Source organism: Topomyia yanbarensis, chromosome 3 (genome assembly GCF_030247195.1).
Source record: "Topomyia yanbarensis strain Yona2022 chromosome 3, ASM3024719v1, whole genome shotgun sequence".
Lineage (NCBI taxonomy): Eukaryota > Metazoa > Arthropoda > Insecta > Diptera > Culicidae > Topomyia > Topomyia yanbarensis.
Genome location: NC_080672.1, coordinates 164,450,327 through 164,519,554, shown reverse-complemented (window position 1 = coordinate 164,519,554; position 69,228 = coordinate 164,450,327). Strand labels below are relative to the sequence as shown.

Genomic DNA, 69,228 nt, shown 5'->3' with positions numbered 1-69,228 from the left:
AAGGTTTTCTACTACTATATTTCGATACTCTGAATTTGTGGGATATTTATGTCTTTGACAAAGTTGTTTGAAATAGCACTTTCGAAAACTTTGCTGGAGACATTAAGTCTCGACCCAAATTTGGTTGAAGAGTAATTCTTGTCTATAATTACTTCTAGGAGGATTAACCGTCAAAATTATTCTATCAGCAGATGAACAGTTTTACGTTTTGAAATTCTTCAATGTTACTTAACATCGAAATTTGGCAGTTTCGAATGAATGTGATCGTGACCGTTAAAAATTTATCGAGCATTAATTTTACTTTTCCTCATTAGTCAACCTCACAACTTGCAGTACTAGTACGTAGCACACAAAATTTTAGTACGCCATTTATTGCATCCTGCTAAGAGGCTATTCATATAGTTGATAATACAACAAAAATCCAACGCTCATAAAACCGATCCTGACCTGCTAGAGACAAAATTACATCAGCTTTCAACTAGTTTCTGAAATATTATTCTTGTTGTTAACCATATTGAATTGTTGTCTAAACTCTACGCAATCTAAAAAAATACATTTTCAGCAAATGTTGAAATGTATGTAAGTTTTCGGTAAACAAGCTTATGTTTTATATGCAATCAACCTATTCAAATTTAGATTCCCATTCGAAAAATTGTCTCTAATCCATATTTTCAAAAATGAACTCATAATAATTCAGACAGTTATTTTATTTTACATTGAAGTAATCTGACAAGTATGGGATTTTGGCTAAGAGATAAGTTACAAGATCCTCTTCCCACAATTTTCCAAACGTTCTCATGACGCTTTAAACACAGTTCTCAATGTAGTGATCAGAGAATATTTTTCCAAAAATATTTTGTGGAATATTAAATTAAATTCGTCAGCATCAATTTTTTTTTCAATCCAATTAATTTTGGTTTGGGGGGGGGTTTTAACCCCCAAAACCCCCCCTGGCTACGCCACTGACTGAGGTCCATCCTGCGATTCCGGGTGGAGCGTAACTTCCGGTTCACTGGCGCCCCAAAGACCCACAGTGGCCGGAGACCGGACAAAACCTATATTTCAAATATTGATATTTTTTATTTTCCTATGTTTCATGACATATTTTCCAAATTTTGTTACCACCGAATGAGAAATTGATTTTTAATAGCAATTTAAACGTCACTGTGTCAGACAATTCTAATGAAATTCATTTTCAAAATCACAGTATCTACATTCACTTTAAAAACATGTTGTTCTTTCAATTTTAATCCGATTTGAGCAAAACTAGTTTCATTTTAAAGGGCATTTGAAGAGCTTTGTTGATCATTTCAACATGTTCGCCAAATTTGATTCGAACTTCGAACTATGTTTTATTTTTATAAATATATCTTAAGGGGGAAAAACATAGCAAATTCTTTTTAAACAAATGTATTCTATATAATCAGGTGAAACAGTTCGGAACGGTCACTTATTATACATTTCATGGGAAACCATCTCTACTTTTGCAAATTCAAGGTCTCGTTTTGCCCCTTTTTGTCCGGAGGGGCTTAAAATCGACATTCTTAAATGTTTGCTGATATGAAGGAGCATGTTGATTAGTGCATAATAACAACTGAATAAAACGTAAACAAACACTTAATGTAGAGATTGAAAGTAGTTTTATCCAATTATTATGTTGTTATCGATATAGCTAACCAGTAAAAAAGATTTATTATAAAAATGGTATTATGCTCATAGGAAACGTTCGATAACACTATATGGGAAAACTTATCTCATCTTTTATAACTTTTGACGTTACAAATGTACTCAGCACCCCAAAATTACCTTAAAATGTAATTTGCAGCCAGGTTGGGCAAAATTTTTGGTTTTGTCCGACTTTTATTCGAAGACCACCCATCCCAAAGGACCAAAGGAGTGACATTAACCTTCTTAGCAAAGTCACTCCCAACGATTTATTATATATCGTCGCTGATGTGCTATCTTATGACAAGCGCCATTTTGCACATTTCGAGAAAAACGATTTTTAAAGTTTGAGATTGAATATCTTGAAACTTATAAATGGTATAAACAATTCAAAGAAAACAAATGATGCTTCTATCTATTCTGCATTAATCTCTCAAATATTACGAAAATCGGTTAACTACATTGCGAGTTTTCTTTAAAAATGTATACAAAAGTCGGTCTCACACGTGTCATAGGTGTGTATTGATGACAAAATTTGTATGGCGTGTCATAATCGTGCATGGAAAATTTTCCATAGAAAAAAATCACCAATTATTAACTTTTATTCATATCTTTGGCTTCATTTGGTCTATAAACAAACGGTGAGATGCATTTTGAAGGAAATGAGTCAGGGAATCAAGAAAAAATAGTTATTTTTGGTTACAGTGTTGCCAAATATGCTATATTTCCAGTTTAAAACTTAAATTGCATTTTTGTCACAGTTCGTGCATTTTTGTTTCGAAAATGATTATGCCATTGTGTTTATCAGATAGTTTTACATATTAAAACATCTCATACATAAAGATAATTAGAGCGAATCCCCAGACACAGTCATTTGTAGCAAAAAATTAAAAAATTCTCAGCGCGTTTCTCGCTATATCTCAGTAACCAAGCAGAATATCAAAATTCTGTAAACGCCACTTTGTAGAGATTTTTTCGACAAGTAATGTGGCATATCTAACTCAGTTTACCAAAAGATGGCGTTTGTCATAAGATAGCACAACAACGACGATATATCCCCTTCAAACTGAAACGGTCGGTACGGTTGTCCTCGTTTCTTCCTCCTTTATGATTCAAAACAATTCGTTAATTAAATTATTCATTAAATGAATAATTTTATTGCCGTCTATTTTTGAAACATCTCCAAACGCAACTCTGCACAGTAGGCCTGGCCGTTTTAATATTTGCGACATATAAAAATATGCTTCAAATATATTGACATGAAAAACACTACAGAATAACTGCAGTGTTTTCCAGGATGCTTTTCAATACTGGCTGTGTAAGGGTTAGAATAGAATAGAATAGAATAGACCCGCCAGCGCCACTGTGCGACCCACAGCTAGCTATTCGACGCGGTCTACTCGGTTTAATAGTCTAATCCACGCCGGTAGGGTGTCGAGGTTGGTCCGGCGATTCCGCTGGAAGCTGACTGCCTCGATGACCCATATCTCGTCTCAGGTTAGCACTATCGGCGAGGACGTTAATAACAATGCACAAGTGCAGAAGCAATAAACAACATCCGACTGTAGGCACCAATACAGCTTTAACTATGAAGACCTCGACGTGAGACATGAGAGAAGCAAATAATCCCAAAGATGCAGTAGGCGAGCATACAACTGAATCTCCACCGCGAAAGAAGGTTTCCGCTTTCGATAGAAAGTCACGTCCTACGGATCATCAACAATGCTTGTTATTTATCTGTTATTATTCATTTCGTTTATTTGATAGGCACAAATGCGTTAGCTTGGCGGTGCCAAATGCTTTTGTTTTTACATTTTGGATATCTTAAAACTAGGAGGTTACAATGTTGAAATATTTTTTTACAAAGGAAAAGAAAGTTTACAGCTATCTTACGACTAGAAATAAGATTCAATATACAAAAGAGGGCCAAAAGATTTTTTTATGAAAAAATTTAAAACAAGGGATTCACTTTGATATACAAGAGGGGGAGTAATAGTATTTTACGAAATATTTTACGGTTATCTTAAAACTAACAATATAGTTTAGTACACAAAAGGGGGAACAAATATTTATGAGAAATTTCACAGAAATCTTAAAACTAGGGATTCAATTCTATTTACAAGATGGAGGACAAGAGTTTCAATAAAGAGTAAAAATTATAGCTATCTTAAAACTAGAAATACAGAATACTAATTTGAATTTTTTAACTAAAACTTATGCTTGGTCAAGATATTCAAAGGGTGGCTTATTTCCGCATCAGTGTAGCAGCAGTTGTATCAAGGACAGGGGAGAGACAGGGAAAGAAGAGCAAAACTTGCAACTTTCGCTCGAACGGCGGGGGGGGGGGGGGGGGGATCAGCGTATCAAATTTGCGCCTCAGTATAGTAAGTCGTCGAGTACCGGATTGGCGGATGGTATTCTTCGGACCCGCGGGGAATCTTTCAAAAGTCATCGGACCTCGAGTCGCTCTCGCTTCAGTTTCCTTCTATGCAGGCGTAGTGGTAAGGGCGATGGCGGTTACATAGTGGCACTCTGGAGCTGATCGGTTCCACAAGGCAGGAGGAAACTCTAAAAACGAGAAATAAAAGAGAGGGGCTAAATTGGGATATTTATCGTTTTTATGAAGGTATAAATAAGGGACATATAGGGGAAATCACGAGTTGCCAGCATATCTCGGACTGGTACATTGGGTGGTCTACCTCGGGCCCGAAGGGATTCCTTTAACTGAGACCTGGCGTCACAATACCCGGCGCACACCCAGACAACGTGCTCGATGTCATGATAGCCCTCGTCACAAGCGCACAGACTACTCTCCGCAAGCCCAATACGCCGCAAATGCGCATCCATGGTGTAGTGATTGGACATAAGTCGGGACATTACACGAATAAAATCCCGACCCACATCCATCCCCCCGAACCAAGGCTTCGTTGATACCTTTGGGATAATCGAATGTAGCCATCGTCCAAGTTCCCCATTGCTCCACGAGGTTTGCCAACTGTTGAGCGTCCTCTGACGACAAATACTAAAAAATTCGTTGAAGCAGATTGGTCTTTCGTATATGTCACCATTTAATGCGCCCGCCTTTGCTAATGAGTCGGCCTTTTCATTGCCCGGGATAGAACAATGAGAGGGGACCCAAACAAAGGTAATCTGATAAGATTTTTCAGATAACGTACACAAGGACTCCTGTATCTTCCCCAGAAAATACGGGAATTGCTTTTTAGGCTTCACCGCACGAAGAGCCTCGATAGAGCTGAGGCTGTCCGAAACGATGAAGTAGTGATCTGTGGGCAGAGTGTCGATGATCCCAAGGGTGTACTGAATTGCAGCTAACTCTGCGACGTAAACTGAAGCGGGATCATCGAGCTTGAATGAAGCGGTGATAGTATTGTTGAAGATACCGAAGCCAGTGGACCCATCGAGATTTGATCCGTCAGTGTAAAACATTTTGTCGCAGTCGACTTCTCGGAATTTATTATAAAATATATTGGGGATCACCTGCGGGCGTATATGGTCCGGGATTCCACGAATCTCTTCCTTCATGGATGTGTCGAAGAATACAGTAGAATCAGAAGTATCTAGGAAACGGACACGGTTGGGATTGTACGAAGAAGGATTGATGCTCTGTGCCATGTAGTCGAAGTACAAGGACATAAAACGGGTTTGAGAATTAAGCTCGACGAGCCTCTCGAAGTTTTCAATTACCAACGGGTTCAGAATGTCGCATCGGATGAGCAATCGATATGAGAGTTCCCAAAATCGATTTTTTAGCGGAAGAACGCCCGCCAGCACTTCGAGACTCATCGTATGGGTCGAGTGCATGCAACCCAAGGCAATGCGCAAGCAACGATACTGGATTCTCTCCAGTTTGATGAAGTGTATGTTCGCAGCGGAGCGGAAACAGAAACACCCGTACTCCATCACCGACAATATCGTTGTTTGGTACAACCTGATCAGGTCTCCTGGGTGAGCACCCCACCATGTTCCAGTTATTGTTCGGAGAAAATTGATCCTTTGTTGGCATTTCTGTTTCAGATACCTAATGTGACATCCCCAGGTACCTTTAGAGTCGAACCAGACCCCGAGATATTTAAATGTGAAAACCTGGTTGATCGTTGCACCCATTAATAAAAGCTGGAGTTGCGCCGGCTCACGCTTCCTAGAAAAAACAACCAACTCAGTTTTCTCCGTGGAGAACTCAATACCCAGCTGAAGAGCCCAAGCAGACAAATTGTCCAAGGTATTTTGTAATGGTCCTTGCAAGTCGGCAGCTTTGGGCCCTGTAACAGAGACCACCCCGTCGTCTGCAAGTTGCCTTAGCGTGCATGAATTGGAAAGACAATCGTCAATGTCATTCACGTAGAAATTGTAGAGCAGGGGACTTAGACATGAGCCCTGGGGAAGACCCATGTAGCTAAATCGCGATGTTGTTAAATCGCCATGCGAAAAGTGCATGTGCTTTTCAGACAACAGGTTTAGCAAAAAGTTATTTAAAATTGGCGAAAGACCATGCTGGTGCAGCTTCTCTGACAGAATGTTGATAGAAACTGAGTCAAAAGCCCCCTTAATATCCAAGAAGACTGATGCCATCTGCTCTTTGTTAGCATAGGCCATTTGGATTTCTGTAGAAAGCAACGCAAGGCAATCGTTCGTCCCTTTGCCTTTGCGGAAGCCAAATTGTGTATCTGACAGTAAGCCATTTGCTTCAACCCAATTGTCGAGGCGAAACAAGATCATTTTCTCGAATAACTTCCGAATACAGGACAGCATTGCAATCGGCCGATACGAGTTGTGGTCGGAGGCTGGTTTTCCTGGTTTTTGGATGGCGATGACCTTCACTTGCCTCCATTCATAAGGGACAATGTTACCCTCAAGAAACTTGTTAAATAAATTCAACAGGCGCCTTTTTGCAGTGTCAGGCAGATTCTTCAGCAAGTTGAATTTGATTCTGTCTAACCCTGGGGCGTTATTGTTGCACGATAAGAGAGCAAGTGAGAACTCCACCATCGAAAACGGTGTTTCGTTCGCGGTATCGTGAGAAGACGCGGCGCGGTACGTTTTCTGTACCGGGACAGAGTCCGGACAGATCTTCTTGGCGAAAGCGAATATCCAACGGTTTGAATATTCCACGTTCTCGTTGGTACTATTATGATTACGCATACGTCGAGCCGTACCCCAAAGAGTGCTCATCGCTGTTTCTCTCGTTAACCCGTCGACGAACCGGCGCCAATAACTGCGTTTTTTGGCTTTCATTAGACTCTTCATTCGCCTTTCTAACGACGCGTACTGTTGATAGCTAGCGGGTAACCCGTCTTCCCGGAAGGCCTTATATGCAGTGGACTTTTCCGCGTACAGCTCTGAGCACTCTTTATCCCACCACAGGGTGGGAGACCGTCCATGGGTATTCGCGCTGGGTACTGGTTTAGTCTGAGCTTGATTCGCACTGTCGAGAATCAAGCCAGCCAAAAACCTATACTCTTCCTCCGGAGGAAGTTCTTGAGTGGATTCGATTTTAACGGATATCGCGGTCGCGTAACTCTTCCAATCAATGTTCCGTGTGAGGTCATACGATACATTGATTGTTTCCGATGGTCTTGAACCGTTAGCAATTGAAATCACGATAGGCAAATGATCGCTACCGTGGGGATCAGGGATCACCTTCCACATGCAATCTAACTGTAGCGATGTCGAGCAAAGCGATAAATCCAACGCGCTTGCGCGTGCTGGTGGTGTAGGAATCCGCGTCATTTCTCCCGTGTTTAAGATGGTCATGTTGAAATTATCGCAAACATCTTGGATTAATGTTGATCTATTATCATCATGAAGACAGCCCCATACCGTACCGTGCGAGTTAAAGTCTCCCAGAACTAGCCGCGGTGCCGGTAAGGATTCCGTGATATTACAAAGCGTTCGGTGCCCTACCGAGGCTCTAGGAGGAATGTAGATGGAAGCAATGCAAAGGTCTTTACCTTTGATTAAAACTTGACAAGCGACAATTTCAATGCCTGGTGTCGAAGGGAGGTTAATTCGGTTGAAAGAATAGCACTTTTTGATCCCCAAAAGTACTCCTCCATAGGGGTTTTCTCGATCCAGACGAATTATATTAAAGTCGTGGAAGTTGAGATTTATATCGGAAGTTAACCAAGTTTCACATAATGCGAAAGCATCACATTTTAAACTATTTAGTAAAAATTTAAAGGAATCGATTTTCGGGAGGATACTTCTGCTGTTCCACTGTAGAACAGTGATCGAATCGGTGACCTCGTTCGATGACTTAGCCATCGAAGGATACGATCGCTGCAAGGAGGGGCCATTTAGTAGTCAACTGCTTCAAAAATGTTTGCACTATAGGGAGAAAACGTATCAGAAGGCTTTTAAGAGGATCAGTAACATTGAAAGCTGTGAAAATTAAGTCCACTATGTCAGAAAATTTCATTAGTCCGCTACTGGACTGAGTATCTGTTTGAAAAAAGGGGACACTTGGGGTTTTGGATGTCCCTGGAAGTGGTGGGTACTCCTTGTTAGAATTAATATTTCCAAGTCCTGGAGCAAATTGCTTCGGCTTTTGTACATCACTTCCGTTGGATCTATTGGTTGTAGATGGCGCACTCTGAGTGGACGACACCTTGGCACCCTTACGAGGCAATGTAGGGGAGGCTGGATTTCTCCTCTTCCTGGATTCCCCTGGGTTAACCAAAGATGTTCCCTCTCGTGGGTCGTCAGATTCTTGCTCAACGTTAGCCAAACCAGCATAGGGATTTTCGGACAGGACAGATGGCGAAGCATTCTTTAGCATTTCTGCATAAGAACGCCTTGAGCGTTCCTTAAGGGAGCGCTTAATTTTATCCCCGCGCTGCTTGTACGCAGGACATGATTTAAGAGCATGTGAAGGGCCCCCGCAGCAAATACACTTTTCAGTTTCTTTGTCGCAAGAGTCATCCTCATGCTCTCCTTCGCATTTGCCGCATCGTTTCTTATTTCCACAATATGTGGCTGTGTGGCCCAACTGCTTGCAATTGCTGCAGCTCATGACCCGCGGTACAAACAGGCGAACTGGTAGGCGAACCCTGTCAAGGAGGATGTAGTTGGGAAGAGAGGACCCGGCGAATGTCACCCGAAGCGAGCCTGATAGAGAGTAGGTAGTCTTACCTCCCTCGGTGTTTGCGGTATACAATTGTTTGCATTCTAAGATCTTAATCTGTTCAAGAGAGGGGTCCTTAAAGCAGCCAACCCCGTGCTCCAACAGTTCTTCGCATTTCAGGCCCGGTTCGGACACTACCCCATCGATTTCACAGGCCACACAAGGCACGTATGCTTTAAATTCCCGTGTAAAGCGCTCACAGCAAGCAATCGCGTTTGCCTGGCCGAGATCATTCACTAGAACACGTATCTTGTTTGCCCGAACACGTGTTATCTGAGCTACAGCCGGGTAATTAGCAGTCAGATCTCGAGAAAGTTTTAATATATTAACCGGTTTCTCTCCGGTCCGAAAATATACCACCCATGGCCCAGAGGAACCTTCTGGGTACTGCTTTATACGGGGAGCAATGCGAGTATTAGGGGGATCAGGGACTTCCATGATTACATCAGATGGTATTTCGCCCTCGGCCATTTAAGCACGAGGGCAGAGCGTTATATAAACGGGAATGTGTCTTATTATTTGATTTGAGTAAAGTAGGGAAAAGGAAAGAAAGCAAACGAGAAAAAAAAATAAAGCAAAACTTATCTGCAAACAACGTCGATTGTTCCGCACCAGCGAAAACAATGTACTGGATTTACTGTCGGCACCAGCAGAACGGCAGCTAACGAACGAACAAAGGATGACCTTGATTCACTAAAATTTACACACCGAACACCACTGTGAAATATAACGATCCGTTCCGTTCAAAGGTTGGGAGACGTATGTTATTTATCTGTTTAATATATACAAAAAACTCATCGCTTTGGGCCATGCCATTTAAAAGAATTAATAAAAGATTTGGATTTGAGTTTTGCTAAAATATTGAAACAGAAAGTAACGGGACGTTTTCACACTCAATTCGGCTCGGTAATTTCCCGACAGCTGTGTAGTCAGCAAATTTAGAAACTGATATCTCAGTAAAGTGAGATTAGGTTGCGGAATTTTCGGTGAAATATTTTCCGAATCTCAGCACTCAAACGTCACTTTTACTGAGATCTCAGCAAAAAATAGTGTTTGCTGAATCTCAGCTGTTGAGATTTCGGCAAAAGATGGAAAAAATCGGCATAAAAAAATAAGTGTATTCTTAAGTATTTTGATCGTTTGATACACTGAACTCAATATTTTGCCCACACATATCTTTAAAAAAATCTTAGCATGACAAAGTTACAAAATGGCGCGGCTTCTAATACAGGTTAAACATCAAATCGCTTTCGATCAATAGGCCAATATCTTACTAAGTTTCGAATGCGGCAAAGTTAGGTTTTAGTAATATACAGGGCCATTGCATGGCTAGTGTTACGAGGCTATTGACTACTAGGAATCGTTCCTGACGGGGGCTCGAACATGCGACGGGTGGCTTATAAGACCAACGTCTTACCCAGCCCAAGGTTAATAGTCAAAAGTCGCACGGCTTGGAATACTTATCGAAGGCATGATGTGACGTGAATTAACTTTCGAGGCTTGGTTCCAGCATCACATAACGATTTCTCTTAGCATAGAACGATTAAATAGGATTTCTTGTCAAATAGAAATTACGTCCAAATCAAGTTTTCGACGTCGGTAAAAAGCAACACTGCCGTTTTGAAAAGCCAGTAGAGGTCGACACAACGATCGACCAGGATACGTTCAGTAATCGCTATACGGGCCTAGCTGGCATGCAAATTTGGGTAGAATGGTGATTCACACGTGTGAAGGTAATTTGCAATGTATATTTCTAGAGAAAATTTTCAATAGGACGTAAGTAACATTGAGAGCCTCTCTTTGTTTACTTTCTCTTTCGTTTATTACGACGTCATTACAACACTTAGCACTAATTTTCCAGTACATATCGAAAGGCGACGGTTTTTACTAGAATATTATGCAAAGAGTTTAGTAGTAAATGTTGAAATGGTCGAGTACTGAACAGAAGAGAAAGACCCCAAAGAGAATCTCTCATTGTTACTTACGTCATATTGAAAATTTTCTCTAGGTTTATTTAAATATTTACACAGATTTTGTAGAAACAATTGTGCTGGCTTATATGTCGGTTCATTAAGTTTTCACTGTTTCTAACCTTGAAAAGGTGATATTATCATTCGTCCAACATTCTATCTAACTCCGTATTATCCAAATATTTTCTTGTGCTGCGTATCTTGTGATAATAACTACTGAGAATTCGACAGTGGGAAGTATTATGGTTTCCACAGACTGATTGTTGATTGCTGCGTTCCGGATGACTCAGCGAGTAGGAAGTCAGAAAAAATACTTTGCAGGCTATTTCACTATCATATCGATTGATTGATTAGTAAAACAAGAAACGATCAGAACAAGTGTACGATATTGCAAGTAATTATTACTAAACCTTTTAATACCTTAATACCTATTACCAACCTATTCGGCTGATATTCGCTTGTCCAATCTTTTAACAGCGGAACACTAAATAAATTTACAGTTCATAAGCAAACCGCTCGCAGACATGACGATAGATGAATTGCTTGTTATATCTTATATATAATAAATAGAACATGGCTGACATTTCTCGAGAATTTTAGTAGACAAAAAATCAACAGTAAAAATCAACCTTGAGAGGATATTAGGTTTTACACCAACCGACATAACCCCACAAAATGAGCTGTATGAACTGGAAGTTACGTGAGTTTGAATGTAACAAGTGGGCACCCGTTGCACTCGATCTCACGCAACTGACAAAGTAAACAACCCATTTGGCATAAAGTCATTTGGCATAAGGTCGTTTGGCATAAGGTCATTAGGCATAATGGCCATTTGGCATAAAAGTCATTTGGCATAAAGGCCATTTGGCATAATGGTTATTTGGCATAATCACTGTACTGAAACGAATACTTTATACGGAATAGTCAGAAATATTATTTAAACTAACTATAGCCCCTATGTTTGAGTAATCCGGCCAAACGAGTGGATTACAGGTTTGCTTGCAAAGTACTTCCACTTCAGACACTATAAATAAATTAATAAAATAGTTGCCGCCGCCTAATGTAGCTACGCCACATCGCTTTCCGTCCGTGCTGTCCGACTTCGCTGCCGCTCAGTCGGACTTAAACTAGCTGTAGCCCCTATGTTTTAGTAATCCGGGCAAACGAGTGGATTACAGGTTTGCTTGCAAAGTACTTCCACTTCAGACACTATAAATAAATTAATAAAATACTTGCCACCGCCTAATGTGGCTACGCCACATCGCTTTCCGTCCGTGCTGTCCGACTTCGCTGCCGCTCAGTCGGACTTAAACTAACTATAGCCCCTATGTTTGAGTAATCCGGGCAAACGAGTGGGTTACAGGTTTGCTTGCAAAGTACTTCCACTTCAGACACTATAAATAAATTAATAAAATACTTGCCGCCGCCTAATGTGGCTACGCCACTTCGCTTTCTACCCGTGTTTATGCCAAATGACCCTTATGCCAAATGACGATTATGCCAAACGCACGTTATGCCAAATGGCCATTATGCCAAATGGCCATTATGCCAGTTGACTTTATGCCAAATGACTTTTATGCCAATCGACTGTATGCCAAACGGGCTTATGCCAAATGGCTTTATGCCAAATGGCCTGACACCGTCCGGAACATTGTGACGCACAAGGGTGCGTCATAAGATCCGAAAATAAATGTACATCTTAAAGTTCTAAATCATCCTAGTGTCGCAACGTCCAAAAGTACCCCTTGCGTCATAATGCCCGGGATCTTATGACGCACACTGATACTAAAATGTTAAAACGTAGGGAAGTTGCGTAATAAAGTCCGGGATATTATAACTCACTCATTTTTTCGATATTTTGACGCACAGGTACTATGTGACAGCGTCCCTAATCACCAGGCTGCACATATCCGAAAGTGGATGTACGTTATAAGGTCCCGGACTTTGTGACGTACATTTATTTTCGGATCTCATGATGCACACCTTGTGTGTCCCGGACGTTATGACGCACGTTCGTTTTCGGATCTGAATCTTGTTGCTTCCTCACTGTGATTAAATGTTTGTATTTACTGAGTAATTGGGCGAGTTGTTATTTCGGTTTATTGTACAAAGTCAAAAACAAGCAGAGTGAACGATTTTGCCCTCGTATACAACAACCGTCCGGTACATAACTATGCACAAGAGTACGTCATAACATCCGAAAACGGATGTGCGTCCATTTATTTTCGGATCCTGTGACGCACCCCTTGTACGACGCTGGGACGCTATGACGCAGTGCCTATGCGGGTGGGGGGGGGGGGGGGGGGGTTGGGGTAGCGTGATAATAGAAACATAGCGATAATGGGCTTATCACCCTACTTCTGTATATGCGGGTCCTTTCAAACCGAAGTTGTGAGGTCCCTTCAAGATAAAATGTAAAGAATTAAAAAAGAAATTTTCCATTTCAATTTTGCTCTGCAACTTTCTGTTTCCCACGCCTAGCAGGAATGTTGCTCTATCGATACACGATTAGGGAGTCAAAAAAGCTATGCAACTATAGTGACAAACACATTAGCGCCACAAAGAAAATTGCTATCTACCAAGCACCTGTTGGTAATGATAAAATTTTCGATTTGGAATAGACCTGAACAGACATTTCTCGTGTTAATACTGTCAAAATGAATTCTGACCATCATTTCAAGTAATATTAATTAGCTCTAATGGCATTACACAGCAAACGCCACTCGCCAGTAGCAAAAAGGACAACACAAAGCAAAAACGATCATACATTCGCCACAGGCGGAACATGACTTCTCTGTTCAGGTCTGTTCACGGTACATATGTCGAAGCGCGAGTCTGCATATCACTCGGAGACATGACGAATGAAAATTTTTAAAGTCACGTAAATAAAAAAACGAAACGAAACGATATCACTCGGAGCAGTAAGTAAGTACCTACACTACAAAAACTGAACACATACACATCATGAGTAAAACAAATCAATAAGGATTCTTACGCTCGAAATTCACTTCAAAATCATAACAAATATCTTTAACCAAGATTTCTCAATGAATTGCGCATTAATATTAGAATCCGTATTATATGACTGTCAAATGTTGTAATGCACTAGAGGTTTTTCACATGAAAATTGAAACTTCATTCAATACGATTCAGCAGCAAAACAATTAAGACCAGTTCAGAAAGACATGTATTTATGTGAGTTTAAGTATAATTACTATAACTATGATTAGAATTAGAATTATATAATTAGAAGCAATACATGAAATGCGATTTAGTAGATGTCTATGTGAAATTCAAAGAAAATAATTCGGGTCGCTTTTTTAACGCGGAAGCGCACAAGCTTCGATGTCAGCATGATGCTATTTCTCCGGCTTCACCAAAGATGCCAAGTGTTTTCCCAAAACGTGTATAATAATTGTTGAAACAGTCTGGAATTGTCTTGATGGCCTAATTTGTTTTGAAAAAACTTCATTGCTCATCTATAAGCTGTATTTGTTGCAATTTAATAATGAAACATATTTGTATATTAATCGATATATCTCGGCTGTTCGATAATTCGGGAATTCCGCTGCTAATCTAACCAATTTAAATGCTTAATTTTTCAGCATAGAGCATATGGATTAAATTTGAATCTGTGAGCTTTCAACATCTTGGATTGCTGAACACTCCAATTGACGAAAACTCGACAAAATTTATTCACCTTTAGCGAAAAAAATCTTTGGTACGTTGTGTTTCCAACTATTCTAAAAAACTTTGTTCCAAAAATCGTGAAAGGTTGCTCAAAATTCAACGATGAACTCTTGTAACTTATTTTGTTATTTTTCGAATTTGGCTGAATAAATTTTCTGAAATCTGGATCATTTCATGTATGTCTGGCGTCTATACGACACTTAATCTGAAAGAATCCAGATGAATCTAGAAGGTTGGCACCCCTAGGCCTCACCCATCCAGGCTTCAGCGAACAAAACGAACGTGCATTTGTCCACTGCGCACGTAGGTACTCGACTCACAGCTTAGGGAACGCATTTATAGGTTTCCAAAGCTTCAGCGCGATTCAAGATAGTATAAAACATTACATAGGTGAATCGTAACTCGCTTGCTGTAAGCACGCTTTATTTATTTATACATGTATCCATGTTTTATCATTTATGTTTATTTATTTATACATGTATCCATGTTTTATCATTTATGTTCAATATGATAATCTCTGGGGCAATTTAAAAAAATGTATTTATTTTCGAATATTTTTTCTAAAACAATCTGATAGAAAGCAAAATTACCTACTGACATGTCGAAAATAAAATCGGAAACCTCGCCTAAAAACTTTTAAAATGTGATACATCGATCTAGAATTAATTGCAAGTTATTAAATACCGGTTATGTTATTTTGAACGGAGACAAAATTATTACGAAACGGTTAGGTTATAGATATTAATTACTTATGGCATTTGCGTTTTTGACAGTGCACTACACTGGTGTAGTCCGTGCTACACTCATTCAAACTTGGGTGTAATCAGTCTCTTTCTTTGCACTACACCGGTGTAACACCAAGAAAAAACGAAAACGCTATTAGTTGAAAAAGCGACACTTACTAATTTCACTGATAGATCTTAAATTGATCTGTAACATTAGACAAGCGTAGAATCTGGCGCGAAACCCGATCAGAAATACATAACAGAAACATCTTAAAACTTTAACTCGCGCTGTTACGTGTCAAACCAGAAGACCAAAAGTCGATTCCTATACAATAAAAATAATGATAGTAGGTTTACGAATAGAATACTTTTCGGAATATAATAAAACAACATTCATTGAGTTTTCCTAGTTTTTCGTATTATCGACTTTTGTTTTTATTTTTTTTTTTCTTTTCATTTTTATGAATTTTATAAACTTTTTTTGTTTGAATTGTTTAGATACTTTGATGTTTTCACTTTTATAATGTTTTTTTTTCAACATACGTACGTCTTTGCTGCAGCTGCTGCTCAACTTCACTCAATCATTATCTCTCCTCAAAGTTGTCCTCGTTTCAACCCTCCTACCATATGAACTTTTCCACAATTTTCCTCGGATTCGTTTTTATTTTATAATGTATGCGTGCGTGGGTGTATTCTTTCTTCTAATTATCATCTCATGTTTTTTTATTTATTTTTTTCGGTTATGAATTTATCGTTAAAGTAGAAATAAATAAAATGTTTTTTAAATATAAACTAAAAAAAACTCATCTCGCATAGTCTGAATTCACTTTACTCCAATTTAGCTTCTCGGTTACTCACATTGCAGTGTTGTCGGTCATAGTGTTTTTTTTTAATTCTTTTTGTTATAGTAGTTTTCATATATTGTTTTCGTTCAGCGATCGATTACAATAGTTACGCAGAATATTCAAACATGACTCGGTAAGGTTAATGCGCGTTTCTTCTCTTCTCCAACAATGTCATACTAAAACGAAAAAATTAACAAAATCTGTTTGACGATTTGACCTCTACCTATAAGGTTTATTTTTCGTCCAATACAGTTTTACGGCAAATAATAATCGATATATTCAGTGTTTCACGTTTCTTTTTGTTGCTTTATAATAATATTACTTCCATAATTAATAAGGTGAATTACTAATATAGTTGTTTTATAATGTATAGATGCTTTATTATGCACGTATTTTATGTTATGTTTCAGCATTTTTGTTTTATGCTTCTACACTTGTATTAAGCTAATAGTCTTCTGAGTAGACACACTTTTGTTTTGTTTTTCTTTGAATATTTGCTTGCTCGTATAATTTTTAAGGTAAGATTTGCTTCTATCTTATGTGAAGATTTCACTTTTTCTGTGTCTCAATAGCAAAGTTGTTTTCAACACTGAAGAACGACTCGATTCCCCTACCGATCTGCGGCAGTCACCGTTTGGTGGGGAAAATTGCCGCTCAAAGATAAAGTCCTTATCTAGTAGTAGTCGTAGTAGTAGCAGTAGTAATAGCAGTAATTTATTTTCTCGCCGAATCCCATTCACCGTGTCAGCAATAAGCATTTGTCAGTTGTTCAGTAGTATGTTGTCTCTTTCGAACTAGTTTACCTTATGCGGTATACGTTAAGAGACACTTAGCCGCTAGGATTTTGTAGTTCAGAATGTTCAACAATTATAGGTCATGGTGCTATAAAGTTGCAATTTTGATAGTAATAAACACTTCCCGTCTTTGCAAATCAAGCAACAATTTCAGTGTAATAAAAATGTTTGCGTTTTTAGCCGGTCACGTATCGAAACGACAGGAAGTCAAGTCAGCTTTGTTTTGTTCTGTAATTGCGTATGTTACAACAGTTTCGTAAAAAGGGGTTGATGAAAAGTCCCCGCGAATTATTATAATTTAAGTAAGTTAAAAGTTCATCCTTTTTTGTCGTTTATAGTGAAGCTCAGTCAAACCGATTCATTTCACTGGTTTGTAGAAGTGTACCTAGCGATGCCCGATTGAATTGAAACTTGTCTAATCTTGAATACGATTCCTTGTTCTGCCCTTTACAGTTCAAGTGAGCGATTAATTTGCATTGATCTTAAAAATGTCTGCTGTTGTTAGTTTCTCTGATTTTGCTTAGTTTATTTTCTGCTGATTTTCTTTAACTGTTTTAATTAATAAATATTATTATGTTTACCGATAATACAATTTCCGATAATATTAGTTGAAATGTCTGTGCATTTTGTTTCGTTTCACTGTCTCTAAATGTACATATTTCTTAACTTTTCTTCTCTCATTACAAGTGTAAAATGAATACTTTCCCTCCCATTTGTAAGTAAAACTCACTTTCATTGTATTTTTCTAAGTAACCGTTTTCTCAACTTTAATTTAGATTAATAGTTTTACTAATTCGTTACAACACTTACTTCTTCTTGGAATCATCCTTATTCACTTCACCGTCCAGTACGGGTTTCTCATTTGCTCCACCGGGCTTGCCACCAAGGTTTTGATCATTCATTGTATTTATGTGACCGCCACCTGTAGGAGACAGACAGACAGCATCGTACATTGCTCGCGATTTTTTTTACAATCGAACTAACTCGTCGACTCACCTCGATTACCACCACCGTAATAGTGTTTATTGGGGTTGCCCATCGATTGTGCCATGTTAGGTGGCTGTTGCTGTTGTTGACCGGGATTATGGTTCGACTGTCGCATTGGCCGTGGTTGATGCATACCCGGAACCGGTGGTTGCGAGTAGTTAGTCGGTCGCTGAATTGGTGATGGGTATCGTTGCTGCATACCACCGCCTTGCACACCTTGCGGGGGAGGACGTCCGCCACCACCAGTACCGCCTAGTCCCACCGGGGGTTGTTGATTCTGTTGCATCATATTGCGGTTCGTGTTTGGTTGCTGAGACTGCGGTGGTTGACCCATCTGCTGCTGCTGCTGAGGATGCTGTGACGGGTTCTGCTGCTGCGAAACCTGTTGCTGGGGATTCGACTGCTGGCTCTGCTGCTGTTGCTGCTGCTGCATTAGCTGGTTCTGGAGCTCCCACTGTGTAAAAGGGAACAAAATATTAGAACTTCAAACAAGTAACATTCACTACAACTATTGTGGTAAAAATTTACCGTGGTCGTTGCATAGCCCTTGTGATGTGGTGGACTTGCTTGTGGTGGAATCTGTTTCAAATTATTCAACCCATCAGTATTCAAAGGACTTTTCAACTGTCGACCATTCTGCAAGAGTTGATAGTGAAAAACGAATTTAGATTCAACTATTCACAACAAATTGCATCAAATAGCCTATGGGAGTTGGGAAGGTTCGAGATTCAAATGTTCCACAGCACAATTTAAAATTAGCCGTTCGAGATTCCTTGCATTGCAATTAGTGGTGCATAATTTACAAGTAGAATCGGAGAGGAAAATCAATCGAAAAAACTTTGTGAGTGAATAATTTGAATGAGTAGCAAAATGCTTATAAAGTTTAATAATGAAATGCAACTGTTACCAATTGTTCTACACAAAAATAACGCAGTCTGTCTGTGCAGAAATCTTGATATAGGACAAAAAAAGTCCAACCCATGGTTGATATTAATAGTTTTGTAATAACGTGGAACAAGCCCGTGAAAATTTCTGTTCTATGATCTATGATTTTTTTAAATATGGTTTCAGCCTGAATCCTCTTCAATTTTGCAATTTCGCCGGACAGATTATTTCCCATACTTGTTGTATATCACTTGTGTGCCGATTAGGACCTCAGGTGGGTTGTGCGCCATCAAGGTTGTCGATGATTAACGAAATCAGTTTATTTCCAGGTAGAGTAGGAAGATTATCAGTTGTAATAAATATTCAATGCAATAAATTACAAAAAAAAATTGTTAATCTTATACGAAGAGAAATGGTCTGATTCGAGAATTAATCAGATGATTGATACATTTTATAGACATAAATATGTGACGCGAAAATCCTGCCAATTTACCACGACCCCAGGTAAGTTGGCGATATATATGAGGTAAATTAGCTGTACGCCAGAAAATAGGCAATCAAATGGGATTTCCATTACTTAAGGACTCCTTATAGAACGCGCAAAATGTTTTTTTTTTCAATAAAATTCTATATTCGACACTTTGTCTGAATATCCCGACTTTTTACTTTGACACGCACTCCATATTCAAAGCAAATTTTCGAAATTGTTCTGATCGGAGTAAATGTCCTCTGTATTGAAGAGATACATAAGAAAAAGATTCTCTTGCTTTAAAGTGAATGTCAGAAACAAAAATAGCTATGACTATTTTTAGACTTTTGCTGGTACCGCCAACTTGCCTCGCATGTGTCACCGCCAACTTATCCCACCCACATATTTTTATAAAAAAACGCTATAAAAACAACTTTTGTTTGTGGTTATGTGTAATATCTATACGTATACTAAAAACTTTTTACGTACTATCGCGCAACAGATTAAAACTCACCAGAAATAACACAAAATGTTTAAAATTAAGTAAATTTACTTATTACCGTCGAAAACACAATATCGCCCACAACTTCTACAAATGAAAAGATATATGGAACAAACATAAATACATTGGAGAATGTATTTCACATTATTTGAGGTACAAAACGAAAAACAGGACCATATGTCAGACTAACATGGAGAAAAAGGGGCTCTGCCAATTTACCCCAACCTCCAGATAGCCCCGGAATCCCCAACAAAATAAAGTTAAAGTTTTTCGTTCAAAACTTTCACAAACTAGCGGACTTATGAGAAATTCAGTGAAGCGACACGTCATGATCCGTAGTGCTTAATGTGCGTAGTTCTTGTTCAAAATAATAAAACCATAAGGATTTACAATTTACATAAGCATATTTGTTATAAAACCGAGAAAACAAGGCTTTCCTCGGCAAAATTCTGGACAAACATGTGAAAAGCGCATATCGCCAATGAGAGCCTCTCTGTGTTTACTTTCTCTTTCGATTATTACGGCGTCATCTTAAAGCTTTCCAACATTGTTTCAATTAATATCGAAATACTCTGATGTTGTCTAGCATATTATGCTAAGAGTTAAGGAGCAAACGTAAACGCGGCCTAGCTGTTGACGGAAGAGAAAGTAAACACAGAGAGGCTCTCATTGGCGATATGCCCTTTTCACATGTTTGAGCAGAATTATGCTTTTATGTTCAACCTAACTACCTAAGGTACTTCTTATGCATATATGATAACTACATCTCTACCAACTTTTGTAGGAAAATCAATTTAGAAAAACCACAACTTGCATTTTCTGTTAAGTTTTAATGGCTCGAGTGCTCTTATGACTTGCACAAAATAACTCACCAGACATTTCTATTTAGATCATCAGAAAAATAAAAATCTGAAAAAATCGAAGATAGTTTCGTAGCACTTCAACAGTTATAAAATAGAATTTTTACTCAAAATAGAAACATTTTTTTCAAAAATTTAAAATCGCCCGTCTATGTTGCAGAAGAAAGTACTGCTACTACTCTTGTTTTCGGAAAGCAATGCCGAGAACTCTAACTCGAATACGACACACTTATCCTCTATAACGCGGTCATTCGGAGGTACACCGCTCTATTATACCGATAGCTCGCGATGATACTTGTTATGCTATGCTACAACATCCACAGTTGAATGGCTGGCGTCCAGAAGGGTGTAACCCCACGTGGTGTCTTATGAAAATTCGAGTTTTCTCGTTCGTTTTCTGAGGCTTTAAGAAAAAGTAGTCTATCGATTCAACACCAGCAAATGTTATGTTGTAGCTCACATATCGGGGAGCTCGGTATAATCACAGATAACAGACGTTTAGGCTTGATTTGAATCGTGTGTAAATACCCGCTACTGGGATTCCGAATAAATCAGACGTCTGAAACACGTTAGGCAAACGTTTGTAGATGGCGCAATTATCAATACAATGAAGTTTAGAGTGCAGCTGTCAAACACGTATGGCAAACAGTTGCGCAGATGGCAATAGTGAAACACGGATTCCCAACGTTTATCAATTTGAAAGTTTACACAGGTTTTTTGAAGAAATTTTGTTCTAGCCTAAACGTCTGTTATCTGTGGTATAATACTATTTTTAGTTGGATTGCATTGTACGTTGACGTTTCGGCCCAGACAGTCGTTCCTGAAGGTGAGTGCCGCTCACATACTTGCTATGCATGGCTTTTTCTTTCTAATATATTGTTGTGCACATTTGTTCGAAAATTACAGAGTAAGTTTCATATCTCTACATTGAAAGTTGACCGAGAGATTAAGGATCAAGGAAAAAACTGTACATTGTGGTCGGAAAATTAAAAAAAAACGTGGAATCGATTATTATTTTGCGTTATATGTGTCTTCGGAAAAATTGCTGCTTGCACCCTTGCTCTTAATTTGGTTGAATAATACTAATTCGGAATTCAGTCGCTAGGGCGGCACTGTAATCAACTTTAAAAAAAAAGCTAGATAGAAAGGTGGCGTCTTAGAGAAAGTTGTAGGTCTTATTATTTTAAATATATCTTCTTTTTACTGCCCATAAAAGCATAAGAGTCCCATATTGAAAAACAGCAAGTCAAGAAAAACGCTGTTCAAGACATGCATTTCCATTGAGCCTTATGGATGGGACAACCATGTTTTGGATTTTTTTTTCGATATTTTCTAAACAAACCTGGTAATATTATTTGTGCATTGTGATTCAGTGGTGATACCATCCAACAGATAACTCATTTTCGTCAAAAATCCACATGGGACTCTTATGCTTTTATGGGCAGTGTAGGTACTAGGGTGGCACGAGGATGTATGAAAAAAATTGAATACCGCAGAACAAAGTTAGAAAAATTCGTAATTTCTCAACGAACTCCTACGCCAAATCTGAATCAAATCTGTTGGAGCATGTTTTAGCACAAATGATTCTAAGTTTGCATGGAGTTTACTATGAGAAAATAATACATTTTCATTAAATTCATAAATATTCCGCCTGGTGCCCCTGAAAAATATATTGTATGCTACATTCTATAGATTCAGACAACTAGAACAAATTCTTCTAAAGACAGTTCATAGCTATGACCACTGGTTCATGAGTTATTGCAAAATTAAACTTTTGATGCCCTGAAAGTTATGAAAATAGTGCTGCCTCTGGCTACCCGGCGAGCTGAACCTTCAATCAAGTGAACCTTGACGTATTTGTTGTGGTCACCAGTTATACCGTTGGTGTTAAGCAGAAATATAGTCCAGATGGTATCATCCGAAACATGTGATCTAAAGGACTTGGGATCGAATTGTATCAGAATTATTTTAATGTATTTTTTGCGTACAATAATATACGTTGAGCAAATTAAAATTAAAACGAGACTGAAGCGGGAAAGGTTCCCGTTAGTTTGAAGCTCAACTGATGTTCACCACATCCCTGGGGAGCTGAAAATGGAACTGCTATAGAGTTCCCCGTAAACTGAAGGTAGGTTAATTGAGTAAACTGGGCAGTATCCGTCACTATACGCCAGCAAGAGTGTCTCCGGCCATGAAGCACTATTTGATTTTAAACAAAACTTTTGAACGAATCATCCAGGGATTAAGATTGGAGTAGCACCGTGAATATAACGTTAGAACATAAGTTTTCTAAAACAAGTCAGAAATAATGGTTACGATCTCCCTTGTTACTTTATTTGAAAATAACAATTCTACATAATAACGTTCCCGCTTCACAGGCAGCAAAAAAAATTAAAACATTAAAAAATTAAGAACCGAAACTCATGTCCTTCAGATTGTTTATTTATGACGCTCGCCTCTGAACTATAAACCACCTATGTTGATAGCTGCCTAATTCGGTTTATGGCTACCACATCACGGTTAACTTGATTGAAATATCAGCCAGAGTATCCAGATAAATTCAATTTCCACCAACGATGTAGACACTTACGCATTGTATAAAGAATAACATTTGAACCAGAGCTCGCAGCCTATTACACTCTTCGGGGAAGTTGCACACGGTACTCGTATCTACCGGAATTAACATAGCATATATTTTTAGAATACATAGGAACGTGCCTACGAATTATTAAATAATGTGGATCGTTTATCCATGTTAAATCACATACAAACTTTAAACCATTTGTGCTAAAATATAGTGCAACCTATCAAATCAACATTTTGCATGGTTGAATGAGGTCGTATAGCGAATAGTTTTAGATCGGTTCTACTGAATTCTAAAATTTGTGCCACCCTAGTAGGTACTGTATGTTTCGAGATAGAGCATGTTTTGGTTAAAATAATAAATATTTTGAATTTGTTTTTTTCATCATGAATTAATTTGTCTTCTTTCCCGTGAATACCCAAAACTGAAGTTAAATACACATTTAAAGGGTTTTTTAACAGAATTGCATTGTAAAATGGGTCTTTTCCCATAAAAAATAAACAGGCATTGTAATTCTCATTCACTCACACGAGAATTAGCTTATCCGATGTCCAAGTTATCTGGGAAAAGTCGAGTAGCAAAATTCTCCGTCTCCTCAAATAGAGCGAGAATATTTTTTCCTTCTCACCGCCACCGGATATTTTATTTTCGAGGATTTTTTTTTTTGATTATAGAGGTTTTAACATTATGGTCATTCGCCTCTTTTCGGGCTAGAGAAATCTCTTTTGGAAAAAATCTCCAACCCTATGTGCGTGGTTGGGAATCGAACCCAGGTGAGCTGCGTGCAAAGCAATCGATTTACGCTATGCCCGTCCCCTCGTAGAAATTAATAAAAGTGTCAAAATAGACACTTTAACTCCAAGAAAACCGGGAGAAGTACGTTCAACTTGTTTTACCGTGTTTTGGAATAGCGCCAGCAAGGCAGCGAGCGCAAAGGATAACGTGATAAACTCATTCGCTCATTCTACGGCGGTTTTATTTATCCGGAGAAGTTTTCGTGTAAAAATGTAAGTTTTTATTGTCGGACTATTAAATTATCCGGATTCATTTACTCATATCAGTGATTAATGCAATGTTTGAAAATAGCACATGATTTCAACGACCGGGATTAACAAGAAATCAATTTGAAATTAGTCAAAAAAATATTGCGTGGAAGGTCCATTGTTCATTTACAACTTCGAATGTTGAAAGGTGCATAATCTATAGTGCAACAATACATTTGGATCCAAATTTGTTTGGCGCATATAAACACCATTATGCATACTACCCTGGCCATTTTTGAAACATCACTCGATCTCGAATAGCGCCGGGCTGAAAAATTTCCTTTTAGCCTAACAAAAACACCTGTTATACAGGAATTGTCCACGCTTGTAAACGGAGGGGGTTAAAAATGAAGGTTTTTGTCCACGTGGTATATGAACGGCTGAAGTCGAAAGCTGTCACCACACTGTTAAAAATACACTGGAGTCCGGTAACAGCGCTCTGGCATAGTTGGTTCTCCTGAACGGAAGAGAGCTATTGCGTAGTGCTCGAACGCGGGCTTGAAGATCCAGACGTCCGAGGATTCAAGGGCAATCCACCCTGGCAGACGAACAGGACTCGAGAGCAGCTCACTCCGGATGCCCAGAGTGTCGAGCTATATTAACGAATAATGATTTCCGTAGCTCGGCAGCTCAAATCTGTTTTGCCAAGGAAGATGTCGGAGTGCAAAGCGTATGAACCGTCGTTGGACGGCCTCAATTCTGACAACGGATTGGTATTGGATGGTAGTACGGATTCCAAACAGCAGAATAATAGTTTAGTGTTGAACGAACCAGCGCGCAATAGAATGATTTTAAACCGTATACGTCCCAAAAGTTTTTCGCTATTCGGAAAATGAATCCATGCTGTCTTGATTCCATGTCCACGATGTATGAAGTATTGCCATCCGTCAGCGCATCCATCGAGTACATATGATGTAAACGAGAGCAAATTGGTCATTGTCTGTGGTATCTTATGACAAACGCCATTTTTCGGTAAACTGAGTTAGATATACCATGTTACTGAGTTTTATGATCTCTACAATGTGACGTTTTCAGAATCATTAAATTCTGCTGGGTTACTGAGTTATAGCGAAACACGATTATAACAAGCGCCAATTTCGCGAGTGTTCGAATTGTGCTATCTTGTGACAACGAAAAAAACAGACAACAATCCTAGCTTGTTGGCTTGCTATAAGTGAAAAGCTTATGACAAGCCAACAGATGTCTGATGACATACGTTATTCCAATGCTGATCAACCATAACCATTAGCTGGGTTCTTGTCTTGGGAGCAAAACATTTCCTACCTACCATAGTTTTTTTCTGTGAATTGTTGGCTTGTGTTTTCAAAATTATTGAACAAATTTTCTTATGAGATTTCCACTAGTTTTGGAAAGTATGCCAAAATGTAATGATGGATTATAAAAGTAGATTATTTTTTGCTTTTCTCATATAAAGAAAGGCTATACAACCACTGTAAAAATCGACTTTCGAACCGAGGCCCGGAGGGCCGAGTTTCATATACCATTCGATTCAGTTCGTCGAGATCGGAAAATGTCTGTGTGTATGTATGTGTGTTTGTCATTTAAGCACACAATTTTCTCAGAGATGACTGAACCGATTTTCATAAACTTAGTTTCATCTGAAAGGTATAATGCTCCCATATTGCTTTTTAGTTGATCCGACTTGCGGTTCCGGAGTTACGGGTAGAAGAGTGCGGTCACACAGCAAATTCTCATATAAACCATGATGTCCAAAAAATGTAATGCCTAATGCATACTAAAAAGGGTGCAACACTACTTTTAATTGCCAGTCCAGATCACAAATGATCGTTCAAAGTAGCTTTGACCACATTGGCCACCTATGACGGTTCATGATGCCTGCGGGGAACTCGCCATGTTTCTAAGCTAACATCACACATATTTCCCAGCGAATTCTTGACCGATTTTTACAAACTTTATTTCAATTGAAAGATACAATAACTCCATTGACTGCTGATAAACTTCATTTGGTTCTGAATTCTGTTTCCGGAGTTACAGGTTGGTTAGTAAGGCCATCCTGTAATTTCCCATTTAAACCATAACAATCGCAATATCTCAGAGGCTAAAAACTATTGGAATGGTCACCAAATTACTTCGATTCGCAGATCTAGATCACTGATTGCCAATGAAACATTCTTTGAATATATTGTCCACTATCGACGATTCCAGAAGTCCTGGTTTTCGGGCATATTTCAAAATTAAATAACATTATTCTTCGGTGATGACTAAACCGATTTTCACAAATCAAGTCTCAAATGGAAGGCATACCATTGCAGTTGAATATTGCATCGCCTTCCTCCTCTTACCTCACCCCGCCTTTGGACCACCCTCACACCCGCATCTTCGTCATTCATATCGCATACCAAAATAAAATGAAGTATTTCTGACGCATCTTCCATTCTCATTCTGCTAACCCTCTCCAACTCCTCTTCTAAAGCCATTCTCCAAGCATTTCAAATTATGATCACATAAAGATAACTTTAAACTTGCAGGCTTATCCACGTAGACTTTTGACTTCACATAGCCATATAAAAAAAAGTTCACGGGTGCGCGCGATCTAGTCGGTCAATTGATAGGTCTATGGCGAGAAATTAAACGTTCGCCGAATTTCTCACGCAATAATTCCACTATTACATTACTTGTGTAGCATTGAAAGTAAATGTTGGGAAGTCTTCAAGTTCGGGCAATAATCAGTCCTATACGCTGATTTCGGAAATTATTCTTGACGAAATAAAGGGATGAATCGAGATCATGGTAAATGGGATTTATAACATAAGTAATCAATCACAAAAACATTTTTTTCGAGTAATTTCATCACAATATGGCGGCTGTGCAGCATTTTCCAGACAAACGCGTTTTTTGGAATGGGTCCACGGAATCTAACTACCGTAATTTTTGACCTGGAGTAGAAAACTTAAGTATTTTGATTTTTCGCAAAATTGTTCCCTTTTTTATCCCTTTATGGGAAGCTAGGACCGAGAGTGATGGCTAGCGGGTTATATGCATCCTTGACTTGTTGGACGAAGCCCTGGTGCCTTGAACACAGCCAACGCAGATCCAAGACCACCATTGAAATGATAAGTTCTTTGTTTGAGATGCACTTCCCCCGGTTGCCAGACGAATACCTGTAATGATTGCGTGTGACTTCGTATGTATCAGTCTAATTGTGAGTCCTGTGGTGGTGTTTGCGTAGAAAGTGTGAGTATTAGCGTTCGATTCCAGGGGTGCGTATCTGTCTGGGTTGGCGTGAGTGTTCACTAATTGCGTAATAGTGTGATCGTGAAGGACACGAGCGTTTATATGTTAACGAGCCTGATGCTTGCGCTAGTGTGTATGCACCTTCGCGTGCATGAATTCGATTTTATAATCGTGGGGCCATTCGCATATTCCCATGTATTTATGAATGATCGTGCGCGGACCATGAATCTGATGCTTAATTTTTAGTGTATGGTAGAGGTGCTAGAAGTTAGTTTCCCCATATCGTTACAATTCCTATCATGTTGCCATGGAACGTCTAGTGAATGTCATTTTTTATTGATCCAACTGAAGGCATGAGTCTAGGCTGCTATGACCGAGGTAGAGACTTCCGGTCGTTACCGATTCACAGATGCGTGAGCGGTGGGTTGATGCTTGAGACCGCGTGTGTAATTTATGTATGCCAAAACGATCACTTAATTACCGGGGTGTTTGAATGTTGGCGAGATCGCGGGCGTTCGCGTTTGTGACCAGGTATGTGTTATCGCGAATGCCACGTTTGTACGTTAACAATAGGAGAGATTGTGAGTGTATGTGAGAGAATAAGCAATTTATTATGTTAGTGAGTGTTAGAATGGATCTAAGATATAGCAATAAAAGAGAAAATAACATGGCGAATAAAGAAAAAAGGAATGAAATTAAGTAGAAGCGAAATTTATCGATATTATTTTTGGTACATATGAGTAGTGGAAAAGCAAACTATAAAAGTACAAAAAACAGGCTAATGAAGTAGAAGAAGAGAACGCATGTAATATGTAAAACTACTTGGAATCGTCTAAATGCCAGAAAATTATATATATTTACCACTAACGACAATTACATTCCGTTAGAAGTTTTTCATGCTATGCTGAGCGGGAATGGATGATTAACATGATAGATTAATCGTACCTTAATTTATCCAATCCGACCTTTTCCAATGAATTTAATCGAATACACAAATTGAACATCGATAAAAAGTGATCAACGAATTCCAAGAGGGATTACCCGCTATTCTATCATATAAGCCAGTTCTGCATCTATTCCCTGACCCATCTATCACAAATACTCAGACGGACACATACACAACTGTTATATTTTTTTAATGCGCCTGTGCACGTTGACGAGGCCGACCGATAAATCGACACACAATGACTCTCACTGCGAGCCGTGCTCACAAATACTGCCATTAAGCTGTCTGCATGGACAGCCCACAGAAAAAGTCAATCCACGGTGATCCGTCAATCGGCCACGCCAGTGTGCACAGGCTCTTGGCTGACCGTTAGTTTGGGCTGGTGCAGAGTATGAAAAAAAAATAAAAAAGGCCCATACGCCCTCTCGGTCTCATCGATGCACCGCTATCGAGGCGTAATGCAATAACCATCTTAAAGCAGTTGTCTGTCAGAAGTTCTTTAAAATTGATACACAAATGTGCTTGATGATTTTTGCAATACCGTCAAACCTATCAACCTAGGGGAGGGGATTTTTCGCAAAATGGTGACTTTATGAATTAAAAAAACCTGTTCTAATCCACCTAGCGGTGCAATTGTGCCTTTCTCAATCATGAACACGAGAATTTTTTAGTTGCTTATATTTATTAAAAGCTTTCAAATTTGTGCATTACAATTTTATTATACATGACTTGACAACTATATACAAGAAAAGAAATCATTATTTGAGTTCTAAAATTTTGCAAAAGAAAAAACAGCCACGGTAATATTGAATTGAAAAAAGGAGCGAAATCGGCTAAGACCCAAAAAGTCGATTTTCATAAAAAAATTTACTAGATAACATAAAATCTGGACGTTTCATGCATTTTAAAGATGTTTGGCATCAAAACTACGAATTCGATTTCTGAAATTTCATGGGCTCCCCCCATTGAAAAAAAAAATTTGAGCTCCGGCTTATATGGGAATTTTATATGTGACCGGACGGTTTATTCTATATATTCGGAACCATATAAGCGATCCGTATGAAATTTTATAGACATCTGTGGAGATATTATAGCTATCATTTGGGACTAAGATTGTGAAAATCGGCCCCACCATTTCCGGGAAACTGATGTGAGTTCGTTAATTTTGAAAGATGGCCATTTTTCCCGGGCACATCCGGAACCGTCTATGGTGGTCAATGTAGTCAACGAAAGTTTGGTTGGCCGTCGGTGACCTAGAACTGCAAATTTAAGTTGTTTGAGAGACATTTTAGCTAAATTTTTACCTTTTTTGCTTTCATCGGAGTATCGGTTTGAATCGCAATTTGCTATGTAATCGCACGCCACAACCCGTAACTCCAGAATAAGAGGTTGGATCGGGATGAAGTTTAATAGCCATTTACGTGGGCACAATACCTTTCATTTCGGTCTAGCCATCTCCGAGAAACCGATGTGAATGTAATTCTGAATTTAGAATCTTTCGCCGGGGCTTCCGGAACTGATGATGGTGGCCAATGTGGCCAAAGAGACTTTGAATGGATGTTAATGACCTAATACTACAAATCGAAGCAGTTGTGGTCATATTTTGGAAAAATTTTCACCTTTATATATTCATTGCAGAATTTATTAAAATCGACATTTTCTGCGTAATCGTGCTCACGACCCTGTAATTCCGGAACCGGAAGTCGGATCCACTAGAAATTCAATAGCAGCCTATGGTTGCACCTTTCATTTGAGACTAAGTTTGTCAAAATCGGTTCAGCCATCTCTGAGAAAAATGAGTGACATTTTTGGTCACATACACACACAGACGCACACAAACATACACACGCACAGACATTTGCCGAACTCGACGAACTGAATCGAATGGTATATGTCACTCGGCCCTTCGGGCCTCCATTAAAAAGTCGGTTTTCAGAGCAATTCTTTCTATTGAGAAAGGCAAAACGACGAAAATGTCAAAAAAAATTGAAACGAAATTATTAATTTTTAAAAAATTGTACAATAAAAAATAAAATCCTACGTACGTCCCTAGAGAAATCGATTTCGAATAACCCGTGAAAATTTCAAAGTGATCAAAAATCATTTATTCGAGTTACATTTTCGACCAACTCAAAAAAAGTGGTTTCGAGAAAACCTCGGGTAAAGTTAAAGAGGTGTTGCGGCAGAATTGAAACATTTATTTATTGTTTTCGTCTTCCATTTTTTGGAATATCGTTTTTAACATCCTAAAGCACATTTTAGACCAATAAATAAAATTCGATTTTTAAAAAATTCTACAGTGGTGTAACCCCTTAACACGGCACAATAACGGAGGTTATTCACAGTAACATTGCGACATCCACATTTTTAATGAAAAGCGGACCAATGATACCTCCGACCCATAATCCGCACCATACTGTTGTGTTTTGTGGATAAAGTGTTAGCTCTGCATCTCTTCGGGTCGCCCCTCACTCCAAATACGGCAATTTTTCTTATTGACGTATCCATTGAGTCAGAAATGGGCTTCATCGCTGAACAGAATAAATGGACCACTCGAATGGACCACCACAAGCGCTGTTTCGGGCAACATTTAAAAGAATTTTTTTCATGTATTAAATGGCAATGTGATAATAAAATTCCGCGATTTAATTCAGATATGATCAAAGCGTCATCGACAAAGATGAAAACAGAGAATTGCGCAAATACAACGATTCCTTTGCATTTTCGATTTGTTGGTGGAATGGTAGGGTGAAAGTGATTGTTGTTTCTAGTATATCGCTATTTCCGGCATTTAGGGTCAATATCAAAACATTGTAAATGTATGTAAACTTTGAAAAATCTTAGCAAAACATCACAGATTTTGCGTAAAACACCCTAACTTATGTTACGGAAAATCACTCTTAAATGAATATGGGTTGAGATACAAAGATGCCATCTTCAACAAAGTTGTTGAGAATTGATTGTTCTCGAAAATGGCAGAAAAAAGTATCATTCTATCTCTAATAGAATTTGGCAAAAAAAATTGGCAACTTTGACCTTTTAGGACCACCCTAAAACCGCTTTAGCGAAAAGAAACAGTTTTTCATCCACAATAAATATTTCTAAGACATCAAATCTATAAATCCAAAGATGAAAACGTGAACAATTGTTTCGTGCTAAGTTCGCTTTCTGAACCACTGTGCCGAAGATCACATCATTGCGAAAATAGAAAACTGACAGAACGCAGTTTATATGAGTCATTACGTGGAAAAAAGATTTGAAAACAAAACCATTTGTTTAAAACATTCCTAAACAACAGGACCATTCCAATAAAGGAAATACGGAGGCTAGGATACAATTTGAAGTTACTGAGTAACCAATAAAAATTTTATTTTCTCATCAGATAACGATATTTTATCCAATTAATGCAGAAAATTTGTATTACCTGTAATTCACAATTACTCTACATATCAAAACAAAAATTACGAAGAAGCGAACAATTATGGCGCTATGTGTTAATCTAACTTGTTGGTTTTGTTATAAAACTGCTGATTCAACCGGAGACGATGAGGCGAAATTGAACACGGAACTTGCATAAACATTTTTCATTTTATTTTCAATTTTAGTTTCTCGGAGGATACGACGGATGGTGTTTTATTAGATCCAGTATACTTCAAGAAATTTATTCTCCTTTGCCAATAGATTCTCATCAGGTATCTCACGGTGTTCAATGTCACCTCTAGATCTTACTTTTGCATTATGCGAATTGGAATAATTGAATTTCAACAAAATAAGGATACAACGACAAAAGAGTACAAATGTTACATTTAACGTTTATACTATTGATAACTCACGGGATCCTGCATGTGCGATTGGGGCTGATTGTTCTTCATGTAGACAGCGGCTGCTGCTGCTACTGCCGATTGTGGATTATTGGTCGGACCTCCACGGTACTGTTGTGAGATGGCAGCATTGGCTAATAGTGGTGAGCTGAGAAACTGCGATGTACCTGCATAGTTAGGCAACTGTTGTTGCGGAGGTGCGCTGGATGGAGTTTGTCCTCCGTGACCACCGAACATACCGGCAGCAGCCGCTTGAATGCCATAGCTCTGTGTAGCTCCAGCACCACCGAAAAATGCATTTTGACCACCAGCTGAGTTGGAATAGAAACTGCTGTTCTGAAGGGGTGCTGGTTGAAACATCCCCATGTACTGCTGTCCGTACGGTTGACCAACGGAGCCACTCTTAGAACCTATTGCACCAATTTGTTGGGATGAAGGTTTCACTGATGATGACATGAGTGAGTTTGTGCTGGATGAAATGAGCATCGTGCTGGGATTGTTCAGCTGTTGCGAGGGCGACGGATTGTAAGGGGATTGGACGGCACCGCTCATGCGAAACTGTGATGCTAGACTCTGGTACATGTCCGGTGTCGGAGCGGTCTGTAAATTTGGCGGAGTAGTCATATAGGCATTGTATGGTCCGGTTCCAGTGGTACCATAGTGGGTGGGGTATTGGGAAAATTGCGAGCGACCGGCAGCTTCAATTTGGAATGGATTGTAGAGACCACCTTGCGAAGGCATTGCCGAAGAATTGTAGATTACGGCCGGTGGTGAAGGAATGGTGGACATACCGTACTGGGACGGTTGATAGTAAGTTTGTGGTGCGGATGGAATATTACCCTGTTGCATTGGAGGTGGTGAAAGACCTAGTCCAGTAGATTGGTGCATGTTTTGTTGTGTTGGTTTCACCTTGCATACTTGAGCATTGTTGGCTAGCACATCCGCGGCGTGTTTCATATTCAAGTTCGTTGCTTGATGCTGAACGTTTGCTCCTTGTCCAACAATGGCATGCTGTTGAGTACTATAGCCGGAGTCAACGTCGGCCCCAGCAACACCTTCATTACTTGGCTTCCCAAAATGTTGTTCAAGTGACGCTTGTTCTTGTCCAAAGCCACCCGCATATGACTGGCCCGTTGCCGCAGCCAGTGTGTGAACCGGATGGCTATGAGAAAGATTTCCATGCGAATGTTGGAACTGATGCAGATGTTGCTGATGTTGTGATGAAGCAAAATTTGCTGCTAAATGTACTGCAGCGGCGGCTGCACTCGTAGGATCTTCACCAGTATGTTCTGCAACAGTTGGCATCTCCCAAACCTTCTTCACGCTGGCTATTTTCAGGTTTAGCTCTGCCGTCGATGGAGAAATCATATTTTGCGCCTTGGAAAGACAAAGACCAGCTGCTTTCTGTTTCGCCTCGATGAGCTGCGAATATTCATTGTCAAAGGAGAAGGGTTTAATTTCCTTTTCATAATCCGAATCTGCTGATTTCTGAAAAGTCATTCCCTGTAGAGCATTAGATATTGCATCGGTTTGCGAGCTTGACTGCCCTGGTTGTGGTATTGGCTGTTGCAGTGGTCCTTGGATCTGCTGTTGCTGTTGAATTTGTGGCTGCTGTGGAGGAGGACCATTTGCCGAATGAGGTCGCTGTGGTTGCGGCGCTTGTTCCATCATTTCCTGCATTGACCCAACAGTAGTTTGAATACCACCAGCAGGTTTAAACGCTTCCTCCTGGGACAAATGTCGCACCTGATGATCAGGTTTTCCCATGTGAATTACTGTCTGTTGCTGCTGTTGCAGAGCTACCAGGGGAACAGTGGAGCCTCCGGAATGTTGTCGCTTCATTTGAGGAGGAGGAGGAGGACCTTGTAGTTGTGTCTGCTGTTGAACTTGCTGCTGCTGCTGTTGTTGAGCTAGCTGCTGCTGCTGAACCAGCTGTTGCTGTTGTTGTTGAACATGATGATGCTGTTGCACTATAACTGTAGCAACAGCCGCTGTAGATGTTGACTTGTAATTTGTGTTCTCAAATATTATCGTGTTTACAGGCGGTGTTGTTCCATCCAAAAGTTGCTTACTAGTATCAGTCTTGGGAGCGTTTATACTCAGTGGGGTTACTTTATCCGGCAGCGATTGTGGTTGTTGCTGTGATAAATTCGAAGCAACATTCTGCTCCGAGTCATTTGTTTCTCCTCCGCTTTGCTGGCCGTCTTGTAATCCACCTTGTCGATCCTTCTGTTTAACAAGCCGAGGAGGAATATTGGGTGAGCGAACATTGTTGGTCTGATTACGAACATCCTGATTGAGTTTGGGTTGAGCTCCAACAACCACTGCCGCGGTCTGCTTTTGAACTACGGTTGCCGTTTGGCTTGTTATTGTTGTAACAACGGATTTGGCGGGAGCAGAAGATTTGTTAAGTGGTACAGACGGTGGTGGTTGCGTTCCTTTCGTAATATGAAGTTGCTGCTGTTGGTGTTGCTGTGGTTTAACACGATGGACTCCTTTTGATCCGTCTTTATCCTCCGAATCATGATTTTCGCTATCCGTTTTCGGTTTTTCTTTGCCCTTTTCTTCATGAGATTCGCCTTTGCTGTCATTGCGGGGTTTTTTATCTAGTGACAGCTTATCCGCTGTCTTCAATTTTTCCTGATCGGAAAGTGTTTCTTCCGCTGGCTTCCCTGGAGGTTTCATATTACCAGACGGGCTTCTTTGTGGCAATTGTCCAGACAGTTTTGGTCCAGCGGGTTTGTTTGTCAGGCCGGCACTAAGTGCTGCTTGTTTCTGTTTCGTACGATCTTCATTGCAAATTGCCTGTTCAGCTAATTTAATATCCTTCCCCGTTGCATGGTGCTTTGAGTCCACCTTTTCCTCATTGCCTCCGAAAGGACTCTTCGAACTTGGCGGACCATAACCGTCGATCTTTTTACCGACTGGTGCCTTACGGAAACCAGGACCACTCACAGAACTCATCCCTCCACGTCCTCGCCTGGATGGCTCTCCACGCGGAGCGAACCCTTCCTTCATATTATGTCCTTGCCCAGCTGATGGATTTCCGTGTCTATAATGTCCGCCATCCTTTCGCTCGTACTTTCCGTCCTTTTTATAGTCATCCTCGCCATCTTCAGAATAATCAGACTCACTCCAATAATCCTGATTATAATTTCTTCCATGACCCATTCGAGAGCCACTACTGCCGCCTCTTCGACCCCAACTACCACCACCGCGTTGATATCCACCACCGTAACTTCCTCTCGAATGACCTCCACCGCGCGAATCATGTCTCCCGACTAATCTCGGATGCATTGGTTTTTTTGAACCATATTTATTGTCGTCCGATTCTTTGCCACTGGCAGCACTACCTTGTGAAGTATTCATCTTACCATCCGACTCAGATATCCTTCCACTGATATTATCGTTTTTAGCACCATCCGAACCGGAAGCGTCTTTTTTATCTTCTGATGAAACCAAACTTAAATCGTGAGCTTTTATTGCCGGCTCATCTCCATCTCCCCAGGCCTCTACAGTATCTTCGCCCCATGCCTTCGATATAAACTTAGGCTCTTTCGTTTTTGTTTCAACGCCGGTTGTTTCGGCCTTACTTGGCTCCTCTGAAAGCGAAGGTGAAGATTCTTTGATTCTATGAAGAATTTGCTTGGGTTCACCTTCAGACATCACCGATGATTCAGAAGTACGCCGGTTGTCCAATGGTTGTTGCTGATGGAACTGCTGCAACTGATTTTCTTTTGCCAGCACAGTTGGCGCTTCCACTTGCCTACGATCTTCCTTTTCCGCTTCGGATTCCCAAGAACCCATTGATTCCTTCGTACTGTTATGGTGTTGTTCCATTTGACGACAATTGTCATCGCTGGAAACGCTCGTTTTACGTTGAGATGTATCCGAAACACTTCTGACAAGCTGGGGTGTCGTTCGTCCACCACTCAATTTGCTCGAGGACTCCCTACCACTGCTGCTGAACCGATCATCTTCCTCCGAATCAATCCGACGCTTCATAATTTCCCTGGGGATCATATCTCGTTCTCGATCTCTATCACGATCACGCAACATTTCTCGATCATCACCACGATCCCTAAAGTCTCTTCCGCGGGGAACGTCATCTACAGGAACACCTCTTCTCTGTGATCCAGCGGGTTGAGTCTTCCCGAAAGTTTGCTGGCTGTGTATGAAGCGTGGATCATACTGTTGTGCAAATGGTACGCTTTTACCATCGCTCTGCTGTTGTTGCGATTGAGATGAACCCGTGGATCCCTGATTGGCAGTGCTACCGTTGCGACTGTTAGTTTGATCTCTTGCGACAAAGTGACTACTTCCCTGTAAACTGTTCCCCGAAGGATTTCGTTCAAGTTTACGCTTCTGGAAACGTGGCGGCAAATTTGTTTGGAAATTCTTCGAAAATGCTGGCATGTCCCACCCTTCGCGATTTGGATCAGGTCTGTCACGATCGTATCGTTCGTGCCTTCCATATTCGTACCGATCACGATCTCGTTGCTCTTTTGAATCAGCTTTTTCACGATCTCCGCGGCTACCAGAGCTGTTACGATCCTTTCCTTCAGTAGATTCACTATAGCCAGACGCTGGCTGGTCACGTTCTTCGTCGTCTTTCACCGAGACAGCGCTTGATAAGACTCCTGCGTCTTCATTTTTCTTCCGATTTAATTTCTGTTCGAGTTCGAGCAATTTCTTTGCCGCTGCTTGCTTTCTTTCCATTTCGCGCCTTTGATCTTCTTCGCGACGTTGTTTCAATCGTTCTTTCGCTTCCGCATCTAGACCGCCACGACCCCCGCCCACGTACCCATTCTGCTGCGTGGAACGTACAGATGGCTGTTGATCGCGCTCACGCTCTTGCCGATCAAGATCCGGTCGTTCCTGGTCAAACCTGTCATATTCCCGATCCACTTCTCGGCTCCAAGTCATTCGTTTCTCATCTTCCTGTTGCGATTGAGGCTGCTGCTGTTGTTGTGGTTGTTGGTGCTGTTGCTGCTGCTGCTGAAGTTGTTGCTGCGGCTGTTGTTGTTGTTGTTGCAGATCCTGCTGCAGAAGTTGGGGCATACTCTTTTCATGCGTAGTTGACGCTACTACTGGTGACATCTCTTTCGCGGGACTTGGTTCCGACTCGTCATCCGAAAATTGCAGCTTCTGATTATAATCGATCTCATCGTCCTTTGCCCAGCCTTCATCCTTGGAAATGGCTTCAATACGTTGCAGCTCTTCATCTCTTATGATTGGTCTCTGCAGAACAATATCCGGTTCTATATACGAGGGGGCAGCTTGCTGTACGCGAGGGTCGTCGTTCTGGTGCTGCGGTGTATGTTGCTGTTGCAGCTGCGGTTGTTGTTGTAGTTGTTGTTGCTGCTGTTGTTGTTGTTGCTGTTGTTGTTGCTGCTGCTGCCGGTTAGCTAGCCGAGGTGGTTGCATCTGATTACGACGTCCTCCGGAATACGAATCACGGTATCTACCACCAGATTGCGTTGGTGAATAACTTGATCCTTGAGATTGATAATGATTTGTCGAAGGAAGAACAAAACTTGGCAGCATACTGTTGTAACCGCTGTTGTTGCTGTTTCGCCCTCCACCGCCATTGCCTCCTCCACCACCATCTCTGCCACCACCATCTCTGCCACCACGACTCATATCCTCGTTCGAGGGAGGTGGAGTGACAGAGTTTCCACCTGCGCCTCCGCTGCCACGATACATGAACGGTGGCATCAGTGCTCGGAATTGTGGCGGTAGCGGCGTTTGCTGCTGCTGTTGTTGGTGGCCCTGGCCCTGTTGGTTGCTGTTTGGCCCGTTCATACCGCCGGCGTTGTTTCCGCCTCCACTTCCTTGCTGTTGTTGCTGCATCCAACTCGCTGCATCCGTCTGGGGTCTCAAACTGACATGTGGGCCATCGATATACTGAATCGTCGATCGGCTTTCGTTGCCATCGTACTGATGCTGCTGATGTTGCTTGCTGTTCGGACCATACTGACCAGTGCCATCCAGGGAGGGGAACTCGTTCTGTATAAAAATAGATATTGTCAATTAACCACAAAGCTTCAAATGATCCCCAAACAATAACATACCGAACTCCATTGTGTAGAGGACGAAGCGTTTGAGTGATGGATTTGTTGATTGCTCGCGTGTGAAGAAATATGAACACCTCCGGCACCGACCGAGGCGTTGTTATTTAGGCTGCTACTAGTGGATGCTGCTACTGACGATGATGCTGCTGCGGGTAGTGCTGCGGTAATACTAGAATTGTTGTTTTGGTTATCTCCGGCTTCGTTACCCCAAGTACCTTGCTGATCCGACGGTGTGGAAATTTCTGCTTTCAGAGACGGAAGGTTTGCTGGTGGTCGACGAGCCGAGGGAACCTTTCCCAAACTTTGCATTCCATGTTTACGAGGAGCTGCGCTTTTCTGAGTGGATGGTTCTAGAGATTCTCCCTATAATATAGTAGAATATAGTTCTAACACATCAGACTAGATAAATTATGCCATTCACAAACTTACCCGACTTGTGCTGTAAAGCTTGTTGATATCTAACGCTGCGAATTTGGGCTTTGCATTTCGCTCCCCCCTAGTTCCCCCCAATGCATTCATGCTGCCAGAGAATCTTCATCAGCAAAAAAGTGTGGAAGCCTCTTGTGCGCCTCAACCAGACCAAATTTGCGTAAAAAGTCACTTCGTGTGTCGTAAGCCCTGTCGTGACCAACTTTGAAACCCGCGCTGTGTAATGTAGTAGAGTTGAACTGTCTTCTTGTTATGTACGATGGTTTCTGTAATGAAATGCAAACAAAAACAAACGATATTTGAAAATATAACGCATCTGCAATAAGTTCAAGTATTTGAATGGTAGATCTGTAATATTGTATATAATAAAAGCCTGTTTTGTAGGGTTAAAATGACTGCAGCGATATTGACAATTGGTTCTTGGTTTGTCGAGCTAGAAAAATTATGCGAAATGATACAGACCAACGATTATCAACCAGATGAAGAGCATGGCTTCCGTAACATTTTTTTTATTTTCAACGTATTCTTGCCCAAATTCTAGCTTATTGCAACAAATACCAAATAGCTTAGCTTAGTTGACCGCCCAAATCTAGCAAATCTACCAAAATCTGGCGAAAGTCGCATGTGACTGAAGAAATCCTTAATTCAGTGCTATCATTACCTCACTTTTAGAGATTTTGCCACTTAGTCCCGTTTGATTTAACACCGACCAAACGATAGTTGAACTGAAACCGTTTTCCGCACAAATGTCATAATCAATCATTTGCTTGTGTATAAAATCAAACTGTTTATATCACACCACTAAACTTTCCAGGACTAAAACTGTCCAATGTTCTCTGGAATATTATCTATAGAATCTAAAGAATAAAGCATCAGTGTACAGTGTACAGTGTATCTCTAACATCTATAAAATACCTATTTAGCAGAATTTTCTCAATTTTCAGCATAACACAAATGTTTTATTCTGTGCATTTAGTCTAGCTGCAACAATTCAATTATCGCCTCCTTGGCGTGCAAATTTACACCATATCGAAAAAAAATCTGATGGAAACCTTTTATTCCATTGCGCCGAAAAATGTCTAACTAGGTACCTAGATCATGGACGCCATCGCATGATTTGTAAAATGAATCATTCTACTTTTTTCGATCAAAACAAACACACACATCACACAAATGAAAGAACAGCTGAAAAAAGAGCTCCCAGAATGGAGCTCGCAGGAAATAACCATGCGAAGGCTAACAAGGGAAGTGACTAGTTTCATATTAATCATTGTATTGTCGCAAACCAAGATTTATGCACAAATGAAAATAAAGTCTTAATAATCAGCAATCAGTTGAATAACTTGAAATAATTGATGACTTATACCTGGCAATCCGCAAGTTTTGTTTGACAATCCATCAGTTGGTTTTGACCTGTTTCGAAAACTTTGATTTTCTCTCGCCCTTGAAAACAGAAAAACCCACCCGACGAACACCATTCGCTGGTCCGATTCGTTTGATGTTGGATTGAAACTACGATTTTGTCGAACGTCGCCCCCACCCGAAAAACGCTATAAGAAATAAACAAGAAATAATCAGCTGATCAAAAACGTCTCATGGATTGCCTATTTGCATTACAATATATTCCCTAGTTAAGGTCGTACTACTGATTTTTAAGCAAACATTGCGAGAAATTTAACCGTCGTATTTCCGAATCACTTATTAAACATTAGGCCTATGCTAGCTTTTAAGGAGTGCTTCTATAGCTTAATTAATTATAAATAGATTGATTGAATCCGAAAATGAAGTTCACAAAATTTGCAGTGGAACAGTTTTCGCATTACAGTAAAAAAATTAATTTCGCCTTTAAAATAAAAAATACGTTTAGTAAAATTCAGATATCTTCATTGATATGAATTGTTATTATGCTAAGTTAAAGGTATTCGAATGGCTATGGAAGGTTTTCTGAACATTAAGATTTAGTGCTGCTAATGTTTCTGACGTTATTTAAGAGTTTGTTGAACTTATTCTTATTTTTCCCTCGTTTTTGAAGAAAATGAGCTTTGGGGCAAGATATTTTGAAAATTATATATTTGTTAAAACTCTAAGCGCTAAGCTAATAATCAATGAAAACAAGCAATTATTAGATTAAGTTGGGTAAAAACTGTGAACGTTATAAGGATGGGAATTTTTGAGTTTCGCTGGGATAACTTATTGAACCTCCTCAATCCCAATTTTTCTAGGGTTTGTTACATAATATATGAGGAATTCTCTGTTAGAACGCAGTTAATCAAAAAAAAAGATAAAGATTTTGCGAGAATTTGATCTGGGATAATATTCGACCTTATCCAAATGATCCAAGACTGATAATAATTTCAGGCTCAGTATTGTGACAAGTCATTAAAAAATGGGTATTACATAATAGGGGGCCCGGGCTACTTGGCAGTTGGGGTAAGTTGGCGGTATCCCTTTTTCTCCGTTCCTATTAGACGTATTGTCCTACCTCTCGTTATGTACCTTGAGTTATGTGAAACCCATTATCCAATGTGTTTTGGTTGCAGAACATTTTGATTAGTGAAAGTTGTGGGCAAGATTGTATTTCCGAGCATACCAAGTAACTTTTCTAAATTTTGTGCTATTTAGGGTGATTTTCAATCTATTTCTCGGATGATTATATTTTTTGATAGTGCGTGAAACGAGCTTTCAGTATCCGCATAGATATTATCCACGAACTATTTTTTAAATAGTCGTTAATAGAACACGCGGTTGGGGTAGGTTGGCGGTGATGCACGCGGGGCAAGTTGGCGGTACTATTTACATATATGTATATTTTTAATTCACTCCAAAGTAAGAAAATCTTTTTCTTATGTATCTCGTCAATGCAAGAGACATATACTTCGGCCAATCGACTGAAGAATTTCGAAAATTTGCTTTTGAATATGGAGCTCACTTCGAAACCAAAAAGCCGGGGTATTGAGACTGAAATACAATAGCAAATGTATTAACATAGTTTTCTTGAAAAGACATTCAGCACGTTCCACAAGGACCCTTGAAGTATTTGTTTCTCCATTTGATTACTTATTTTTGGGCGTATCTATGCATACCGCCAACTTACCCCGGGGCCAGGATAAGTTGGCGGCTTTTCCGCGTTACATATTTTTGTCTCTAAAAATGGAGACATCAAACAATTTAATATAATTTAGAGATGTTGCCAACAGTCTGCTCTTTCATGCCAAGTGTTCTATTTTACAAGATCTACTTACATCAAAGCGGTAAAAAATGAAAACTGAAAACACCGCCAACTAGCCCCAGTCTCCCCTATGCATATTTATTTCCATTCTTAATTTTTCTTTTTTAAGAATTTATATTTTAAGAAGACAAAAACGTATGAGCCTAAGGTTAAACATATTTAAATTTCATAGACTTTATATGTTGACTTGGTCAGATAATCGGATCCGAATTTATGCGAAAATTCCGTGGAGGGTGACAAGGCAAATTTAATCCAGTTTCATTATTTTTTAAAGTTTAGCTTTAAGGCTGGTATTAGTATAGCGTGTCTATTCATATGATTCCAAAATGAATTAATTGTGTTCAGATAAACGATAATATAACCTATACAGTTTATAATAATGCCAGACTTGAAACTAAACTTTTTTTCGAGAGTTGTCCTACTGGAATTGTAGAGCTATGTAAATTCTCGGAAGAGCTCCCCGTCAGAATCACTCGCTACAATTACAGACGAGACGGGTAATGTCACCCACTAAAACACTGCTTAAGGTCAATTGCAGCGGGTTGTTATTCTGAATGTGATACGTACTGCACTGTTCAGATATGTGCGGGCGTCGGGATTCCGCGAGCGCGTGTATTATCGCGTGTACGAAACTTCGTGTGTATAAACTCTATTTTATAACCGTGTGTCGTTCGCATATTCGCGTGTATTCTTGGATGATCGCGTGCGGACCATTAATTTTCGGTGTACGGTTTAGATGCTAGAAGAAAAAGAGATCATCTATATCACTAACGTTTCCGGTCGTGTCGCCATGGAAGGTGTTGTCTAGTAGATATGAGCTTTATTTTTTTATTGGTCCGGCTGAATTTATGGGCCTAAGTTGCTAGGACGGAGGATAATGATTTTCGGACATTATCGATTCATGATCGCGCGAACACGGACGAGTACTAAAACATTCATCTTATTACCGGGGTGTGATCAAGTTTGCGTGATTGCCAGTATAGGTGTGCGTGGTTGATCGCGAAGGGCCTAAGCGTTCGTATATTAATGTGTTTGGCGCGAGTGCTTGCGTGCATGTGACTTCAAGTCTATAAATTCGATTTTGTAACCGTGTGGCCATTCACATATTCGCGTGCGTTCTTGGATAGTCACGCGGACGGCCATTCTGATATTTAGTTTTCGGTGTACGGTTCACATTCTAACAGGGAGTGAGTTACCTCATAACATTAGAGTTCCCGGTCATGTCACCAGTGCTGTCTAGTGGATATGAGAGCTATCCTTTTTTCTAAATGGTCCAATTAAAGGCATGGACCTAGACTTCTGGTATAGAGGATAGGCTTCCGGAAAAGACCAATTCATGATCGCGCGAGTGCGGGAGAATGTAGGTTCACGCTTGAGACCGCGTTTGAATGTTTATAATGGCATCATCAAAGTATTTCTTCGCGGGGAGACTGATTGTGCTTTGTCACACCTCTTTCGTTTGCTCTCAAATTTTCTGTAATTAACTCGAAACCTCGCTTCATCCGCTAAATTACTCTTCCTTTGAACCACAAGATGAATGTCAGTAGAAAAATGGGCAATAATTCGTAGAACGTCAATATAAGTCACAATAAGAATGTAGAAATGTAAGGTAACAGTTGACGCAAGCTAATATTCTAAACCAACGATCATCATATAACAAAAATACATTAGTATTTCGAATACTACCAAACATTACTACAAACATTAGCAACCACTAATGGTAAAATAGAGTGAATGTTTGCATTAATTTTGTGCTGAATAGTAATATGAAAAAATATATCCAACTTAATAAAAGCTCACATAAGCTCTTCGGGCCTCGTTACACTTCTATCAAGTCATATTCCAATCAACGTTTTAAAGATGTCTTCTATTAAAATGAAACATGGTGAATAACTCAAAAAAGAGCTGATTTAATTCTAGTAAAAACCTGTTTTAATCCACCTAGTGGTGCAATTGTGCCTTTCTCATTTATCTAAACTATGATTTAACGGTTGGTTATGTTCAATATAACATTGTGGAAATGTCTATTTCATTCTTATTACACTTGAGGAGCATATATAAGTGCACGACTGCCACGAACCTGATAACCAACATGTCGATACTGACGCTCCTTAAAAGATATATATTTTTATATAGCTTGATCATCGTTAGATCAATGTTGTTTTCATGTTAACTTCATGGTGAACAAGGCACGGGATATAATTAGTAGAAGGGGGTGGATGTGTCGGGAATCATTTAACCTATTTTTGTATACGGGGTGGATGAAGGGGATGCATGTGGGAGGTTGTTCTGAAAAGGGGGGGCAGGTTGAGAGGTAAGAGGTTGAGAGGTAGATGAAGGGTTCAACACCAAACTTCATATTATACCTTCCAATCGAGGCTAGATTAGTGAAATTTGGTTCAGTCGTCACCGAAGTGGTTTTAGATCTGGAATTTGGTCGGAACCCCGGGGCTTCCGGAATTATCGATAGTGGACAATACATTCCAATAGTTTTTGATTCGCTATCAGTAATCTAGGCCTGCGAATAGAAGTAATTTGATGTTCATTTCAATAGATTTTAAACCTATGAGGAATTACGATTGTACCGGTTTATATGAGAAATTCCTATGAGACCGCAATAGCCAAAGTGTAACTCCGGAACCAAACGTCAGAACTGAGTGAAATTCAACAGCAGTCAATGAAAGTATTATATCTTTCATTTGAAATCAAGCTTGTAAATATCGGTTAAGGGTTTGCTGGAAAATAGGTGTGACATTAGCTCGCTAGCTTGGCGAGTTCTCAGCGGGCATCAAGATCCGTCATAGGTGACCAATGTGGTCAAAACTACTTAAATTGGTCATCAGTGATCTAGACCCGCAAATCCAAGTAATGTTGAACGCATTTAAATATGTATTACATCATTCGGACATCATAGGGTTATCAGTTTATTTGGGAATTTGCTGTGTGACCACACTCTTTAACACGTAACTCCGGAACCGGAAATCCGATCAACTAAAAATTCAATAGCGTCTTATGGAAGCGTTGTACCGTTCATTTGAAACTCATTTGTGCAAAACGGTTCAGCCATCTCTGAGAAAATTGGGTGACATTATTTGACACACATACATACACACATACATACACACAGACATTTTGCGATCTCGACGAACTGAATCGAATGGGATATGACACTCGTCCCTCCGGGCCTCGGTTGGAAAATCGATTTTTGGAGTGATTGCATAGCCTTTCTTTATATGAGAAAGGCAAAAAAACAAAATGAAAATAAAAATTTATGGTGAGTGCGAACCCACTGTGGCTTGTTGAAATTTGCAATTCCCTTAATCCTATCGTGAGAGGAGATTATTAAACAAAGATGAGTTTGAAGAGTTAACAAAAGTTTTAAATAAAGAATGCTTTTTCTTAATTTTTTTCAATTGAGATTTTTTTATGACTGAGTTGACATACCAACCTCATGTTTCTCTTACGGCCAGGAAAACTTTTTGCAATAAACTGCTAAAAATTCGTCTTTTAAGACGAAGCTCATTTTTTGTGTGGAGTAGGTATTAAATAAACAATACGTGTGATGAGCAACCAGAAAAGAGCCTAGAGACCCCATTTTAGTCCAATAAAGTGAATGTTTGGTGCAGTTTGTACGCGAATGGCATTATCAATGTTCCCGTTTTGTCAGCCTAAAATTCACTCAGGAGCTGATCGAGAAATGGTTGAGGACTGGTTGCTTCTAAATGTTGTTACACAAGATGTTAAAGACATCATCTCGAAATAAGATGGGGTAACAAGTAATATGGCCGTTGCAACCATCAATTTATTCAAAACGACGTTCGATAGACCAATCCTTCTTGCGATTTGACTTCCTTGGATTTTATTTCATGGTGCTTAATAATTTTCTCCTCTATGCTGACAAAGCGCAACCAACTGATGAGCTGGATGCTAACATTGAATGCGTTATTCAAGAAATTTCTCCAGTTGCTCTCGAAAAAAGACCAAAAATAATTAAAGTCGGACCGACCGAATGGAATTTTTTAAATGCAGTCACAGTGCACATTCATTTGAAATTATTTAAAAAAATTAAATTGTAGACCATATGGTACCAAAATCAACTAACAACAATGATCGTGATTTTTTTGTAAATTTAATTTCAATTTAAATTTTACAAGTCAAATCAGAAAAAATGAACCTTTTGTTCTCATCTCCAGTGACTGGGGATAGGGGTCGAATACCGTGTGCATTGGGACCTTGAATTGTGCACCGACAGCAGTGAAAAAATACACTTATGCCGTTATCAAAGCGTCTCACGTACGTGCCTCATTCTGTGTGATATCGCACACTGATGTAACTCTTTTAGCTTTGGTTTATTGGTGCATAATGCACAAGTTTCGTTTGCTATTAATATTAGCTGGAACATTTTGTTTATAATCCAGCACAATTAATGGTGATCTTTTGATTTGGTCCTCGAAGTAAAAGAAAATCGAACTGCATGGCACAGTATCCGTTTCTAAGCCACTTGTGAATCGTTTCATAGTTATAGTAGATGAAACCAAATGATTTCTGATTTTTTGCTTATTCAGCGGCTTGAATTGCACTTCTGTATGCGAACGAGTACGCGTGAGGATTTCTTTGTTGTTTCGAGTATTTAGCTACTTTATGTGATTACATATTGGGATAGGTTGTAGAATTATTACGCAAAGTCTATGCGATAGATATTATCCATAGGCAAACAGTGGTGGTGATTCACAGAATTGGACTAAAAAGATTTTGCAGGTATAATCGTAGTACAGCTCGTCAGTTCACAACCAACTGTGTTTAGAATTTATTAAAAAGACGCTTTTATCAATAGTCAAAAAGCGTCTCGTCATTATTTAAAAATCTCCTCCTGTAGGTCGATAGGTTTGCTGGAATTAGTGTTGGATTGTAGAGTTGCAATCGTTATTATTTTCTATTTTCATCTAGAGAACAAATTTAATTCTATTATAAGAATTAAATCTGTTCTTTTTATGAGTAATCCACCATATTGAATTGTAATAGAAGACGGCTTTAAGATATTGATTGCAATAGAACTTGATAGAAGTGGAACGAGAAGGCCCGGTTTTTATTAGGTTTTATATTTTTTCATATTACTATTCAGCATACAATTAATTGAAATATTTATGCTAAATTAGTTATGGAATTTGCGTTTCGATTTCGTCCCATTGCATTGGCTCATAACAGCGTTTTGAGGTACTTAATTCATGGGAGTCAAAACTGTCCATATTAGCCATTTCACATATTCTACAATGTATGTGTGTGTAAAAAGCGCCATCTTTTGCCAATATTATTTCTTTATTAAATTGATCATAGTAGGCCACAGAAAATTTAACTTTTGAACCGAAAGAGGTACGGAACGAGATGAAATTGTATACCACCCGTTAGAAAATCATTCAACATTGGTGTTAGCCTCTCGGCAGTCGCGCTAGTACACAGAGTGCGCGCTACTCAAGAAATCAAGCGAAAGCGTCTTTGAACACCAGCGCCTACTCGTTCAATGAGCCATTTCCGCGACTTCAGGAGGGCCAGATATAAAGATTTCAGCAGTGGATAAATTTTTTACGGGTGCTTATGGACAAACAATTTTACCTTAGTTTGGTAGGTGATACCCAGACCTTCCACAATAATATATAATTACAATTTTTGCCGATAGTGAAGATACACGGGTGCGAAAACAGGCCAAAAATTGACCAAAATCCGCTATAAGTCTTTACACAGCATTCACAGTTATATGGTCTTTTCGGAAAAGTTGTGTGTTTTGTGTAAAAATACCTTTGAACATTGTTAACGCAAAAATTAGAAACAAAAAATTTATAAAAAATAGGAAATGAAGGAGTTTATCATCTCATAACTCGATTACTGTGAGTGACAGAGACAACATGTCTTCTGCAAAATTTATAGAAATATTCTCCTCTACAAATTTGTCGAAGAAAGTCAAGCGCTATCTCTTTCGGTTCAAAAGTTAAATTTTCTGTAGCCTACCATGATATTTTTTTAAGTATTATTGCCAAAAGATGGCGCTTTCAACACACACAAACATTGTAGAATATGGACAGCTTTGACTCCAACGAATTAAGCACCTCAAAACGCTGTTTTGAGCCACTGTGCATTAGAATCCGACACTAACTTAATGACGCTAACTGCAAAAACGAAACCACTATTTGAGTTTCTGAACAAGTCCCTAGTTCTGCGTGATGTTCCGCAAGAAAAAAAGTTCTGACTAACCTGATGAGAATTAATGAAGTCGTTTGCGAGATCGCGGGCGTGTTTGTGTGGATGATCGCGAAAGTCTCGAGCGTTTGTATGTTAACGTGTTTGCTCCCGTAAGCGTTGGCATATTGCGTATACTAGCGTGTATATAACTTCGCGTATATAAATTAATTTGTATAGCGGTGTTGTCGCTAGAACATTTTTATGCTCGCGCGGCCAAGATTTTAATATATTCTAATATACGATTGGTGTTTGTTTGTATTATCGCAGTTGAGATCGCATTATTAAACGTTGTGTTCGATGGGGCACCCGGACATCCTTTTAGGTTCCAATTAATGAAATTCCAATGCTTTTTCAATAGCTTGAAATTGAAACTTCGTAGAACTTCACTAGGTCAAGCTTTTGGTTTAATAATATTGTTGATATGGTAAAGGGGGAGTGAAGAGGTGCTCCTGATTTTTTTACAACGTTAAAGGCCGATGAGTGTACCCGGCAACCCACAAAACTGAAATATCAATAACTAAGGCAATTTCCAATCGATTTCGACGCTTTTGGGTGTTTTGGGTTCAGGAACTCATCTACTTTTAGATTTCCCGGTAATCCGGATTTGCGGAAGCATGTTCTGCAGACGAGACAGGCAATAACACCCAATAAAACGCTGCTTTAGGCCAATTGTAGCGGGCCGTTATTCTGAATGTGATATTCATTGTACGGTTCAGGTATGTGCGGGCGTAGGGACTTCGCGATCGCATGTATAATCGCGAAGGGCTGGAGCATTTGTACGTTAACGTGTCCGATCGCGTGTGCATTTGTATGTCGCGTGTGCTAACGTGTATGTAACTTCGCGTGCATAAATTCTATTTTACAACCGTGCACCTTTAGCATATTCGCGTGTGTTCTGGAACGATCGCGCGCGGACCGTGAATCTGATAGTTAATTTTTCGTGCACGGTTCAGCTTCTAGAAGAAATTGGGTTCTTCCATATCACTAGAGTGGATATGAGCTTTATTTTTTGATTGGTCCAACTGAATGTATGGACCTAAGATGCTAGAATGAAGAGTAAAGATTCTCGGACGTGACCGATTCATGATCTCGCGCGTTTGCGGGTTCGCATTTGAGACCGCGTTTGTAACTTCGTAAGTACTAAAACGTTCACATTATTACCAGAGTGTCGTCAAGTTTGCGCGATGGCAGGCGTAGGTGTACGTAGATGATCGCGAAGTGCTTAAACCTTCTTATGGTGACGTGTTTGTCGCGAGTGCTCGCGTGTATGTTGCTTCGCATGTATAAATTTGATTTGTAACCCTGCGACCATTCACATATTCGCGGGTTTTTTATATAAATCATATCCTGAGTAGTCAAAATGATTAATGGATTATCAACATGAGAACCAATTAACCTCTAGTAGTAGAACTTAGTGCAAATATTTGGATAACTCTATTGAATCTATTGTGGCTTGATGATGTTTACAATACCGTCAATCCCATCAACCTGCGAGAGGGAAATTGCCATATGTTCTCATAACAATAAATAACAAACTTCCGAGATAATTTGAAGAGTTTTGATACTCATATTGCTAGGATATCATAAAAATTTTCAAATCATGCCATAGTAGTGGAACATCGCTCTGGAAATACCAAGAACCAGATGCATTCATCCGGTTTAGCTTTACAAAATCAAAAATTCGGCGATTTCCTGAATCCAAAACATTTAAAAGTGTCCAAATCGGTTAAAGAATATATAATAATGATTAATAGTTATGTTTATTAATAGTTAATAATGTGAGTGCCCGGGTACCGTCGTCGGCCCGTCAAAGGTGTTTTTTGCTGGACACACAACGGTGTGGGATTTAATAAGTTGACTTAATCATTGAAGTGTTTTTATTTTGGCAAGGTTGCGGGATGTACAGGAGGGCACCAAATTTAATGTCAACCTGAATTTTCTAAACGAACTCACCGCAAAAGCTAGAGCCCATCGAGTCCCGTCGTGACACCCAAGCGCAATATCTTGCACGGTCAAGAGTCATAGCAAAGAATCAGATAGAATACCCGACATATCATCAAAAATCTTGTACGACCCAAACACCAAATGGACCGGAAATGCATAAAACGTCGAAACCTCCGAAGAAAGTCCGGGAATTTCGGATTCCAGCCCCGGTGTAATAACTCCCAAAATTGCGTACCCCCGAGGCAAAAGAAACAAATCGACAGCTTCATCTTCAAACTTACGACCCATCCTGTACTGAAAGGCGTCCAAAACCCTAAAAAGTCGACCCTAAAAACGACACCGGATCTCGAGTTCCACGCACAGCAGACATCCGCCATCAAAATCACAAATTCGATCCCGTAACTCAAAATGGCCCCCTAACAGGTGAAACCCCTCGACCACCGATCGCTTCACGGATATGCCCGGCTGATTCCAAACTCCACACAACACCCTTCCCGCCCCCACACGATCTTTATTCGCTGCTCGGACCATCACCACTGTTCAACTAACGGATTTGACTCTCTAGTTAGAACGACTGACAGATGTTAATAGTGTAGAAGCATTTGTTCACCTGTAGTCAAATTGATTGTCGAACCAAATTTGACATGAAACTTTAACATTTAGATGCTTTTCAACTAGATAATGGTCCCGCTAGCGGAAGTCCAACAAAAAGTGCTTCAATAAAAGTGTCCAGTCAGCGTCTCAAGATCGTATAACATGTAAAAGCCACATTTTTGTTGACGATCTGGTCCACGTGGATTGGGGCTTCCTTAAAACTACTAATATTTTTAGTGAGTTAGAAAAGTTTCCGTCCATAGAAGATTTTTATATAAGCAATGACCAAGAGTGTTAATCAAATGGGCCTTTCAAATCAAATCATTGTATACATTTTACAATTACGAGATGGTTTATTGTAGAAGAGCGCGTCAAATTGTTCACAACTGTTGGAAAGAAATTTATCTGTCGCGAACGACGGACACTTTTCCTCCTTGACTCCGATTGGCCTTCCACTTCATTGTCCAGTTGTAACTTCAATGATGCCCTGATGCACTCTCATCACCCCATACTTCATATGAATATAGTGTCAAGAAATATTTTTTTTATCCCTTTATGGGCAGCTAGGGCCGAGGGTGGTGGCTAACGGGTTTCATACATCCTTGACCTGACGGACAAAGCTATGGTGCCTTGAACACAGGCAACGCAGATCCAAGGCCATCATTGAAATGATAAGTTCTGCGTTTGAGATGTACTTCCCCCGGTTGCCAGACGAATATCTGTAATTATTACTTGTTGCTTTGTATGTATGAATCTAATGTTCAGTCCTGGGTGGTGTATGCGTGGAAGGTGTGGTTTTTAGCGTTCGAGTCCAGGAGTGCATATCTGTCTGGGTTAGCGTGGGCGTTTACTAATTGTGTAATAGTGTGATCGCTAAAGGCTCGAGCATATGAATGCCAGCGTGTCTCCAACTTTGCGTGCATAAATCCGATTTTAGATCCGTGTTGCCATTCGCACATTCACGTGTATTCTCGAACGATCGCGCGCGGACCGTGAATCTAATAATTAATTTTCAGTGTATGGTAGAGAAACGTGTTGTCTAGTGAATCGGTCCAACTGAAGGCATGAGTCTAGGCTGATCGAGAGTAGAGAATTCCGAACGTAGCCGATCTATGATCGCGCGAGTGGTGGGTTAATGCTTGAGACCGCGGTTGTAAAGTTATAGGTGCTGAAATGTTCACTTAAGTAAAGGGGTGTTGGCGAAATTGCGAGCGTAGGTGTGTGTGGATGATTGAAATTGTAATGTAAGTTCGCGTTTTTGACCAGGTTTGTGTTATCGCGAAAGTTAGGGGCGTTTGCACGTTTTGGATGTGAATGTATATGGGAGAATATGCAATTGACTGTGCTAGTGAATATCAGTATGAACCCAACTCAAGATACAGTAATAAAAGGAAAAATAACATGCCGAATGTTTCTTTTTTTAGGTCAATAACCGTGCATTGAAAAATGCTCAAAAACTCTGAACTAGGCCCCATCGAGTCCAGTCTGTCCGTCTCGTCCTGTCGTGTCTGGGGTTTCCAGGTTACATGCATTCACCAGATGAGACTAGCTTATGTCAGCTTACTTGTGCACTGGTTTCGTAGAATCGAGGCGATCATCGAAATGACAGATCCTACGAGTGAATGCACTTGGCCCAGTCACCTGTCAAGCATTTGTGTATTTGTGTGTGTTGAGATATGTGTGGAGCCTGTAAATAATATTTTAATACGAATAATATTTTATACTTCAAAACAAGAAATGTGCAATATACTACTTGCAGTTTGTTGATCGTTCCTACTTATCTGATTCCATCGAGTATGAGAATACAACTCCATTGTTCTAAAACCTGGCGACGTCCGATGGCAGAGAAGAATCATTGTGGGCAGCAATGTTGCTCTTCTTGGATGTATGAGCTCGAAAAGGTCATCACAAGAATATAACGCATGAGACCGAAAATAAATAAAAAAAAATAAAGAGAGGAGTTAGTATTGTTATTGAGTATTAGTAATATGCCGATTTTTTTCGAGAGTTGTCCTACTGGAACTGTAGAGCTAATTGATTTAATTAAGGCATGGACCTAGACTTCTGGAATCGAGGATAGAGACTTCCGGACGCGAACGATTCATGAATGCGCGAGTGCGGGGGACTGTAGGTTCACGCTTGAGACTGCGTTTGAGTGATTACAAGTGCCGAGACGTTCATATTATCACCGGGATGTTATAATGTCCGGAAGAGCGCGAGTATAGGTTGCGTGGATGGTCGCGAAGGGCTCAAGCATTTTTATATTTGTTTGTCGCGTGTATGTGACTTTGCATTCGATTTTTATGTAGTTTCGCGCGAACACGGGCATTTGGAGGTTCACTCTCGAGACCGGGATTGTTAATTTATAAGTGCTAAACCATTCACTTAGTCACCAGGGTGTTATAGTTTTTACGAGATCGTGGGTGTGGTCGTGCGTGGATGATCGCGAAGGACTCGAGCGTTTGTATGTGGACGTTTTTGTCACGTGTGCTAGTGTGTAACTTCGCGTGGACACATTATTTTTATAAGCGTGTGGCCATTCGCATGTTCGCGTATTCTTCAACGATCGCACGTGGACGTCTTGTCTAGTTTTTATTTCTATTGGTCCAACTAAAGGCATGAATTTGGGCTGCTATGATCAAGGGCGGAGACTTCCGGACGTGACCGATTCATGATTGCGCGAGCTAAGGTTCTTAGGTTCCAACGTTCACCCAATCAATCGGGGTGTTTGAATATTGGCGAGATCGCGGGCGTTCGTATTTGTGACCAGGTTCGTGTTATCGCGTAGGCCACGTTTGTACGTTTGGAATGAGGTGCCTGCAGAGAGAATTGGGCCCTAAACCCACATTGTATATTATTTGACCATGGCAGTGGATAATAAAGATCGCCAAGTTAAGTACTAATATTGATCACAATTTAGCTTAACTAAAAAGAAAATAATCGTATCCCAAGTTTATGTGATAGTTTAGTTGATGGACCACATCAAGGTACAGTATCATGCCGAGGGATGAATATAGTGTCAAGAAATATCAAACAATATATAATGTAATATAATATAATGTAATACAATATAAATAACTTATTTTTGCTCATGCTTTTAAAATGCGGGTCCCCACTTTTCTTTACTATGTACTCGTATCTCAGCCAAAAAATTTCCAGCAATAAGTGATCCTAATATACGATATGATAATGGAAAAGAAAAACTGTAGAGACATCATACTTAAACACGAGAAAGCAATCTGCATATGGATTCACGATGGTCCTGATGAATCAAAAACATTTACCTTAAAAAATCGGTTTATAACGATTGGAGGTTGGAGATAAAGCATATTAAAACAACCTTTCTCCCAGCCCAGCAAACTATTGAATTAGCACTTTTCCTTTCAACCACCTTACAAACCAAAAGAAAACCACTAAGAACCGTGTTCCTATGAATGGAGAGTACCTTGTGAAGAATGAAACACTTTATCAATGTTTTACTTTTAATCGTTTCTCCCTGTTTCTACTCATTCGCCTTGGTTCCCTTGTCTCCAGGTCAACATTTTTCAATGACCCCTTTGGGCTTATACAGGTAGGCAGACATCTTTCCTTTTCCGATAGGTGTATTGATTTAATATTCACTTCCGGTTGGCCTGCTTGTTATTATCGTAAGGATCACTTCGTGATAAGAAATTGGCACTTGTCTATAGCATGCAAGGTAAATAGTTGGTGAAGTGAAATGGTGTGTCAATATTAAGACACTAGTTCAATGAACCAACCCCAATTGGAACATGATCTATAACTTCCAATTCATTGTGGACTAGAATAGAAACCAATGAACAGAAAAAATGTTTTGCTTACTTATTCGCATAGACAGTTTTTCATTTTCGAAAATGGTCGCTTTTTGAGGCTTCCTCGGTTGAACCTTAACTGCTTGCAGCAAACATCAACAATAACAGCAACCGTCTGACCAACACAAAATGTTACAACGTAACAGAACTGATGCGGAATTTGTGAATGAATGATTCTAAGTAAAGTTATATTGAGGCGAAAATCGTTTCTTTGCGAAAGAAATCACTATATCATTGCGTAACATCGGACCACTATATATTAGGGTGGGACAAAAACTAGAACAACTGTGCGAATTCTTAGCTCGATATCTGCAACTATATTTTTGCGCCCACTGTTTAAAGTTTGATTTTAACCAAAACTGGACGTATCATTCAGGAATTAAGATTAGAGTAGCATCGTGAATAACGGTATTGATCTCCCTTATTACTTTATTGGAAACTAACAATTCTACATAATAACATTTTCGCTTTACAGGCAGCAAAAAAAAAATATTGAAAATTTAGAAACGAACTCATGTTCTCCAGATTGTCTATTTATGACGCTCGCATCTGAACTATAAAACCACCTATGTTGATAGCTGCCTAATTCGGTTTATGGCTAGCATATCACGGTTAACTTGATTGAAGTATCAGCCAGAGTATCCAGATAAATTCAATTTTCACCAACGATGTAGACACTTAAGCATTGTATAGAGAATAACTTTTGAACCAGAAGTCGCAGCCTATTACACTCTTCGGGGAAATTGTACACGGTACTCGTATCTACCGAAAACAGCATAGCATATACTTTTAGAATACATAGGAACGTGTCTACGAAATATTAAATAATGTGGATCGTTTATCCATGTTAAATCACATGCGAACTTCAAACCATTTGTACTAAAATATAGTGCATCCTATAAAATCAACATTTTACATGGTTGAATTTAAATAATTTCTACAAAATTCATCCAGATTGAAATTTTTTTCACTAGATGAATAGTATTTACTGTGAAAAATCGGAACCTATCCACATTTTAAGGTAGATCACAAAACAAAAATAGATCAATGTTCCCCATACGCCATCGTTTCACACCCAATAGGTCTATTTATGACAATTGTCAAATTACACGGAACCATGACAAGTTGCGTTGCGTTGCGTTGTGACGATGAGTTTGGCGGATTGCCCATTGACTTCATCATGTTTGACTGCTGATTATCTAATAAGAGTTGTACACAGAACCATGATAAGTGATGATAATTGTATTGAAGCCACCATCAGTGCAAGGGCTACGCTAATAGCTGCAGTTGCTTGTAACAGCAAAGACAAAGTTATATTAGCGAACGACCTTCATTTCATTGCTGTTTGAAGGGCCAAAAAGTGCTGGATCCATTAGCAGAAATTCTTATGCGCAGTCCACAGGGACAGTCCCAAGGGACTAAGAATCTCCTTCCAGCAATAACATCCAGCTGTTTGAATAGCACAATTTGTAATACTCGTTAAGGCACCGCCTGATAGTTTGTGTAAGAAGAGCGCGTCAAACTTACCGTGCCGTGACAGAAAAGAATAAAAGCATTAACAACATAATCCAAAAGAATTAGATGGTCAGTGCTGCCATTCCTGTCTTTTGACTAGGGACATGCGTTTCTTTTTTTTCTTTGGGACGATCCATAAATGACGTAGCATTTTTTGTGATTTTTAGCAATCCCCTCCCCCATCGTAGCATTTCGTCTCAAACCTCTAAATACCCCCTGGTAATTACGCAGCTTGACCCCCCTCCCCTTGTCACCGTAAAATTAAAAAAAAAATTAAAAGCGATGTTAGTTATTCCCCTTTAAATAAGCTACGTAGCATGACATGACCCCCTATCCCCCTGTCGTCAAACATCATCACAAAATACAATACTCCCCCTCCCTCATATAATGTTACGTCATTTATGGATGATCCCTTTCTTTGTTGTGTCACTTGCGGACGGCTAAGACCGCTCGCGGTCCATCTCGCCAGGACATGCGTTTCTTTACGTACCCTGATCCAAGACACAGTTCGAATGATGCTTTGAGGCATCCTCCCCATCGCAGCATGTTTGTTATGAAATATAATACAAATGGCCAAAATGCAATATAGTGCAACAAATGAAATATAAACAATAAGCAAAATAAAATTTGATATGCGTTCATATGCTTTTTTTCTGAGAGTTGTCCTACTGGAGCTGTAGAGCTAGGTTCTCGGAAGGGCTTCCCGTCAGAATCGCACACTACAATCAACGACACGACCAGAAACTTAATAAAATATTCTGACGAAAAAGTGTCCGAATAGTTTATCGCAATTTACCTGTACGTTGACTCGCCCCTCGGTAGTGACAACATATTAATTTCTCGGGCAACACTGCTTTGATTCGGGTATCCTGGCAATCAATGCATGGCAAAAATAAACAAAACATCAGATGAAAAAAAACGATTCAACACTCGGATGGGATTTGTTTTACTGCTTTTGGCGATTTTGAGAGAAGTTTATTGGTATGAAATATAAAAAAATGATTCATAAAATACCTTCGTTTCAGCGCTCACAAACATGTGACTATTGCGACTGATAGCGATTTGACGTTACTACTTGCTATTGAAAGACAGCGTAGTTTCTCGATTTGATATGTGCCGTAACCTGGTGACGGCTCTGTTCCGAAGGTTCGTAGTTTTGGTTATGGCCAGCATAGTAATTCATCGACACAACAAGCTGACGCGTCGATCGTCTGCAAGCCGTACTGACCCCTGCACTAATACGTTTACCGCAGTTAGAGATTCTTCCGTCCAGCGCAGTCTTCTTATCGACAGTGTCATTTCGCCGGTCGGATTCGCTGAGTACTACGCCGGAAACCGAATAAAGTATTTGATTCCGGTATTACCGGTTTTTCAAGCAACGCAAACCTACGACCGTGACCGTTTTTGAGAGAAAACTACGCCGCTAAAGTCCTAGTATTGAAGACCTGATTAGAAAATTACAGCAGGTACTTGTTCACAGATATTACTGATGTCCTGACTTGCACAGCAGTTTCTGTAACAAGCCACTGTACAATTTCGTTTACAGGGTGATGCTGGGGTAATACCTTGTTAATCCTGACGATGCGATGCGAACGATATGAGAAAACCGTGGTGTTGAACAAAATGTATAATGGTAAAAATACAAATTGTGCAATCAAAAGTTCGTTTAAATTTATTTCGCACCAAGGATTCTTCATGGCTGACATGATTTATTGTACTATAAAATTAATTTATCGAAATCACATTTATTAGAAACTAGATTAGAACTAGAAATGTTCCTGTCTATCTCAATCGCTGACGAAAAGACGAATGAGAAAAATTTAAAACTTAGGATTAAAACCAATGGTAAGGTTTGCCTGCCTGCACAATAACTAACTTATTTGACCTGATTCAAAATCTGTACTAACAGGATGTCGTACTCAATAAAATTACAAATTACAAACTGTATATAAATAACCAGAAAATTGCTACATTAAGAACTCATTTCCACTATCGAAAGTACATTTGAAAAATTGCGGCTTGTGGTAATATTGATTAGAACCCTCATTTTCACCGGAACACGCAATATTTCAACTATATTATTTTCCTGTCTGGTTCCTGGTACAATTTCGGGTAGCTTTTGTCGCTGTAAAGTGACCCTTCCATCTGACCAATACCGTTCCATAATGTGTCACGCAATAAAAACCTTTGATAAATTCACATAATAGTTAATCAATCAAACATTAAAATGGAAAAAGAAAACAAATACCGGCACAGGGCTTTGCGATCGTAGATGTTCAGGAGTACCAGTTTTTTGTGAATGCAGACACAGCACGAATCGCGGTCCCACTGGAAGATACTAAAACATCAACAGTTAAACAATTACTAATCACCACCAGATTTTTGCGCAGATTATCCTCGAATGTTTTTCGAGGTATGTGGCCAATTCGGTGGCGTCGTATTCCTTGAGCATCGGTAACGGTAGTACAGTTTCCAGATTACGTTTGTTAACTGATTCCAAATAGCGGGCTTAATGCGTAGGCTCGATCGCCACATTGGTCATCACTTCCCCGGTAATCACCAACATTGTCGACACTATACTGGCTTTACAGTTTGGGAAACATGTTATTCATTTTGCATTTTAAATGCAGCCCGAGTTTTCAAATGCCGTGGCGGGAAATGAGTCTACATGAAAAAGAGTTTTCCGGAAGTATTAACATTAATTTAACACAACCGCGGAAAACATCACGTTTAAACGTGACGTTTTTAAAACAATCAACAATACTAACTGTTCCCAACAGGGAAAATTGTTTTTCAGGTTTAAAGTCGGTGCAATTTTGTTACTGTCGGCATTTTTCAAAAGCAGCGGATTTTTTGTTTCGACAGCTGGAAGAGATTTGAAAAAATTTTCCTGATCAAATTCCGGCAGTGACTCATTGAACAAGCTGATGCCCTATGTCAATTTCACTAAATATCCAGAGTAGCGTGTACTCAGTGACGGAAGACTAAAATTCCAGACTCCTTTCGAAAAACACAGGCCAAAATCCCATGACACAATTTTTACGATCGGTACAACTTAGAAACCTTCTAGAGTTTTTCTGGTATAACTGTATTGTTTTATGGTTTTGGAAGCGGATAGCGTGTAGACTGGTTCACGATGTTGGAGACGGCAGTCAGCTGCTCTGGATTGTCCATAATAAGTCAGATCGCTGAAAATAGTAAAAACATTAGGACACTAATCGCAATCGATTTCCGAGAAGATTTTCGCGATCGTGAACAAATTCAGAGTATTTTCCATAGACTGTAACTTATTTTGTAAAGCAAACAGTTTGTTTGCTTGTCAATTTGGTTTTCTCTGCGTAACCAAGGAGTATAACAGGTTATTTGGAAAAAATAACAATAGACTATTCAGTGTTTCTAGTTTTATGCATTTTCTAACCAAAAGCCATATTTGACATTACCAGTTACCTGAGTCACTGAGGGGTAGTCAGATTTGCGATACAGTTTTACAATGCCAGTGTCTAGTCGTGTCGTTGCTACAATTGCAGACGAGCACGAGACAGTCAATGTCGCCCACTAAAACATTGCTTAAGGCAAATTGCAGCGGGCCGTGATTCTGATTGTGATATTCATTGTACGGTTCAGATATGTGCGGGCGTAGACTTCGCGATCGCTCGCATCATCGCGAAGGGCTCGAGCATTTGTTAACGTGTTCGATCGTGTGTACGTTTACATGTCGCGTGTGCTAACTCGTATGTAACCTCGCGTGTATAAATTTTTTTTTAAAAGCGTGCATTTCGGATATCCGCGTGTGTTCTTGGATGATTGCGGGCGGACCTTGAATCTAATACTTAATTTTTGGTGTACGACTCAGATGCTAGAAGAAAATGAGATCTTCCATATCACTAGAATTCCCGGTCATGTCGTCATGGAAGGTGTGGTCTAGTGGATATGAGCTTTATTTTTTGATTGGTACAAGTGAATGTAAGGACCTTTGTTGCTAAAACGGAGGTTAATGATTTCCGGACGTGACCGATTCATGATCGCGGGAACACGGACGTTTGTAGGTTCGCGTTTAAGACTGCGTTTGGAACTTCGTAAGTGCTAAAACGTTCAGCTTATTAAGAGAGTGTTATCAAGTTTGCACAATCGCGGGCGTGGGTGTGCGTTGTTGATCGCAAAGAGCTTAAGCTTTCGTATGTTAACGCATTTGTCGCGTGTACGGAACTCGATTTCGTAACCGCGTGGCAATTCACATATTCGCGTGCGTTCTTGGAAGGTTAATCGGGCCACCATTCTGATATTTGGTTTTCGGTTTACAATTCACATTGACCCCATATCTCTAGAGTTCCCGGTCATGTCGCCGTGGAACGTGTTGTCCAGTGGATATGAGAGCTTTCTTTTTTTAATTGGTCCAACTGAAGTCATGCAACTAGTCTGTTGATATCAAAGATAGAAACTTCTGGAAGTGACCGATTCATGATCGTGCGAGCGTGGAAGTTTTTAGGTTCACGTTTGAGACCGCTTTTATAAGTGCTGAGATGTTCACCTTATCAACGGGACGTTATCATGCTTGCGACATTGGGGATGTTGGGGCCGTGAATGGTCGCGAAGGACTTAAACATTCGTATGTTAACGTGTGAGTCACGTGTACGTGACGATTTTACAACCATGAGGCGTGTATTCATGAATGAAATGATCGCGAGCGGACCGTGAATCTGATGATTAATTTTAAGTGTATGGTACAGATGGTAGAAGAGTCGGTTTCCCCATATCACTAGAGTTCCCGGTCATTCACCATGGAACGTGTTGTCTAGTGAATCTAATAAATATAAGCGTCATTTTTGGGTTGGTCCAACTGAAGGTATGAGTCTAGGCTGCTAGGACCGAGGTTAGACTTCCGGACGTGACCATTTCATAAGCGCGCGAGAAGTGGGTTAATCCTTGAGACCGCGTTTGTAATTTCATAGGTGCTACGTTTACTTAACTACCGGAGTTTTTTATTATCGGCGAATACGCGAGCGTAAGTATGTGTAGATGATTGCAATTGCATGGTCGCGTTTGTGACCAGGTTTGTGTTATAGCGAAGGCTTTTGTTCGGTTCCACCTATATGAGTATAGATAGAGTATAGTATAGAAATATAATAATAAAAGAAATTATAACATACCGAATAAAGAAAAAAAAAGATGCGGAGACTCATTAGAAATACATAAATTGACCGATAGTATTTTGGTATACATGAGTAATGGAAAAGAAAACTAATAAATGTACAAACGAACAGACTAATGAAGTAGACTAGAAAAACACATGTAACATAAAATCAAACTACTTTAACTCGTGCAAATGTTGTTTATTTACCATTAACGACAATTGCATTCTGTTAGACTTTCATCGTGCTATGCTGACCGAGAATGGATGATTCACGTGCGTCGGTAAATTAATTGTTCTCTAATTTATCCAATCCAACCTTCCCGAATGAATAGAATCGCGTGCAAAAATAGAACACCGGAAGGATTACCCACTATTCTAGCATATACGCCAGTTCTGCATCCATTCCCTGACCCAACTATCACAAATATTCAGACGAACACATACACAGATAGATATAAGAGTGGGATACGGTTATATGAAATAAAATAAAATTTCGCTCCGAGCGACTTTCCAGGCTCCATTCAGGCTCCAGAATGACCCCACAAACCCTAAGCTCGACTGGTGACACAATACTGCCGCGCCTACGGTCCAAAGTTCACACGGAATTTCGCATGGAAAAATCGACCCCGCAAAACAATTTCCCAAAGAGTCACCCGCTACCTCCCAAAAACAAATAGACGCCCGACTTCTATAGGAAATCCGTCAAGGAAACAAGGTCCCGAAGACCGCGAAACGATCCGATGCCTATGGAAAAAGTCATTAATAAAAAATCGATTAATGTCCTAAAGTTCCATGAAAAATTCAATCCTTATAGCACCACTGCTGCTAGAACTATACACTAAAAATTTCAACTTACACTTATTTTTTTATCCCTTTATGGGCAGCTAGGACCGAGGGTGGTGGCTAGCGGGTTTAATACATCCTTGACCTTACGGACAAAGCTATGGTGCCCTGAACACAGGCAACGCAGATCCAAGGCCATCATTGAAATGATAAGTTCTGCGTTTGAGATGTACTTCACCCGGTTGCCAGACGAATACCTGTAATTATTACGTGTGATTATGTATGTATATGTCTAATTGTGAGTCCTACTGTGGTGGTTTGTGCGTGGAGTGTGTAAGTTTTAGCGTTCGAGTCCAGGGGTGCATACTTGTCTGAGTTGGCGTGGATGCTCACTAATTGCGTAAGAGTGTGTGAATGTTTTTTCGAGAGTTGTTCTACTGGAACTGTAGAGCTAGGGTGTCGGAAGAGCTACCCGTCAGAATCACTCGCTACAATTGCAGACGAGATCAATTGCAGCGGGTCGTGATTCAAAATTATATTTGTTGTACGGTACAGACATGTGCAAACACAGGGACGTCACGGTCGCGTGCATCATTACGAGGGACTCGAGCGTTTGTCCGTTAACGTGTTCGATCGCTTGGGCGTTTGCATGTCGCGTGTGCTAGCGTGCATGTAACTTCGCATGTATAAATTCGATTTTATAACCGTGTTTCCATTCGCATATTCGCGTGTGTTCTTATATGATCGCGTGCGGACCGTGAATTTGATACTTCATTTTCGCATTATCGCTCAGATGCTAAAAGAGAGTGCATTCTTCCATATCACTTTCGCGTATTCGAGATTTTGGATGTATTGGTGAACGATCGCATTTGCATGTTCGCCCCCGCCAATTCACGACGAGGGACTCAGACATTTGTATGGTAGCGTATTCGATCGCGTGGGCCTATGTATGTCGCGTGTGATGGCGTGTATGCAGCTTCGCGAGTATAGTTTCAGTTCTGAAATCGTGCGGGCATGGAGCAGACTTCCGGACGTGATCGACCCGTGACCGCGCGAACGCGGGCGTCTGTGGGTTAGCGTTTGTAAATTTGTGAATGTTATCACGATCATTTTATCAACGAGGTACTATCGTGCTTTGGAGATCGCGAACGTAGGTGTGCATGAGTTATCGCATAGGGCTGTCAAAGATTGTTTGGTATATTGTCATCTTCGGAAGCCCTGACAGGGTACAGTCCAAATTTAGGAGAGTCCCAGGTCGGGGCTCGTCGCTAAGCCCAAGGTGCCTCAAGAGTGCTTGGCCTCAAACCCACATTGTACATTATTTCGATCATGGCATAAGTGAGTAATAAAGGTCGCCAAGTTAAGTACTAAATTTGATCACAATGTAGCTTAACTAAAAATAAAATAATCGTATCCCAAGTTTCTATGTGATATCATCACTGTAATACTGCTTTGGTGGAAAGGCCCCCGGACCACGTCAAGGTACAGTATCATGCCGAGGGAAAAAAATTCAACTTACACTTATTATGTACAAAAGAAGCTTCAATTCATCCCTCAAAACTATTGTAAAGTGGCCAAACAGTTCCGATAATTGATTTAGGCACATTAAGAGAGGATCAAAACAAAATTGCATACAGTCAAACAACCAGCAGCAACGGTGCTAGAAAAAATGAATAGCTCATCAATCGTCAGAGCATCAATCGGTTTCTGTTCCACAACCCTTCTCTCAAGCCTCAGATCGCCTCTCGGCCCTCGAGACCCTGCCTCTGTCAAACTTCCCATAAAAGCCACATAACGACTTATCTCTAGGAGGCAACGGGCGACTCCCGGAGGAACCACCCCGCGAAAGTCAACCCTTCTACACAAAACCCCATGCAAACCCTAAACAGGAATCTAATTTTTTTCCCACCCTAATAGACATACGACCAGCACATAACAATTGTACACTAGTACTAAAAACTACAACTACTACAAAATGACTATTATATTTCTACTGATATATTTATCAAATTAATTTAATTATTAAATTAATTGAATCAGCCTGTGCACGATGACGAAGTCGACCGATAAATGGACACACAATGACCCCCACTGTGAGCCCCTCCACCAATACTGCCATTAAGCTGTGGAATAATGCTATTAAACACAGCCCACAGCAGAAGTTAATCCACGCCGACCCGCCAGTCGGCCACGTCAGGCGCATAGGCTAGTGGTGGAGCGTTAGTATGGGTTGGCGCAAAGTGTGAAAAGACCTATAACATGTAAAAGACCCATAAGCCCTCTCGGTCTCCTAGATGCGCCACTATCGGGGAGTAATGCAATAACAATCTTAAAGCAATTGTCTGTCAGAGGTTCTGTAGCACTTATGCATGCAATATGCTCGATGATGTTTACAATGCCGTCAAACCCCTCAACCTAGATGAGGGGTATTAATTAATTTCTTTCAAACTTTGCATACAAATTCTATATAAAAATACCTCTACGTTGAGTTATCGAGATAATTTTTCAATTGAGGGTCTTCTTTGTGTGCTTTCCGACTTCGCCGGATACAGACCCTTTGTTTGAGGTTTGCTTGCGTTCTCAACGGCGAGCACGCGGCCGCTATGTCCGGTGGACTTGGCCAAACCGCATCACACTAGCTTCGCACAAAACCTCATATTCGGAAGCACAATAACACTATGTTATGGATCTGAAACACTAAAATAAAGTAAGTGTTCCCTAAATCATCTCAGCACCTCTATTCATCCCATCCATTAGAACACACAATTCAGTTCGTTGAATAGTCAGTAAATTTTTTAACAGAACAAAGTGACCTTAATAATTATTTACTGATTTTCAGCTATATATTTTCCGAGTTTCAGCATAACAAACCACTTCTACTGAGATCTTGGTAAAAGTTTTGGTATCTGAGTGCTCGGCTGTATAAAATTCAATGGACGTTGCGAAAAAGCTAGGATTTGGTAGAACAAAATTAAGTGTGCATTAATAAGAGCAGTGTCTGCTATCTCTATTCAACGCATTAGCTTTAGTGGTGGGATGAATAAGGGTGCATTGCACACGACTTTTCGCTTTGCTTGAAAGCGAGTATTTTACTCTTTACAAGCCAGATTTGTTATTGTAATATTTCTTAGAAATAAAGCAAAAATATTGATACCCGTTTAAGCGTAATCCAAACATTAACATAAGATTTCAACAAAATAGTGTGATATCCTGACTTATGAGATAAATAAAAGTTTGTCTACCCTAAAGCGGCCCTTACACGTTCAATATTTTTGTCAATGCCAGTATTGACGATATTGTTACAATATTTCAGTCCCGTTTGGAATCCACATCGTCAATACAACTTTTTTCCATTACACGTACAATACTTCTGTCAATACTCTCCAGTATTGACAAAAATATTGAACGTGTAAGGGCCGCTTAACATATTTCCTGGCAGAAAAAAAATCCCACTTACGAGGGAAGGAGTAGCTAAAGTAAACAATTACCAAAAAATCTTGTTATACTTATGGGGTTTTCGATTAATTGACACCGGTGTAGTGGAGTGCACTGAAACTGCACCGTTTTTGCACTTTCTAGCAGATGTTCCATTGACACTTCTGCTAGAAAGTGCAAAACCAGTGCAATCCACTACGCCGGTGTCAATCAATCGAAAACCCCATTAAGGAATTTATCCACCAAAACAAACCGCCATTAATTTGCTGTTTTTTATTTAATTCAAGTTTAATCGGTTTCTTCTATCAGAACTGCTATAGCTAATTTTGCAGTGGAACGCAGTACATAACGTTTCACCTAATTTCACGTCACTCTAATCTAGCAGGTTCCCATTCTATTTCTACCCAATAAAAACAGAAAAAAGTTACAAACTGTTACGACTACCAAATCTGGCATACACTTCAGGGCGCTGTAAGGTATTTGGACGGTCGAATCACAAAAAAAAATTACGTACCTTTTCAAGTCTTGGACGTTTTGCTTTCACTTTTTTTACTTCCGGACTGTCTGTTTCTGTTGTCTTCTCCGAAATTCCGAAGGCAGGTTCTCTATGTGCCTTGAAAAATCAAATGACGTTTGCGGTTTATCGAACAATGGGGAATTCTTCACTCCCCTTTTCTTCTGGTGCCTGCTCACAGTTGAAACGAACGATTTATTGCCGCAGACAGAAATTTATTTCGTCTGTCCGCTATCCAAATCTGGAGCAGTTCGGATTTTACCACCAACGAAAAGCTGATGCTGGAAAACTAACAATTTTGCACTCCACTTCGTAACGGGAAATCTCTGCCTGCTAGATTCTTCTTCTTTACACACTTTTTCGATGCTTTTCCACTTGCCCCTTCGAAAAAAGGAAAAAAAAAACTGCGAGTGCTTCCTCCGCACCACCGCCGGAAGCACAACCTTACTACGTTCAACACGCACACACGCAACCGACGCGCGACTATACGATGTAAAAGTACCTTTTGTTTTCACCTATCTGCAAGGAACTCCGGACACCTCAAGATCCAAAACGTGCAATGGGGCAGTGATTTTCGAGATATTGGTTGACGAAATCGTTTCTGCTTATGCTTTCGATTTTTCCAACCAAAAAGCAGATTTTTAACTTCCACGCACACAAAGAAAGCTGCTGTCGCAGACAGAAAAGGAGAACCTCAATTCACGACGTATGAGTAAAATGAAGAAGGTACTGAACAAGAAGAAACTCACGATCTTTGCAACCGGGTTGGCAATGAAGACAAATTTGCTTTCCTTGAATACTAAATACACTCGCGAAACACGTTCAAAATCGTCACAAATTACTGTTAACCGACACGGCGGGACTCGGGCGAGAAAACTTTTATATTTTGAGCACTGCTCGATACCTTTTGCAACAGAAAATCCAAACTTTTTCGATCGCTTATACGTACTTTTACTGCTGCTGCTGCTGACAAGAGACGAATTTGTGAGGTCTACAAAAATGGCGTTGCCACTCAGCGAAGAGCCTTCTTGTTGTAAAAACTAAAGCAGTGTTTGTGAAACCGTGCGTTATTTCCCATCATATCTAGATCTAAAATGACACATGAATTTTAAATATGCCAGAAGGGTCCAAATGGCACACACGCTCAACAAATTCTAGTCGTCAATTGGGTCATTAAATGAATACTAAAATAATTACTCCTTTTATTTCATAAACCGATACACCGATCATTTCTACATATAATAATATATTCGTTCTACCAAATACAAATACATATTTGTATTTTGTTCGACGTTTAAAACTTCAGAATGATTTTCAATTGGTTTTCTTCAAAAAATGTAAAGACGTCCTCCATTGTCACTATTTATCTTCTTTGACTGTGAATTTGGCCACTATGGTTAGCATTTTTGGCAATTTTTTCAAGGTAAGGTAATTTAATGAAATATGTGGTCGTGAAAATTCAAATTCATAATTATTTATTTTGCGCACAAAAAAGTGAAAAATAGGTTCGATTGCTCTTTAACGTCAGCTGCAAATCGGAAAAATCAAAAACAGTATATGCAGAGATTGATTTTGGAGTACTTCTTCGTGAGTTGGTAGTCTCGAATAATCTCTGATATATGGCTTAATGATCCAAATTGGGTCACCTTCCATTGCACTACATTGATCCCTATCCTTTTGCTGGGATAACTGCCAAAAATGCTAGCCCACGTGGCTAAATTCACTGTCACAGAAGATCGATAGTGTCAAACGAGAACGTGTTCACCTTTTTTAGAAAATCAATTAAAAATCATTCTGAAATTTTAAATGTTAAACATATATATTGTTATATTTAGAAAGGTGAGCTCTATCAGTTTATGAAATAAAAGGAGTCTTTTATTATTTATTTAACGACAAATGAATCAAATTAATTAATATATTCAAATATGATGAGAGAGTCATAAAAGATGGATGTTAATGAAGCATGCTCCGACTATCAAATTTTCATTTCTGGATTTTGCTCACGCGGCTTATTTGTTCTGAACTGAATGAACCGCTTTTTTTTTCTTTGGGCTATGACCATCTGGAACATCTAAGTCATATTCATTCAATTGTTGTTTCAGCGCTTCGAACAACTCTTTAGTCATTTATTTACCGACGTGTTCTTTCCAGTCAGATTCCATACGCACAAAAAAAATTCGGGTCGAAACGTAAACATACTTTTTCTCTCGTATTTGCTAACAATAAGCTTGAGTTCTTACCATAAACTTTTGTGAGAGGAACTTTTAATGTAGAATACATTTAAGGTTTCAATATAGGGGTCCCGTTTCAAAATATCGGCTGCGGCGCCGCGTCAGATTTTGAACGTTAATAACTTTTATCATACTTAACAGAATGATTTGATTTTTAGGCCAATTTGTTGCAAATATGTTCCTCTATGCTGTATTAAAATTTGAAGTATGTATAACATGTACCAATAACAAAAAAAATGTGTTTTGAAAAATCTTTCGAAAACGACTTGGAAAAGTGAAAATTTTCAGCCCATCCCGCACAGAGCCGTCGTTATGGTAGACCAACCGAACAATAAAATAATGAAAAGTTTATATATAGGTCCACTACATGTTTGTTCGTATGGTTATTCGCATTGGGTTGCTTGACGAGAGCACTTGGTGGGGGAAAGACGGCATATTCCTTTGGTTAGGCCATTAGAAGCCGGACGGAAAGGAAAGGCTCATGCACGGCACGAGAACGAGGGAGAAAGCGATAGTAGTGCATATTAGCGCGATTATATAAATATCTGTCGGTCGGTTTTTCTCATCATTCGTATTCGTTCAAGCACTAGCAAGCAGCCAGTCCACCGAAGAAAAGCAGTCGGCAATGACGACGGCGGAAAAAGTGCCCCAGCTACTGGTGACTCATCGCAACCCGATCAGGAACTGTCGCCCTGCAAGAATTTCGCCCCAACTAAAGGGCAACAGAGTAGGCTATCGTTCCAGCGTCTGGGTCGTGAGATTGTGCAGGACTGCAAAGTCGAGCTACGCTTACAAAGCTCAGTCGTAATGATGCCCCGAGAAGCCAACGATGCCTACTTGGTCGGTTTGTTCGAGAATGCAAAATAGTGCTTTCTAGCTCACCGTGTCCGCGGGGAGTGCGTCTGAATTATGCTCCCGCAATAAAACAATAAACGGTTCTTTGCAGGACCAATTAATTGTGTTCTAATAAGAGTTAAACTGAAATTTACATTTTATGGTGTATAACAAATAATTTTCAGAAAGCAATATAAGAAATACGATGTGTGGAAAGAAAGAAAGAGAATTTAAATTATCTTCTCTCGCTCGTTTTCGTGCACTGCTTTTCCATTCCTTTCTGCTGCTACTACCATCATAACTAAAAC

At 39.8% G+C, this 69,228-nt stretch overlaps 1 protein-coding gene across 5 annotated transcripts; it reads right to left on the bottom strand.

The window, feature by feature from the left end:
* Positions 1–15,587: 15,587 nt before the first annotated feature.
* On the bottom strand, positions 15,588–66,868 carry LOC131692994 (mediator of RNA polymerase II transcription subunit 12). 5 transcript variants are annotated; one of them, XM_058980427.1, is made up of 8 exons: positions 66,605–66,854; positions 65,856–66,236; positions 38,647–38,912; positions 38,218–38,580; positions 32,156–38,152; positions 18,346–18,453; positions 17,827–18,271; positions 15,588–17,752 (listed from the first exon to the last, which is right to left on the bottom strand). In XM_058980427.1, exons 3-8 carry the CDS (start codon positions 38,734–38,736, stop codon positions 17,637–17,639), a joined length of 7,119 nt encoding a protein of 2,372 aa, XP_058836410.1. In that variant the 5' UTR covers positions 38,737–38,912; positions 65,856–66,236; positions 66,605–66,854; the 3' UTR covers positions 15,588–17,636. The 5 variants fall into 5 exon arrangements, with proteins under 5 accessions (XP_058836410.1, XP_058836411.1, XP_058836409.1 ...); XM_058980428.1 differs by having other exon boundaries at positions 66,760–66,830; XM_058980426.1 differs by having other exon boundaries at positions 65,856–66,868.
* Between the last annotated feature and the right edge of the window lie 2,360 nt (positions 66,869–69,228).

Bases quoted from the DNA above. Each gene is read 5' to 3' on its own strand.
- LOC131692994 (XM_058980426.1), bottom strand. From the start codon at position 38,736: ATGAATGCATTGGGGGGAACTAGGGGGGAGCGAAATGCAAAGCCCAAA. The intron at 38,581-38,646 runs GTAAGTTTGTGA...ACTATATTATAG, and splicing joins AGCTTTACAGCACAAGTCGG to GGAGAATCTCTAGAACCATC. The intron at 17,753-17,826 runs GTGAGTCGACGA...TGTCTCCTACAG, and splicing joins TTACGGTGGTGGTAATCGAG to GTGGCGGTCACATAAATACA.